The 72,089-nt window shown below is 42.0% G+C and overlaps 1 long non-coding RNA gene across 1 annotated transcript; it reads left to right on the plus strand.

The window, feature by feature from the left end:
• Positions 1-6,930: 6,930 nt before the first annotated feature.
• Positions 6,931-55,136, plus strand: LOC140914486 (uncharacterized). The gene is made up of 6 exons (XR_012159878.1): positions 6,931-7,285; positions 29,992-30,182; positions 38,890-38,974; positions 52,858-52,908; positions 53,516-53,936; positions 54,518-55,136. It is a non-coding gene; the product is annotated as an uncharacterized lncRNA (long non-coding RNA).
• The last annotated feature ends 16,953 nt before the right edge of the window (positions 55,137-72,089 follow it).

Genomic DNA, 72,089 nt, shown 5'->3' on the forward strand with positions numbered 1-72,089 from the left:
TGTTCCATTAGAATTGTCAAAGTGATATGAAATGCATTTAGTTTGGAGCTCTTTTATTTTGCACTTATTTGCTAAATCCCAAATTTAAATCCTTGGCAGGGGGTCTGCCACTCCTAACTATGGATGAGTCAATTTATTTTGTAATTGTTTTTTGTCTCAGGGAAAAGACTGGAGTGGACAGTAACAAGTGCGGTAAAGACTAATATTATCTGTTACTTTTATTTGTAAATTAGTGATGTGCCTCATGTCTCTCAATGAGAACACATTTCTGTGCCCTGGTCATGAATGACGGCTGCCTGACTCAGCAGTGATCAATCTGCTGCTCTGTACTTTATAGCTCCTATTGTTCACTATAATTAGAGCAAATTAAGTTATTTTTAAGTAGTTATGCAATGAATTTTGCCATTTTTGAATAGATTATTCATGAAAAAATTATTTCACTAGCTCTGACTATATTAATGCAGATAGGCTCAAATCCTGCACACCTAATTTTATTTTCTGAGTATGACAAATAAGGTGTTCAGTGCTAAGCTTGCAAATAGTAGGACTTAGTACTGTCATTGCTTCTTTTGTATATTAAGCAGGCTTGGTTTCCAACAACTGGTAGACAGAATAGGAAAATACAATAGAACTGCTATCCTTCCTTTTGCCAAAAGGTAGAGCTAGTGATCCGTAAGATAGTCTTGTGTTGCTAACTGGTTTTCTAGGCAAATTGGACGAGTATAATATAGGCAGGGGCTTTCTGTTGGCTTACACTTTAAGTCAGGGGTCCGTTATGTGCGCCCGCAGGCTTTCTCGGCCGCGTTTTGACGGCGAGGTGTATGGCGCCCTGCACAGTCTTGTGGGAATAGGAATGTGCTATTCCCACAGAAAGGCTGGGGACCACTGCTTTAAGTGCTTGATATTTTTCATATGTCTCTGATATAATGAGACAGGCCATCTTAATGAAGTGGCCAAACTTGTTAGTGGCAAATGGGTTAAATAGGAATCTATTGCTTTCTTTTATTTAAATTATTTTGTGTGTCTGTGTGTAAAAGGGGTGGGGGTTTTGGGGGGTGAGGGGATTTCCCTATAGAAAAAACACATGTTGCTGGAGGAATAAACTGTCTCTTGTGCTACCACAGCATTTTGGACCACTCCTATAGCATGTTGTTCTTTGACAAGGAAAATGATTCATTTGCTGTAAGTGCAGTGGGACAGACATTGACTATCTCTGAAAAGTTTTACATTTCCTTCATTTATTTCTAGACCTGTCAGATTTTGGCAAACAAGTATCCTCACATGAAAGATGTGGGCTTCCCTCCTCTCGTGACTTGTTAGGATCTTGTTTGTCTTACTTAATGCCTTTAGCACTCTCAGTTGTCTCAAAATGGGACTGCTGACAGTATTACTTTAAACCTTTTCAGTCAGCTGCTCTCAATTTGAGGCAGTGGGCTATGAATGATAGGAAGGCAAAGCAAGATTAGTTTAATGGGGGGAAGCACTCGGGAGAGGCTGGGTATTTTATATTTTTTCATGCAAACAAACTAGGCTGGCACATGCTTTGTACTATTTCAGAGTAACAGCTGTGTTAGTCTGTATTCGCAAAAAGAAAAGGAGTACTTGTGGCACCTTAGAGACTAACCAATTTATTTGAGCATAAGCTTTCGTGAGCTACAGCTCACTTCATCGGATGCATACCGTGGAAAGTGTAGAAGATCTTTTTATACACACAAAGCATGAAAAAATACCTCCCCCCACCCCACTCGCCTGCTGGTAATAGCTTATCTAAAGTGATCACTCTCCTTACAGGGTGTATGATGATCAAGTTGGACCATTTCCCGCACAAATCCAGGTTTTCTCAAACCCCCCCCCCCCCCCACCACAAACCCACTCTCCTGCTGGTAATAGCTTATCCAAAGTGACCACTCTCCTTACAATGTGTATGATTGGAAATGGCCCACCTTGATCATCATACACATTGTAAGGAGAGTGGTCACTTTAGATAAGCTCTTACCAGCAGGAGAGTGGGGTGGGGGGGAGGTATTTTTTCATGCTTTGTGTGTATAAAAAGATCTTCTACACTTTCCACAGTATGCATCCGATGAAGTGAGCTGTAGCTCACGAAAGCTTATGCTCAAATAAATTGGTTAGTCTCTAAGGTGCCGCAAGTACTCCGTTTCTTTTTGCTTTGTACTATGTGTAAGATAGGCCCAAAGATCTCTTTCTGCTCTGCAGTGCTACTTCTGTATTTCAGAGGAGCAAGATGGTGGGACTACAGTCTTGGTGAGTAATTTACAATAGTGTTTTAAATATGCACTGTATAAAACCCTACCTTCCCAATATTGTGGACAACAAATTAGGTGAACAGATGATGGAGAATGACAGACTGATACATGCAGAGAGTTTTATGCAGTATAGTTGCAGGTGTGTCAGTCCCAGGATATTAGAGAGACTAGGTGGGTGAGGTAATATCTTTGAAGTTGGTCCAATGAAAGATATTGCATGTAAAGAGTGGCAAATCTATAAATGTTAGCTGCTTCTGTTGTATTGTAAGACTTTTATTTAACTTTTGTACACCCTTTTATATCAGATTTAAGATGTAGCTTCATGATTACTTATAGCTAGATGGCTGGAATTGGGTGAAGCACTAAATGGGTTCACGTATTAGACATCCATGTACAACGGATGTGGAAAATTTGTATTTAGTTTGATATTAAAGATAACCAATTTCTCCAAGAGATTACAGTATCACATTTGCATATGACTTACCCCTTTCCAAAAAAGCTTTTTTAGTGGTGTTGTCATTACATTTTTCTGCATGGAATATAGGATATTTTGGCTTTGTCACGTATCCTATGCAAAATATAACTGGTTGGATGAATCAACTTAAACAATAATAGATTCAAATGCTTGACTTGTGTGTGCCAAGATGGAAGGAAGAAAAAGAGATGAAAGGAGAGAAAACAGTAGAATGAATGGTGTAATTTGATGTATATGTTACTTTTAAAATCGGATTTTCATTTGGATATCTGTTTGAATGGTCATTGAGCAGTCTTTGAGATGGTTCTGTTAACACATAGATTAGCAAAATCTTTGGATTAGTTAGAAAAACATGGTGCTGACTGATTTTAAACAGACAAACAAAAACACCCCAGTCTAACAATCTTGGGGGGAGGGGGGGGAGGAGAATAGATTTAAATTAAAGTTTTAAAGAAAAAGACAACTGAAAAACTGACCCATGAAGTTAAACGTTTTATGTGACATCCCAAAATTGTCTGGGATGATTGCAAAGCCCCAGAACCCATGAAGTAGCATATAGCTAATTCCAATGCCCCCCCCTTTTTTTTCCTTTCATATTTTTGGGTTTTGGAGGAATGTAGAGCGTGGGAAATGTTTGCTGGAATGGAGATCATTAGTATAGTATATTTGACATAGAGGTCATAACCATTGCAAATCTAGAAAAAAAATTACTTTTCCAGTGATGTATAGCATGACATTCAATTCTTGGTAGTCCAGAGGTAGTTGACAGCTGCCTGTCTAAATTTTCTGCCTGTCTAAATTTAATCAGCAGATTAGTGTGTATATACAGTTGTGATAGTTACCACAGTAGGATAAATGCTGTATAAAATCGCATTCTGTTTTAGTTCTGCTCTGTCCTTTGCCTGACTAACTTGTGTCAAGCAGAGGGATCACTTCAGAAAAATTCAGGGGGAGGGGAAGTGGTGTCAGCATTAAAGAACATTGTCTTTTTCATCAAATACCATCATGAATGAGAAAAATTAGGAAAGCAATAATTGCCTAGTGACCATGTCCAAAGTCTTGGAGAGGCAAAACAAGGGGGGGGGGGGGGAGAGAGGGGGAGATGACAACTTGTCCTCCTTGCCCTATAGCAAATGATGCATTTTGTGTCTAGAACAGCAAAATCGAAGACATGGATGTGCCTGTTGCAGTACTTCGTATAATACTGGGCTGTTTTAGAAGCACTGGTTGGGCTGGCTATCTGAGGGATGTATTTTGGTCTCTCTAACATAATAGTAGTAGTGTCACTTAGTTACTGTAAGCAGCATACAAGCAATCTCATTTCAGTGTGTGGATGGAATGGGCAGTATAACACCTAACTTTCTTCACATAAAGAAAAGGAGGACTTGTGGCACCTTAGAGACTAACCAATTTATTTGAGCATAAGCTTTCGTGAGCTACAGCTCACTTCATCGGATGCATACTGTGGAAAGTGTAGAAGATCTTTTTATACACACAAAGCATGAAAAAATACCCCCCTACACCCCACTCTCCTGCTGGTAAGAGCTTATCTAAAGTGATCACTCTCCTTACAATGTGTATGATGATCAAGTTGGGCCATTTCCAGCACAAATGGTGCCACAAGTACTCCTTTTCTTTTTGCGAATACAGACTAACACGGCTGTTACTCTGAAACATTTCTTCACATACATTGAGATGAAGATTTAACTCCTTGTATTTCATCAACTTCCAATTTCTGCCTAAGTGGGTATATTTGGAAATTGACCTGAAGCTTTGTCAAGACATTGTAGAAGTGATGTGATTGAAGAGACTATCTTAGCAAAATATATGTATTTATATTGCATTTGTTTTCTCCCAAAGCATTTCACACCCTGTGGCTAGATAAATGTGCTTCAGATACAAAACTAGGATCTGGGTGTTCAGAACTGGAGCTTAAGACTAACAGCAACATTCTGATTTTGATCCTAGTTTGAATTCTGAACATCTCTCCCTTGCAAAACTTAAAGAATGTCTGGGGCAAAGCTTTTAATTTCGGTCTATAATACGTAGATAAGAATTTCTACCACTGAGATATAGCTGCGGTGGCGGTGGGGGCGAGGGAGCACATCAGTGATTTAACAGCACCCAGCAATATTATATCATGGTATATGGGCCTGGGCCTGATCCTGCCCTCATTGAAATAATGCAGCTTTGCCTTTGAATTTAAGCAGGATCAGACCAAAAGAAAGGTATATTTTAAATATGGTGTGTGTGTATATGTATGTGTGTGTGTATATATATATATATATATAAAATGTACCCTAGAGACAAAAGATCAGATTGTTGGCATCTTTTTTTTTTAAAGGGATATTGCAATATTTATGGTGCAATTTAAAATGTGGTATTTGTTTGTAGTAAGGATGTGAGTGAATGCCCAAGTCTGTCTTGTAAACCTAAATATTGACAATGTAATTCCTTATATTTTATAGCAAGTTTCCTGAGGTTATCCTCCTGAACCTATTAAATGTGAACAAGAAACTACAAGTGAGTCTGAGGGTAGAGTTAAAGGACGCAGCATAATCCAGCTCTCTGTTGAATATCTTCCTCATCTCATTTCAGACATGCAGCTGTCTCATGTAGTATGAGATCCTTCTAGTTGCTCACTTTTCTGTATGCTTACTTTTCTGATTTTCAAGACCTGTGTGGATATTTGTTACTGGGTGTGTGGTGGGGAGGAGAAAGGAATGTTACATGGAAGTCTCTCCTGTGTCTCTTTGTCTTGGTAGCCTGCTTATCTATTTTTAGTAATCTTCATCTCCATACTCTGGTTGTTTTTTTTTTGTCCTTGTTTTTTAGAACAGAATTCAAAAGGAGCCATTTGAGGTTCTGAAAGAGATGATTCATTCAGAAGTTAGAATTTGCTCTTCAAGATGTATGATTGGTCACTTAAGTCATATGGTATAGTTTATGTTCTCTGACTGGATGACTCTGCCTTCACCCACTACTTAGGCTTCTGCATGAACTGTGTTTGGTTTAATTCCAAAACTAGTTTCTTGATTATGCCTGTAACAGAAGACTATTAGATCATCTACTTTCTGCGAATAGTTGTATGGAGAGCATTTAATGTGTGTAAATGTGAAAAACACACATTGCTAAATCAAAGTGCCATTCAGTATTTGCACAAACGTTTGCAAATAATCTTCTCCATTTGTCCAGCACCGGTGTCTAGTTTAAATTTAAATAGCTCTGTCACTGAAAGCATTTTCAAGGACTATTGTCCCAAATGAATAGTGTTAAGTCTATTAATTTTTTCTAACACCTTTATTTGCATTTGAGGTTGTCTGGTGCACTTACTATTTAAAAAAGTGCATAAGCAATTGTGGTAGGAGTCTCTCTATAGCATGTTTAACAGCGAGTGCAAAGCTGCAAGATAACTAATAAACAACAGCTTTTCTAACTGTATTCGATAAACAAGTGTACAATTTACAAGTGAAGGTACTTCTAACCATACATAACTCAGTTGTTCATCAACCCTCTGCAAGTTCTATGTTGTCATATAGATTTTTTTTAAACCAGATTTGTACTCATCCTTCCTCCCAGAAAAATAAACCACTTCTGAGCTGAAAACAACTTTAAAAAAATATCCTTTTAACCGAATATGCTCCATGCCACTAAATACAGTTTGTGTATTTTTAAAATTTTTCCTGATTTGATCAAAAACTGTAGAAAAATGCTGCTTTCCCCTCCAAAAGTATAGACAAAAGATATTCTCCTCCATTTATTTACCCTAGAGCTGGTTTGTGTTAGTTTCTGCTCAGGTTTGTGAGTGTAACCAAAATATTAAGTTGGTAATGAACCCCAAAAGCTATTACAGGTATTCTTTACAAAAGGTTCATTCTCAAATGAACAGAACAACTCAGTTCATCCTCCCCCCATCCCCTCAAGTCCCACCAAATGCTGTGAACCAAGCATGCTTGCCTGTTTTACGCTGCATCCTGGAAAGCAACCTCCAGAACGTTGCCCTTCCCCCATGCAGGGGAAGGGCGTTGAACACTCAACGAATTATTGTGCCTATCCACCGTAAAAGTAAACAAAGTTATTAAGCTGAGGTGTTTCTGTAAGATGCAGAGAATTCAAGGAGTGTGCAGTGACCTTCATACTCACCCTGCCATGTGGTTTAGCATTGGCAGAACAGGCTGTGCTTCCAGTGGTACCTGCCTGGTAACACTGCTATGTCTGTGTCTGTAAAACTTTCCTTTAGAACAGGGGTGGGCAAACTACGGCTTGCGGCTTGGATCTGGCCCACCAGCCATTTTAAGCTGGCCCTCGAGCTCGGCTGGGGAGTGGGGTCTGGAGCTTGCCCTGCTCCGGTGCTCCAGCCGGGGAGCAGGATTGGGGGCCACTCCATGTGGCTCCTAGAAACCGCGGCATGGCCCTGCTCCGGCATCCCAATGGGAGCTGCAGGGGTGGTGCCTGCAGATGGGGCAGTGTGCAGAGCCGCCTGACCGCACCTGCATGTAGGAGCCGGAGAAGGATGTGCTGCTGCTTCTAGGAGCCGCTTGAGGTAAATGCCGCCCAGAGCCTGCACCCCTGAGCCTCTCCCCACACTCCAACCCCCTGCCCCAGCCCTGATCTCCCACTCCCACCCTCTGAACCCCTCAATCCCAGTTTGGAGCACCCTCCTGGACCCCAAACACATCATCTCTAGCCCCACCCCAGAGCCTGCACCCCCAGCCGGAGCCTGCACCCCTTCCCGTACCCTTGCCCTAGCCCTGATCTCCCTCCTGCCCTCTGAACCCCTCGGTCCCAGCCCAGTGCACCCTCCTACACCCCAAACTCCTCATCCCCAGTGGACCCCCTGGAGCCCTTGCCCCACCCCAGAGCCCACACCCCCATCCAGAACCCTCACCTTCTCCCGCACCCCAACCCCAATTTTGTGTAAAGTGTAAGACTGTGTTGGCTAGGAGAACAGAACTATATTTCAGACCGTTATTGACTTCTGAATTATCTTGGGCCAGTCATTTAACCTCTGTGCCTCAGTTTCCCTGTCTATAAAATGGATGCAATAAAATTTCCCCAGCTCCTATGGGATTTTTGTGATAGTCAAATTTATAATAATTTAAAACTTCTTTGTGATTCTCATAAAGCAGGAGCTCTGTATTACTAATACAACTATTAACAGACTCCTGTGACTACCAAATAGCTGTTTTGGAGATAATTATGGAATGAATATATCTCTTTCCTGTATACAATTTATGACTTAATCACCATTTTAAGGTGACTTGATTTATTTGAATAAAAAGAATAAGTATGTGATGTTATCGGTTATGATTAAGGCTAAGATTTTTGTCACGGATATTTTTAGTAAAAGTCATGGACAGATCACTGATTCCGTGAATTTTTCTTTTTCATTTGTGACCTGTCTGTGATTTTATGTCCTTGCGGCCCGTGCTGCTTCCCGCAGTTCCCAGGAACGGCGAATCGTGGCCGCTGGGAGCTGTGGGGGGCCATGCCTGCAGATGGTCAATGGAAATAAGATGTCTTGCGGCCCACCAGTGGATTAACCTGACGGGCCGCATGGTGAAGGTTGCTGAGCCCTGTACTAGCAGTACTTTGTACCTCATTCTCTCTCTCTCTCACATCAGTGACAGCAGTAGAGTTACTCCTGATTCACAGCAATAGAAGTTATCAGAGAATCAGCCCTTTCTCTATATTATACTACAGTGTATCTATAAAATATTTAATCATGGCTAAAACTGTATTTCTTCTGTTTGTACTGAAGTTAAAGGTGCCTTAGGTTATCAGGAGTCTAGTTTAAGTTCACCTAGATGTGAAGAGAGATGTTGTGACAATTGGGCCTACATACTTAATGATTTTAGTTGTAAAAACAAGTCCAGTGGCACCTTAAAGACTAACCGATTTATTTGGGCATAAGCTTTCATGGGTAAAAAACCATGAAAGCTTATGCCCAAATAAATCGGTTAGTCTTTAAGGTGCCACTGGACTCGTTGTTGTTGTTTGTGAATACAGACTAACACTGCTACTCCCTGATAGTTGTAAAAAGTAATTGTAAATTCATAAAATGTCACAATGTATAACAGCAAAAGTGGATGGGAACAGGTACAAGAAAACCGGCAGAGAAACTGGACTAGTCTAAACCAAAAAGACTATGTTGATATAATCCAAGGACTGTTGAAATTATGCTTGTTAGAAACAGATGTGGAACTGGAAATTGATGAACCAGAACTGGGGTGTAGAATATTAGGCCTAATTGATGGACAAAATAACGAGGGATTGGGCTATTCCACCTATCAATTCCTTTCTGAGTCCTTAAAAGAAAGAGATGATGTGAGAAAAGTAGGAAAGAACAAAAAGAAGAGTAGAGGGAGGGTACTGGAGCAAGCTTCACCAATTCATGGTTGCCACCCCCATGGGACCCCAGGCCTTCATCATCTTGATCCTAAGAAATGCCCTGGCCAGACCCAGGGAGCCAGATGACGACATCACCCCTACCAGCTCCAGTAGCCTTTCAAACACCACCTGGGGTGAAAGGACTTTAACAACAGCCGCAATAACAGCTCCAGCTCATCTCAAACATCTTTTCCTCAAAAGGACAGTTACCATATTTAATACCATCTAGGAGACTGTCAAACAAAGGGTTTTTCCCTTTTAAAACCCACTTCTGCTAAAGGGAAAAGGAACAAAGGGAGGTTGTTAAAATGAATGCCTTATTTAATACTTTACATTTCATATGCTTTACCTGTTTTTCCTTCCTTTCTGTATCTTTAATAAAAGACTTAAAAAGATTTTTAATAGTGTGTTTGCCATGGTACTAAGCAAACAGGGGTCTCTGTATACCTAACCCTGGAATTTAACACTGTTTAATGTTAGATTGTAACTAGGGCCACAGGTGTTACTATAACCTATTTTCCATCTAAATTAATACAACAGTCTAAGTTTTTTCTGTGGTTTGAGACACAGACAACTGGTTAGTGTCTTCAGTGTATAACTAATTATACACACTACTATATTTCATCTTTTTTCCTACAGACCTCATGTAGGCAAAACTCCCACTGATGTCATTTTGATTACATCATACATCAAGGAAGCAAACTATGACTTTGAGTTGTATTCCAATTTGAGTTGCACATTTTTAGAATACAGTTGATTTGAACATTCCTGGCTTATCAGGTTTTTTTTTTTTTTTTTAAGCCTCAAATGCTACTATGTAATCTTTCCACCCGTTTCCTTCCCACCCTCTTGCCACTTACCAGGTAGTTCTTTACTATACAGTTACTGTTCAATGCTACCATCTTTAAAGGATATTGACTCTTTTTAGAGGCTTTTTTCCAATTAAGGAAAATAACCTTCAGCATAATCAGGAAAAAGAATCACATATTTAAAACACATTTAAAAAAAAACCCCAACATGTTATTAACTGCTGTTATGCAGCTGCTCTGAAACTTAGTACTCACTCCCAACATTGTAGTATTAATACTTGGAACATGTTGGTTCAGTCCTCATTACTTCAGTACTGTTTCCCTTACAAATCTGAGCTCTTAACAAGACAGTAAGAATGCATTTCCCCTTTTTATATATATCAAAGTATTTCTGTATGATCTAGCTATCTGTGTATGTTGCTTTTAATTCTAGAAGTCTAATTTTGTATAAATTACACAGGTTGATTTATAGCTCTAATTGTACGTTATGGTTTTAGATGGTTATAGAAACAAAATTTTAAAGGCAGAGTATGATAGCATAGAACCTTGTGGAGTCCCACTGACACACAGCCACACTAGCTAATCCCATTGTAGTATCTAGGCCTCTGTGAGTATATAAAAATACACTGAAAATAACCAGATTGTTTGTTTATACACACCCCTAATTTTAAAACATGAAAATGTTAAGCTACAGCTTCAACATCAACACTAAATCGGTTTTGAAGACACTATTAAATGTGTATCATGGTTTAATATAAATACATCTTATAATAGAAAATATTTGGCTTTCTTAATTGAAGATGTCAGTCCCACCTCTGCTTATAATATTTTTCCTGGTATGTCTGTTTCTAGAAGAATGTGAATATGTTAAGTAATATTGCTCTATATTAGTACGACACTTCTATTGCAGTTGACCATATTGTTTTTTAACCATGATTTGAATTATAGTTAGTGGGGTTGGTAATTTCTTTTTTGAGTTTAGCTGTTGTGTTCATTTATAAAATGTTAGTGGCTTTGTTTTGTATTACCTGAGATAACTCCCATTCTTTAATTCAGTTCCTCCTGATTGTATTTAATGTGCATTAGTGCATTTGTAATTTGTGTGTGTATATGTGTGTGTAATTAAAATATATATATGCGCAAAGGTATTATATTTTTCAATTGGTTGCCTGACAATATAGTGTTATCCTCATCCTTTGTACGTTGAAGCAGTGTTAACATTTTTTCCATTCTTAAAAATACTAATACATTTAGGCAGAGTGGGGTTATTTGTCAGCAGCATGTTACAGGTTGCCATCTATGTTGTTGTCAGCCTACTCTGTAATGTGCGCTAATTTAATTACAAACAGAAATGAGGTTTCAAAGTCAAGCCTTCAAACGTTAGAAAATGCCAGGTCCACAATTGTCTGTGCAACTTTAACTTTAATCTTTAAACTTTTTAACTTGCTCCCTCTAAAACAGGGGTGGGCAAACTTTTTGGCCTGAGGGCCACATCTGGATGGGGAAATTGCATACAGGGCCGTGAATGTAGGGCTGGGGCAGGGGGTTGGGGTGTGGGAGAGAGTGTGGGGTGTGGGAGGGAGTGCGGGGTGCAGGAAGGGGCTCAGGGCACGGGGTTGGGGCGCAGGAAGGATGTGGTGTGTGGGAGGGGGCTCAGGGCAGGGGTGCAGGAGGGTGTGGGAGGGGGCTCAGGGCAGGGGGTTGGGGCGCAGGAGGGGTGCGGCAGGGGGCTCAGGGCAGGGGGTTGGGGTGCAGGAGGGGTGCGGCAGGGGGCTCAGGGCAGGGGGTTGGGGTGCAGGAGGGGTTCGGGGCCAGCACCGCTTACCTGGAGTGGCTCCAGGGTGGCAGTGGTATGCAGCAGGGCTCAGACAGGCTCCCTCCCTGCCCTGGTCCCACACTCTGACTCAGATTTATATTATTCAATGTTGTCGTAGCCATGTTGGTGCAAGGATATTAGAGAGACAAAGTGGGTAAGGTAATATCTTTTACTGTACCAACTTCTGTCGGTGAGAAAGACAAACTTTTGAGCTTAGTGAAATCTGTTGTCCACTTACAGCATAGTGAATGGTAGCTATTATTTTTAATAAAGATTTTTTATGTATGTATTAGCCTAGATTTAACAAGAGAGTTGGAGGATAAGTAAAGCCTAATAAAGAGGCTTGCTTGCAGGGAATTGATGCCAACTCTAGAGCCTTTCAACTTTTAGATTACCAGTTTGGATCTAGGCCTGCTTTATGGTCTGAAAGTGATTAACTTCTTGTGGCCTGTGTGCAGGGGTGAAAGTAACTTAAGGGACTTACCGGCACTCAGGGCGGCCGGGGTCCTGGGCAAGGTGGGGGTAACAGGTGGCTCTGGCTCTGATTTAAAGGGTCTGGGGCTCTGGCTGCTGGTGCAGCAGTGGTGGCCAGGAGCCCTGGCATTTCTGGCTGGTGCTACTGTGCCAGCGGCCGGAGCTCCGGGCCCTTTAAATTACTGCCGGAGTCTCAGGATAGCAGTGGTGGTGGCTGGGAGCCCTGGGGCTCTGGCAGCAATTTAAAGGGCTTGGGGCTCCGGCCACTGCCAGGAGCTATGGGCCCTTTTAAATTGCTCGGCCCCGGGGCAGCTGCCCCTTTTGCCCCTCCCCCTGTCCCATCAGCAGCCCTGCTGGTACTGTCGGCTTTTCTTACCGGTATATCGTACATTCACCTCTGCCTATGTGAAATCTGTTTGTAGTTACAGTCCACAAGTAGTACTAACTGGACCTTTCTGGGGAGTGCAGCAGAGACTAAAGATTAAATTGGAATTGAGAATGAGTTACTTTTGACAGTTCTTCCATCATAGGGTTAGCAAAGACATTAGTAACTGAACAGGGAAGCTTGTACCTGTTCTGTAGATAGTGGATTGTTGTCAATCTCAAATGCTTCACTAGCACTAAATTTGATTGAGACTATTTAAAGCACATTTAGTTAGTAGTCATAGCAATAGAAGTAAGCTATATATGATTTTTATAGGTCTTACCTGTCAACCTACAAGAGGTAAAATTTGAAGTCATTGTGTGGGGGTTTTACCAGGTGACACATGATATTAACAGAAGTTTTGCAGTTAATTCTTTGCAATGCCATGTGCTTGCCAATTTACCTCTAATAGAAACATAAATTAGTGGAACCTTAATCTGCAGTGTACGTAATTGCTGCTTCAGAAAACTGATTTGATGGAAATTGAGTTGTTGATAGGTTACTAAAAATAGAAAAGTAGTATAGGTCCGAATCCACTTCTCTACACATTCAGGATAGATCCTCTTCTTAGGTGAAATTAGATGATGATAAACTAATTTTATTCTTAAATGAAAGTGAAACTCACCTTCCTTAGCCAGCTATTATCAGATTCATTTGGTGAATTGTTTATAAAGTAAATGAACGAACCTCAAATAGGTGCAGAAACTTGCTCCAAATAAACATCCAACCTTTCAACTCTTTTGAACATGTGAGACTGGAAATAGAGAAAATGATTTTTCTTTTTGTTTTTCCTTCTGTTTCTTTGTTTCGTTTCTATCTTTGTTTTTCTTTCCTGAATATATTACAAGAACAGTTTGTCTTGCCTTTGCTATGGAACCTTAGTACAGAACATGGGAGAACTCTAGAGGTGGAGAAAGTTAGCTGAATTTTATTCTTAATCGTGAACAAATTTGGCTCATTTGACTTACAATGGTGTGAGAAGAGAATGAAACCTAAAGTTTGGATGTGGATTTTCCCAAGTTTTGTCGAATCTATTTATCACTCATTTATACAGCACCATAGGGAGGAATAGCTTGTATCTAGTCAACTTCAGCAATTTCTAGTGTGACTGTCTAGGCAGTTTAAATTGCAGCTGATGGTTCAAGTTAATTATGACCACACTAGTTTACTGATTCCTCTTACAAACTAGGAATTGGTATTTTTAAAATTAATTAAAACAATAGTTTTAGCCGCCTCTGTGCTGCTGATGCCAGTTGTTTTGCTGGAAGTGCCGTCAGCTATGACAATGGTAGTATGCAAGGAGAATGCCAGTTTTTACATCTGTTTCTGTCCTACTTCACTCCTGATCAAGGAATCAGAAAAAAATGTTACTATTTCGTGTTGAAATGCTGCTAGTGCCACAGATGTCCCTTCTAAGCAAGATGGCTGCCTCCAGGAGGAGACCGGAGCGAAAGATTTTTTTTAATCAAAACTTTTAATGACGATAAGTCAGAGGAATAGAACACTGTCAAAGGATAATGGTTTCCTGCTGCTTCATAAGTGCTCAGGCAAAGTCAAGGCATTTATGGAAAATAAGTGTCAAAACCAAGGTGTTTGTTTCCAAATGTAAGTGACACTGATCTAGTGACAGATTTTAAAATAGAAAGTTTTCTTCCTACTGCACCAACAGCCTGAACTAGATGTCGTCTCTGTCACTGATGGGGGTTCACTAGAACAATAGATGAGAGGAACATGTAGCTATAATGTCAGAGGGAGGTCTACTACTGTCCCATCCCTGCCATTTTCCAAAATGACTGATGTGGGACATTTCCATGTGATCCCAGTGACCTTTGCTTAATGCTCTGAAGAGGAAGAACACTAGCATGATATAGATCCCTTTCAAGAGAGCAACCTGTTGGGCTGAAATGCAGGTCTTTTAAAAAGAAAAATCAGCAGATTGTTTTCAGGATTCTCCAAATTGGAGAAGATTGGAAAACTACCTGAAAAGAGAACCCAGTTTACCTAAACTCTTGGTGCAGACTAGAACAGATTCAGTGAGTTGTTGGCTATGCACATGCATATTACATATGAAGACCATCAGTGGGTATAGGGGAAGTCTTCAAAAATGGTCTGTAAAATTGTTAATAAATCAGTGTAAATTAGTCATGTAGACTTGTCCAAGCATATTTCCCAGATTTCAGGATTGGCACATTCAAAAGTGAATGTAGCTCTTTATTTCTGTATCATAGATTAGAAACCGTAACAATACTGTCAGACCTTTCATCCTAAAATCCCAAAGCAGTTTGCAGATTTTAACTCTGCCTCCCAACACCCTTTTGAAATATGGATGGGAGTTCATTCTGCCATTCAACAAATACTTTCTGCTTGTCACTGAGGAGTTTGGAGATGTCCTCATTGTTCTCATCGAACCAGTCCTGGTATACCCTTTTCTTTGGCCCCAGCACTGATTTAGTTGTGTCAATAATCACATGTTTAAACTGGTTCCATTTTTATGATGGGTTGCCAGTGATTGCCTGGCATGAAAAAAACTTGTCATCAAGTGACTGCTGAAACTGCACCTGATAGTTGGCATGCTTGCGCTTTGCTATGTTGAAGGATTTTCTATTAAGTTTGGGACGCTTGTGCTGTAAAGGCACTATATGCAGGCTCAGCACTGCTCTTACCAGTCTGTGGTCTGTCCGGTATTCTGCACCACACATGGCTCTGCTAATTCTGACATTGCAGATGTCTCACTGGCGATATGATAACATAGTCAATCAGGTGCCATTGTTTGGACCGGGGGTGCATCCATGTAATTTTATATTTATCATTTTGCCTGAAGATGATGTTAGTGATGAGCAGACTCTGTTTCTGCGCATTTACCCGAAAGGAGGAGTCCATTGCTCTTCATCTTTCCTACTCCATGTCGTCCTATCACACCTCTCCAGTCACTGCTGTCTCTACCAATTCTAGAGTTAAAGTCTTCCAGCAGGATGAGTTTGTCATATGCAGGGGTTGACCTGATAATGGAGTCACGATGGTCAGTATAGGTGTAGGCACTGATGATAGTGACATGGAGGAAATCGAACTTTCATGAGCCGTTCATTCAGGCCAACAGGGAGGTCAGGAAGTTGTTTCAGGAGTGATGTTCTTATGGCAAATCCAACTCAATGGATCCTGTCTTCATCCTCTGCTTTTCCTTTCCAAAAGAAAGTGTAATTGCCTCCTAGCTCACTGATGAACCCTTCTCTGGCCAATCTAGTCTCACTCAGTGCTGCAATATCAATATTATAGCAGGCCAGTTCTCTGGAGACAAGAGCTGTTCTTCACTCAGGCCTTTGTGCATCACCTCCATCCATAAGGGTGCAGACATTTCATGGTCCTAAAGTGAGTCTTTTCTTCTTTATTGTTTTTTGACGGCTGTAGGATGATCTGCCAGCTGTGGTAGTCTGCCCAGATGTTATGGGACAGGAAATTTTAGGGCACCTTTTCTAGCCTCTTCCCTTAAGAAGTGTCGAGCAGTGTTATCCTAAAAAAGGCTGCTCAGTCACCTAAGATGCTGCCGAACTTCTCCGCTGCCCAGGGGACAGAGCTGAACAGCCACTAGTCCCAAGGTTGCCTACATGCAGGATTGTGGCTACGACTGCCAGTGGTCATCTCCCCCTGTCATTTTGCCATGCCCCCATCACCGCAGGACTTGAATTAATGATATGATGAGATTTTATAAGATGTTAATGGGATGAGAGTTGCAAGAAAACCTGTGCAGGAAATTTAAGTGAGAAAGCTGTTGCACAGGGTGTCAAGGTTCCTTAGCCACTCTGAACGCTAGGGTACAGATGTGGGGACCTGCATGAAAAACCTCCTAAGCTTATCTTTACCAGCTTAGGTCAAAACTTCCCCAAGGTACAAAATATTCCACCCTTTGTCCTTGGATTGGCTGCTACCACCACCAAACAAATACTGGTTACTGGGGAAGAGCTGTTTGGAAACGTCTTTCCCCCACCAAAATACTTCTCAAAACCTTGCACCCCACTTCCTGGACAAGGTTTGGTAAAAAGCCTCACCAATTTGCCTAGGTGACTACAGACCCAGACCCTTGGATCTTAAGAACAATGAACAATCCTCCCAACACTTGCACCCCCCCTTTCCTGGGAAATGTTGGATAAAAAGCCTCACCAATTTGCATAGGTGACCACAGACCCAAACCCTTGGATCTGAGAACAACGAAAAAGCATTCAGTTTTCTTACAAGAAGACTTTTAATAGAAATAGGAGTAAATAGAAGTAAAGAAATCCCCTCTGTAAAATCAGGATGGTAGATACCTTACAGGGTAATTAGATTCAAAACACAGAGAATCCCTCTAGGTAAAACCTTAAGTTACAAAAAAGATATACAGACAGAAATAGTTATTCTATTCAGCACAATTCTTTTCTCAGCCATTTAAAGAAATCATAATCTAACACATACCTAGCTAGATTACTTACTAAAAGTTCTAAGACTCCATTCCTGGTCTATCCCCGACAAAAGCAGCATATAGACAGACACACAGACCCTTTGTTTCTCTCCCTCCTCCCAGCTTTTGAAAGTATCTTGTCTCCTCATTGGTCATTTTGGTCAGGTACCAGCGAGGTTACCTTTAGCTTCTTAACCCTTTACAGGTGAGAGGAGTTTTACTCTGGTCAGGAGGGATTTTAAAGGGGTTTACCCTTCCCTTTATATTTATGACACAGGGGCAGTCCCACTCTCTCGGCTGTGGAAGCCAGATTCCAGCGGCATTGAAGGTTCATTACGGCTGGGGACTTCCTTAGCTGCAGTGGGTGACCAGGACATCTTCCTTGCCTTATCGTGCTCTCCATGCCCCACAGCACACTCCTGAACTGCCTTCATGGCTGTTGAATCGCAAATTGATTTCCTCCACTCAGTCCACTGAAACAGTCTTTGCATGCTAGAGAAAGGCAGTTTCCCTGTCTCACTGAGGGCAAAAGACCCATCTGTTACCCTCACTTGGTTTAGCCTGCTCGCTGAAGCTGTTTCCCAGGGTGTGGCTGCTGTCACATGCAAACAGCAACTTGGAGCCACAGGTGAGAGCTGGGTGTAGGTGGGGACCAAAGCAGATGAACTACTCCCAAAGGAGCATGACCTGTTCCTCCAACAGAGATACTACCCCTCCCTAATATCCCCCTTACACCTCTGTGACACTCTGTACCTAGGGGGAACACCCAGCACGCCCATGTTCATCTTGTAAAATGATTGTGTGGTATCCAATGCAAAGTTTGTCATGCTGGGTGTCTTCAGAATGCTCAGTGAATCATGGGCCTTGTTGTTACAGTAATGTTATAGGTTTATAATTTCATGTATGTATTTGAGGATGAAAATGTATCCTCATGGCTTAAAATAAGCCCAGGCAAAAACTCTCCAAGAGCAGAGAGGCAGTTCACACCTCATCAGGGCAGGTATGGGATAAAACCAGCCCAGCCTCACAGGAACAAAGGATGCTGGCCTAGGCAGCAACAAAAGGATCTGTTGGACTCTCGAGTGAGTCACCCCCCTTCCTTTGGCCAGTTTGGGACTGTGATGAGATAATGCTCACTTAAGTCTGAAGGGGTGGGGGCAAAGCCAAGAGGGGAAAAAAGAACATGATAAAAGAGAGAGACTTTGCCGTGCTCTTCCTCTCTCTTCCACATACATCTACAGACACCACACCAAGTGACTGAAGTGCTGATCAAAGGGGAGAGCCTGACTGAAGAGCAACCAGCCAGCCTGTGTTGAGAAGCATCTAAGTTTGTACGGGTCTTGAAAGTGTTAAGATCAGCTTAGAATGTGTTTTACTTTTATTTCATTTGACCAAATCCAACTTGTTATGCTTTGACTTATACTCACTTAAAATCTATCTTTCATAGTTAATAAATTTTGTTTGTTTATTCTACCCGAAGCAGTGCGTTTGGTTTGAAGCATGTCAGAGACTCCCCTTGGGATAACAAGCCTGGTACATATCACTTTCTTTGTTAAATTGACAAACTCCTATAAGCTTGCAGCGTCCAGCTGGTATAACTGGACACTGCAAGACAGAGGTTCCTAGGGTTCAGAGTAACAGCCATGTTAGTCTGTATTCGCAAAAAGAAAAGGAGTACTTGTGGCACCTTAGAGACTAACCAATTTATTTGAGCATAAGCTTTTGTGAGCTACAGCTCACTTCATCGGATGCATACTGAAGTGAGCTGTAGCTCATGAAAGCTTATGCTCAAATAAATTGGTTAGTCTCTAAGGTGCCACAAGTACTCCTTTTCTTGTTCCTAGGGGTTGTGTCTGGAACCAGAGATATTGGCTACTGTCATTCGGTTGCACAACCAAGGAGCAGCTTATGTGCTAGAGGCTGTGCATGAACAGCACAGGAGTGGGGGTTCTCACAGAAGAACAGGGTAAGGCTGACTCCCAGAATCAAGGATTGGAATGACCTAGCAGATCACTGGTCCAGATAATACCAGAGGGGAACATCATAACCCTTAACAAAATATGCTGCAATTAAATCATCCATAACTTTTGGAAGTTCACATTTGGATCCAAATTCTGCATCTCGAACCAACCTCTTTCTCTCCATACTACCAAACACACAATAATAATTGATTCCAAGGTCAGAAGGGACCATTGTGATCATCTAGTTTGACCTCCTATATAACACAGGCCGTAGAACTTCCCCAAAACGATTCCTAGAGCAGAACTTTTAGAAAAACATCCAATCTTGATGTAAAAATGGTCAGTAATGGAAAATCAACCATGACCCTTGGTAAGTGATTCCAATGGTTAATTACTTACTGTTAAAATTTTATGCCCTATTTTCACTCTCAATTTTTTCTAGTTTCAACATTTAGCTGCCAGATCTTGTTATACCTTTCTCTGCTAGACTAAGAGACCATTATTAAATATTTGATCCTTACTGCCACTTATAGTCTGTAATCAAGTCATCCCTTAACTTTCTCTTTCATATAACTTACTTTTGTATTCCCATACAGCACAATCTAGGGGCTTCATCTTAAAGACATTGAAACAATGGTCAGAGCAGGTTCTTTTCTTGATTTGTTGCAGCACATGATGTTGCCAACTCTTGTGTTTATTTGGAATCATGATATTCGGTATTCTTAAAACCGCTGGAGACAAGTGGTTACATGAGAATCTCTGCTTTCATATACGAATAGTATGTTTCTAGCCCTCATTTCTGTGGAGAAAAGCTTGAAAGCATGACCTGAATGTTCTTTGAAAGCCTCAAATCAAAATGCAAAGAAAAAGAACCCAAAACTTACTTGTTTTAAAAATCATGATTTTGTGTCTTGAAATATGATTTTTGAAGACAGGGTTGGCAATACTTAAAGTAAGACTCGGCATACAGACAGTCTCATTAAAGATACATACCAGTGGATTTGGGGATGAGTTAGCCATAACATATCAGGTCCCTTGAAGATTTGACTGAAAGCTAACAGCTGGTTGACCTTTAAAACTGTGCTTAGAGCGATTTATTTTTTAAATTCTGGAAAGTGTTATTTGCTTAAGTTGTAAACGGCCAATGAGCTTGTTCAGACTGTGTAATGTTTGATGTCTCAGTAGTTGATTTGCTCTTTGGAGAGCATTAGAGGTATAATTTTGTGGAACCCCTTAACTATATTTCCACCAAGTATATGTCAATCAAAATTTTAACAGTTCTTCGCTTTGGAACTTCTAATGTAAAACTTATATCTGCAAAAGGTACATGCACAATAATAAGACTGGACTAATTAGAAATTAAGTGGACAGTGGCACACCTAAGTAGCTTTGGAGTGCAGTTATGCAACTTGCATACATAAATACAAGCTTTTACAGTTGCACCTTTTGCAAGCCTATTTGTATTTTAAAACATAGCCCTGTATTTCTGTTGCTCTAAACACATATTGAACTAAGAAAACTCATATCCAGTTGCCTTAGATTATTTCAGGATACTATACCTGGAAGTCTGTTCAAAAGAAGAATCTGATCCTGACGTCTTGATCTAGTTTTTAAAAAAAACAGAAAATATACTGGATGCTACAATGTTTAGGTCAGAATGGAGAGCACTCATGAAGTCAGAAATGTAGTACTTTTCTAGCTACTGCACTAGTGGAGTTAAAACAACAGGTCTGGGGTTCACATGTAAAACCAATTGATTAGGAAAAACTGGTCCCTCTTCTGCTTTTACATGGAAACAGCGGTATAACTGAGCAGAATTTGGCTCACTGAGTTAAAAATTGGGGATAGAACTTCAAGTTGTAACTCACTTGTTGTTCAGACAAAACTGCAGTTCACTTAAATAGGATATTTACTTGACAAGAATTTAATGATTAAGTGACAGGTTTCAGAGTAGCAGCCGTGTTAGTCTGTATCCGCAAAAAGAAAAGGAGGACTTGTGGCACCTTAGAGACTAACCAATTTATTTGAGCACAAGCTTTCGTGAGCTACAGCTCACTTCATCGGATGCATTCAGTGGTGCATCCGATGAAGTGAGCTGTAGCTCACGAAAGCTTGTGCTCAAATAAATTTGGTTAGCCTCTAAGGGGCCACAAGTACTCCTTTTCTTTTTGCGGATACAGACTAACATGGCTGTTACTCTGAAATCCATCCACTAGACTTTTTTGAGTAACCTACAGATTTTAGGGGAAAAAATTGGTCCCTGCACTAGAATTATGTAGGCTGTTCTAAAACTATAATAGAAAGGATGTTCATTCTCTAAGTACTGTAAGATCTTTTCATAAGGGACAAAGCTTTCAAAGAAGATCCTATCTGAGGATTCATTGTGCTCTTGTTTGGCTTTCACTCAATACCACTCCTGGACATATGCTTTTTTAATTTACTGTTGGGGAGGTATTTAACCAAACTCTGACGAAACGAACCAAACGAAAGAGCTTTGTTACTACTGGTTATGTTGATAAAAATTATGGCTGTGCACTGTTGTACTTGTCAGCATAATTGCTCTTCTACAGCAAATTATCTACAGTAATATCAAGTTCTAAATTTTGCCAACCCAGCATTTCTTGTGTGTGTATGAAAATTCAGTTAAAATGACAAACTTATTTAAAAATCTTTAGTATATAAGGGAAATTTTTCATAAACACCAAAGTGACTTTGGAGCCTACGTCACTTTTAAAAACAAGACTATACTCCTGAAGGAGAGCCTAAGTGCAGTAGCAATGTATTTAGCTAGTTATCAGCTCTGTATCCCAGATAATGTGCCTGATTCTCATTTACACTCAGGCCCCTTACACACCTCTATTAATGCGCCAAGTGAACTCAGTGTAAATGAGAATCCAGTTCAGTTTCTCCAAGCCATGATGTTCCAATATAATTTATTAAAGTGAATACAGGAGGGTCATAAGGAGTGCTAAATCACAAACTCAGGTGTTCCATGTATCCACAGACCAAATATAGCACGAGCAGCAGCACAAACTTAATCCATGCTACCCTTTGGGTTGCCAACTTTCTACTCGCACAAAACTGAACACCCTTGCCCCGCCCCACCCCATTTCCGAGGCCCCATACCGTGCTCACTCCATCCCACCTTCCTCTGTCTCTCGCTCTCCCTACCATCACTTACTTCCTCTTTTTCACCTGACTGGGGCAGGGGTTTGGGAGCAGGTGAGGGCTCCAGTTGGGGGTGTGGGCTCTGGGGGGGGCAGAGATGAGGAGTTTGTGGTGCAGGTGGGTGGAGCCGAGGCTTTTGGAGTATGGGAGGGTACTCCGGGCTGAGGCAGGGGGTTGGGGCATGGGAGGGGATATGGACACTGGGGTGTGGCTAGAAATGATAGGTTCAGGGTGTGCGAGGGGGCTCTAGGCTCAGGTAGGGGTTGGGGTGCGGTGGGGGTGAGGGTTCTGGTGTGGGGCTGGAAATGAGGGATTTGGGGTACAGGAGGGAGCTCCAGGCTGGGGTAGGGGGTTGGGATGTGTGTGTGTGGAGAGGGTGAGGGCTCTGATTGGGGTTGTGGGATCTGGGGTGCAGGAAGGTGCTCTGGGCTTGGATCAAGGGGTTCAGAAGGTGGGAGGAGGATCAGGGCTGGGGTGGGGGGGAGGGTCAGGGTGCAGGGTCTGGGCGACACTTACCTCAGGTAGCTCCTGGAAGCAGCAGCATGTTCCTCCTCTGGCTCCTGTGCAGAGGTGCAGCCAGATGGCTCTGCGTGCTGCCCCATCCGCAGGTGCTGCCTCATCCGCAGGTGCTGCCCCAGCAGCTCCCATTGACCACAGTTCCTTGCTGGGGACAATAGGAGTTGGAGGGGGGACATGCCGCTCTTTTTGGAGCTTCACAGAGCCACAGCAGGCAGGGAGCCTACCTTAGCCCCGCTGCACTGCCGACCAGACTTTTAACAGCCTGGTCAGTGGTGGTGACCAGTGCTGCCAGGGTCCCTTTCCATCTGTGTATTCCGGTTGAAAACCAGACACCTGGCAACCCTAGATGCCCTACCTCAACCTTATTCTGCAAAGGGGGGCTAAGAGGCAAATTGTGGATCCAGATCCATACAGTCCTTGGTCTGTCTCTTGAGAGTTCCACTGTTTGCTGTGGGTTGAAGTTACATTTAAACTTGATTTGAGGGCTCAGTACTGCTCCACATTGAATTCAATGGCAGTGGCAACAGATTCAGGCTCTAAGACTTTATGAAAGAAAGGGCAGAAAATATACTCCAGAAGAATGAGGGAACAGGTGAAATAAAATGCAAGTATGTAGAAAGAATATTAACACTTTCAATTTTACTACATCTAGGCTTTACCAGAGAATACAAAGTTTTGTTTAGGGCTGAAATGAGGTTAAAACTAGTAAAATCACACACTGAGCAGGGGGAATGATCAGAGGGAGACTAAGCCTGAAACTAGAAAGTGAAGAATGACAGTGACATTTCTAAAAAGGATTTTAATATGTTTGTTGGACTCAAGAGACCCAGTCACTAAATGCTCCTTTGTTTAGTATATCTACTGTAGTTAATTGAAGATAGGTAGCTTTATAGGAGCAGGTTTTTAGTTGTCTATAGAAAAACCTGCAGTAAAGAACAATTTTGTATAAGGAAGGCAATTAATTGGTCATCTACATGTGACCTTATTTTCTCCAGAAGTCTCAGAACAGTTTCCCTTAGAATTGCTAGAATATGAGGAAAAAGAACAGGAGTACTTGTGGCACCTTAGAGACTAACAAATTTATTTGAGCATAAGCTTTCATGAGCTACAGCTCATTTCATCGGATGCATTTAGTGAAAAATACAGTGGGGAGATTTATATACACAGAGAACATGAAACAATGGGTGTTTTCATACACACTGTAAGGACAGTGATCACTTAAGATGAGCGAATACCAGCAGGAGAGCAGGCGGGAAGGAAGAAAACCTTTTGTAGTGATAATCAAGGTGGGCTGTTTCCAGCAGTTGACAAGAACGTCTGAGGAACAGTGTGTGTGTGTGGGGGGGAGGGGAATAAATATGTTGAATTGGAATTAATTTGCAAACTGGATACAATTAACTTAGGCTTGAATAGAGACTGCGGGTGGATGGGTCATTACACAAAGTAAAACTATTTCCCCATGTTTATTCCACCCCCCCCCCAACTGTTCCTCAGACGTTCTTGTCAACTGCTGGAAATGGCCCACCTTGATTATCACTACAAAAGGTTTTCTTCCCCCTCCCGCCCCCCCCCCGCTCTCCTGCTGGTATTAGCTCATCTTACCTGATCACTCTCATTACAGTGTGTATGGTAACACCCATTGTTTCATGTCCTCTGTATATATAAATCTCCCCACTGTATTTTCCACTGAATGCATCCGATGAAATGAGCTGTAGCTCACGAAAGCTTATGCTCAAATAAATTGGTTAGTCTCTAAGGTGCCACAAGTCCTCCTTTTCTTTTTGCGAATACAGACTAACACGGCTGCTACTCTGAAACCTAGAGTATGAGGGCTTTGCTATGAGTTCCCCAAGTTTGCTGCCAAAAGTTTTTTTTAAATTAATCAATAAACTGGTTGCTTAGTACTACACTGTTCCTCCCACACTCCAACATTTAAAAAAACAACAAAAAAAACTAATTTCTTAACACAACAATTTTTTTTTAACTTCAACTACCCCCTTGTTCTGGAAAGTACCTAATCCCCTGAAAGTGGTGGAGCAGCACTGCAAATGCACTCTTGCGCTTATAGCAGGAAATCTCCCTCTGATTGTTCAGAAGCTGCATGCAGGGATCACTCCCCCAACCTTAAAAAAGAAAACAAAAAACACAACAATCATCTGAGCTATCCAAGTTCACGGTTTCCTTAGGGAAAAGCCTTATCTGAACCTAAAAATCCCTCTAGCATATATACCAATACGTATGATTGAATTATCCATCAATTGTGGCTTTGTTACAATTTTTCCACCAAGTGTTGGAGAGACACTGGGGACTGAAAATGATCAAATGACCAAAAAGAAGACAATTTATTTTGCCCTTTATGGTAAAGCTTTGAAAATGAAATCCTTATACCTTCATACAATTCAAATAAATAAGCTGAATGCTGAGGTGGGGGGAAGGAATTCTTTCCCTATAAAGATATGGAGCAGATCTTTTTTTTCCACCCCACTCCCTCCATAAGCCACAGTAGCTTCCACTTCTATTGTGCCATTCATTCTGCAGGTAGACAGGTCAGTGGATTCATTATGCTATCCTGTCCACAAACTCCTCCTTTGCACTGCGGTCCAAGGAACCCCTTCAGAGCCATATTTAATAGTCTTAATTGAATATGCAGCCCCTGTGTGGGATCCCTGACTCCTGTGTATTGCTGTAATGACCTACCGCACTTGTGGAATTGCCCCCTCTCTCCAGTGTAAATTGAGATTAGGATCCAACCATTCGATATTATCTGAATCTTATTTGAAGTGAATGAGAATATTTTTCTGTTTCATATATCAGGTCACATCTACACTTACTGCTTTTGCTGATATAATAATGTCCGTTGGGGTGGGTTTTTTTTAATGACATTTGTACAGTGATAAAAAAAACCCATGATGTAGATGCAGTTATACTGGCATATAGATGCTTTTGTCAGTATAACTTATTTCACTCAATCAGCTGGTATTATCTATATTGCCAAAAGCACTTTTCCCCCCAGTATAGGCTACATCTATGCTTGGGTGCTTTGCCAATATAGCTATTCTTGTAAATCTTTTCTAATGCAGATTAGGCCTCATTGTGGAAAGACACTCAGCCGAAAAATCCTTAGGCAGATGTGTCCTACAGCACCACATAAAGAATCCTGATATTTTGACATGAAGTTTCATTGACTTCACTGAAGGATCAAATATCAACATGTGATCCAGTAGAATTAAAGTTTCCAGGAGGGAGATGCATCAGACTCGTAAGATGAATGTGCAACCTCTAGAACAGGAATTCTCACAACAAATTTTTGGGTGGCCTCAGAGTGTGGCCATCAACTCTTGCTGGTGGCCACTCTGACAAATCCGTCTCTCTGTTCTTGCCTCCTGTGGCCCTTCAGAGAGAGCCTTCCCTAGGGAAGGCGGGTTGAGAACTCACCAGCTGCCTGTGGAATCCCAGGCTCCCCGTACCCCAGCCGGGTGGGAGCTGCCCAGAGGAGCAACTGAAGACCACAGCCACTTCCACTGACAAGAGCCACCTCTGGTGCTGTGCACACCAGCTACACGTGTCTCCAGAGGTGCTGCCCAGAGCTCCCGAGGAGGCTGTGTGGTGCAGAGCACTGATCCCTGCTGGGAATGCAGCAAAAACACCAAGGATGGGCACTGCAGAATTGTGCCACTGCTTTGCCCCTCTAATCTCTGCCCAAGCTTTGGAGGCTGTCATGGCCGCAAACCAATCCACTAGTGGCTGCATGCAAGAAACACTGCTCAAGAATGCCTTGCTCTTAGATCCTTTGCATTCTCCAAACCTCAGCTTTTCTGAGCATGAAGTAAATTGTCACGAAGAATTAAATCATGAGACACCTTCAAAAAATCTACATTTCTTCACCAACTTCTTGTCTAGGAAAAACATTTAATAATCAGGATTAAACGTATCCTTCACAGAAGGAGATAAACGGATAGATGTATCTGCAAACTCTCCTGGAGTCTGATGCAAAAGATGTAGTAAACTATCTGTGTGGAAAGAAATAAAATCGTTCTGAAGCACATTCATGAAAAGTATATAGCCTTTGAAATTTTGTTTTTGTTAAAATAAGGAAGCAAGAGGAGTTGAACGGATTCACATTCTTGGGAGCCTTACAGCCCTCTTTTCAAAAAAGATTAATATGAATAGATCTTCACATTTATAGGATGGCTTTTCTTGTCAGGATGGTCAGGTGTCTGACTTCAAAAATGCATTCATGCACAAGTGTCTAGCTGCTAGTTTACTTGGATACATACACCTCTACCCTGATATAACACGGTCCTTGGGAGCCAAAATATCTTACCGTGTTATAGGTAAAACTGCGTTATATCAAACTTGCTTTGGCCTCAAGCATTTCCGTTATTAATAGTCACTTCCTGCCCCCTGACTGACCCCTCAGAACCCCAGACCCATCCAACCCCCACACCACCTGACAGGCCCTCTGCGACTCTCACACCTTATCCAACACCCCCTTTACCCATCCTCTGACCACCCCGCCCCCAGAACCTCCGAACCATCCAACTCCCCCTGTCCCCTGACGGCCCCCTGAGACCCTCTGCCCCTTATCCAACCTCTCGGCCTCAGCCTGGCACCCTTAACACGCCGCCCAGAGCGGCATGTTGGAGCCAGACACGCTGACGCGCTGATCTGCTGGAGCGCACAGCCCCGCCCCCCAGAATGCTGCTTTACCGCATTATATCCAAATTCGTGTTATATCGGGTCGAGTTATATCGGGGTAGAGATGTATATCAAGTCAGGAGAGATTCTTGTATTTAAATCATGGTCATCACCCGCTGGCTATTCTCAACACAAACACAACTTCCCAATTTGTTTTGCTTCATACTACATCTGATTTGTTGAACATCAACATAGCCTTGGATATAAATGCTGATATGGTGTCACTTCTGCTATCCTAAAATTCAAGACCCTGTTGTATTCCCATATCTGTGCTTTATGCACCTTAGAATAAAAGAGAACAATCAGAATCTCACGTGTCAAGAGAGGTGGGCTGCAGAATTTGGACCTAGACTTTCTCCAAGATGATGGTATTTGGATCTGGGATTTTGATTGAAGGTATGTCTCATGATGTCTCATGATTTTATTGCAAGTCTTGTGATTTTATTATCGCAAGTCTTGTGATTTTAATTTACGTGGTCCCACTGAAGGAGGCTTTGATCCACCCATTATGCCTTAGACTGTAAGCTCTCTGAGAGAGTGTCATTCACTATATGATTTACATGTACAATGAAGTCCTGATCTGATTGACCTTTTGGGACCACCACAATAGAAAAGTTTATTAATAAAAATATAATAATAATAATAATAATATAATAACCTAGAATGAGGAATGAAGTTCAAAGTTATAAGCAATATCTGAAGCAGCTGCAAGAGCTTTTTTATTATATTTTTAAAATATTTTGATTCTATTCAAATAGTACTCCGAATGCTCTCATGCATCCTATTAGCTGATACATAGTTTACTTGCCTGAATCCTCACTGATCGCATTAAACATTATGGAAGTCAAACTGTTTTGCATTCAACCATTTAAACTACAAATCAAAGTTTCCATCCTGTATGCACATTCTCTACATCATTCTGTGCAAAGAACTTCCATTGACATGCATTTGGGGACAGGGCTCTGAGTCAAATTCAGCCTTGGTGTAAACATGTAGAGCTCCTATTGACTTCTATATGAGCTGTGCTCCCTTTATTTCAGAACTGAACTTGGTCCTCCAAGTCCTATGTGGTAAGAGGAGTGACCAGCTACGTAAAGTGGTACATTAGGGAGTGCCTGTCATCAAGGCAAACATGAAAAAAGACATTTCATATGAATAACATTTTATGGAGCCAATAGCTTTTTGATTCCCACTTCAATTTTTCAGATATTCAAGATTCAGGCAGAAAAGAAAGTTTAAGCACCCCCACAGTGTTTCTAACCCTTCATGAAAATGAGCCTGAATCAAACCCCTTCTTCGGAAAACCCCAAACCATAGGCAAAGTTTTACTCTGCACCCAAAACTGAGAGAGCTCTTCTGTGGCTTGCAGAAGGTTGGAGGCTCCTTCCAGAGCTGCTCTGTTTGTGCCCCTGACTCATGAAGTCCTACAATTGATCTTAAGTCAACTGAACATTTGTGTCTTTTACATAATACTCCCCATGCCTAGCCTGCTTTATATCATTCTCATTGATAATCCCTATAATGTTGTAATGGTTATGTAACCTAGGTACCATAAGCATTGCTATTAATAGATCCATTGAGGGAATTTCAAAGTGACAGTCTGTGCTGGAGAGAATCACCATTTTAAAAAAGTGTATGGTAAGGCTTTGGGGGAAAAAGAGAGCCATCATATAATATATGTATTTTGTCACTCTAGCTACAGAAGCAAACAGCATCAATGGAAATGTATTTGACCAGAGTAAGTGTTAGAGGAATGCAACAATTCACTGCTTGTATTAGATAAACTGAACTATTTGAGGAAGGAGGAACTAAGTATTCACTGATTAAAGAAAATAACTGAGCTGATCTCTCCTGAGTTTATAAGCCCAATGACAAAATGACATTTACTGTACCTCACAGAAGAAAGGACAAAAATAGTTCTCTTTTAAAGTCTTTCTTCCAAATTATGTATACTTTGTACCAACCCAGTGACAATGTGTGTGGAAATGGACTTATCTCATTCAAACAGATAATTATAAACTAGATGAATTTTATAGCCTATAGGAAAAGTATTTTCCATCAGATGTGTTTGTGTAGCTGTAACTCCTCTATTCTGTCAGCACTCATCCTGATCATTTATACCTGTTCTCCAACATTTCACTTGTATAATTTTTTACTGGCTGTATTGATTGGCATTTTATATGTCAATGTAATTTTAAAAGCTCAATCAAATACTTTTACACAAATAATATTCTATAAAGCAGTCAAGTTTCTCAGGGTGATTCTTCAGATTCTTTATGAGTGAAGGACACCCTATATAAGATCATGCCTTCTTGTAAAGGTTTACAGCTGCACTCAGATGCTTTGTTTGGTAGTATAGGTCAACTTCATGGGAACATAACCATTGGAGGAAAGGAGACCTTTATAGGAAAAGTTCTATGGGAAGAAATAATTAGGATCCATAGAAATTTAATGGGGGTATGTGGACATTATTCTGAATATCTATAGACTAACTTTAATTTTCTATAGGCATTTTCAGACATCCTAGAAATGGTAATATTTCTCTATTTATTGCAAAGGAATTTCCAATAAGTGACACCCCTGAAGTTGCTGCCCCAACACTACTCTCCAACCACTGTTGAAGAAACCACATCTGCTCTACCATATTCTTCCTATGGAAGCAGAACTATGGAATATTTTGGATGACTGAACCACATAAACATCAATTCTGCTGCCCATAGAGTCTTCATGAACACAGAGAGTGGAGTGGGTAAGGATGATTTGACCAGAAATGTCTGTCTCAAAGCAATTAAAGAAAGCATCCTTGGAACGACGATGTAAAGTTCATAGTCTGCCCTTGGGAAAAATTAGTTTGTGTACTACTTTTAAGTTTTAAAATATTTTGTATTGTAATCTCTACGGTGCTTTGCCATTCCCTTTTATGTTTCATTAGATTTTTAAGATCTTGTGTCTTTTATATATTTTTAATGCTACAGATAGTGTTGCCTATAGTTAAGGTTGCTTTACACTTACCATTCTAAGACTCTGTTTTCAGTTGCTGATAACTTTGGTAAACTTAAGTCATTTGGGCTGAATTTCTCCATGTTGGGTATCTGCCCAAGGCTGATTTTTTTGGAGGGATGTTTCAGCTGAAATGGTTGTTCCATTTCTGAGAACGGTGCAGGGAAAATATGTTGTTTTGCTCATGTTAAAAAAATTGTTTACAGTGATTGTGATGAGAAGCTCTGGTGCCTCCATACTTTGGAGCAGGGACTTGAAATATGGTGCTGGTGCAGGTGCAGGTTGGGGGAATGAGGCATGTCTTCCAAATGTCAGGAATGCACCTTTTGCTTGCCTTGAGAAAATTCACCCAAATTTGACCAAGGGTTGAGCCTCTGAAAATCCCAGTTTGTACATTAACTTTTTTAGAATTTTGCAGCTAAACTCTCTGAAGATTCCATCTGAGCATACTTCATCCCCACCACAACTCCCATGTCATCACTGGACTGCATGCGTGCCATCTGCACAGAGTGACTGAGCATACTCCATCCAAGGACTACTGGTCCCAGGAAGACATTCCCTGCCATTGCTCCTACAAACTACTGGGAGCCGCTGTCGCACCAGACTCTAGAACTGATAGCGGGGGACCGTCTCTTATGTGCTGTCAGTGCTTCACCTGCTGGTGCCTGGGCAATGTGAAGGAGGAGGAGTTAAATGACTTGAATGCAGAGGGATGAGTAACAGGAGCAGGGGTAGGGGAAAGAGATGCAAAGTTGGGAGAGGGGGCAGGAGCTCAGAAAGGAGAGGAAAGGGGCAGGACTAGAGAGGGAGAGAAGATGCGGGAGATGAGGGGCAGGAGCAAAGGGAGGAGAAAACATGGGCAGGAACTAGGGACAGGAGTAGGGGAGGAATGGGAAAGGACTGGGACAGGAGTGGAGGGATAGCAGCAAGAGAAGGCACACTGGCAGGTTCTGTGGAGGAATAGGAGTAGAAGGGATAGGGAGAGCAGCAGCAGAAGGGCCTGTTACAAGTAGAGAACACTCTCCTATGGAACTGACATTGAACCCATTATTTCTGAGTCTCCACATTCCTCTATTGTCTAGCAAGTAGCTGTGCAATCCACAGGCAAAGTATGTGTCCCCATCCTCCCTTAGTGACATGGCCACATATAAGATAACAGCCTTCTACTGCTGCCTGTTACCTAGAACACTATGCTCTGAGTCTAAAGATCTCAACCATGCTGAGGACCTGTTGGGAGACGGGGGTCAGTAATAATCCATATAATTAATTTTTTTATTTTAAAAAAATCTTAGGAAATAACATTTTAAAATCTGCATTAAAAGAATGTTAAGATTGCAAAATGTTAAGCACTCAAAAATTAGGAAATGCCAGAACCAAGGTTGCCTATGCAACGTTAATTTGGCCTTTTTGCATATGCATTATGTACAGTTTAATTACATAATTATGTAGTATAATTCCACAGGACCACTGCCTCATTAAATGTACAAGACAGACTGTTCTAGGAATGAATCAGGGATGTGTAGTGAATAATGCTGTTATCTGAAGGACCCCTGTTTTGTTTGCTTCTGTCAGGGTTCCCTCCCCACTCTGAACTCTGTGGTATAGATGTGGGGACCCACATGAAAGACTCCCTAAGTTTATTTCTACCAGCTTAGGTTAAAACTTCCCCAAGGCACAAATCCTTTCCTTGTCCTTGGACGGTATTGCTGCCACCACTAAGTGATTTAGATAAAAATCCAAGAAAAAGGGCCACTTCGAGTCTCTGTTTCCCCAGAATATTCCCCCAAACCCCTTCACTCCCCTTTCCTGGGGAGGCTTGAGAATAATATACTAACCAATTGGTTACAAAGTGAGCACAGACCAAATCCCTGGGTTTTTAGGACACTGAAAATCAATCAGGTTCTTAAAAGAAGAATTTTATTTAAAAAAAAAAGTAAAAGAATCACACCTGTTAAATCAGGATAGAAGGTAACTTTACAGGGTAAATAAAAAGATTTAAAACACAGAGGATTACCCTCTGACTCTGCTTCCAGTTACAAAACAGGAATGAAATTACCTCTTAGCATAGGGAAAATTCACAAGCTAAAACAAAAGATTATCTAATGAATTTCCTTGCCTTTACTTACAATTTTTGTAATCTTAGATGCTCATTTCAGGTAGGTTTTCAGGAGATATTTTTTCCTGCCTGGTCCCTCTCTCATCCAGAGAGAGAACAAACAAAGAGAACATAAACAAAGCCTCCCACCCCCCAGATTTGAAAGTATCTTCTTTTCTTACTGCTCCTTTTGGTCAGGTGCCAACCAGGTTATTTGAGCTTTTACAGGTAAAGGAGGGATTTTATGCTACCCTTAGCTGTATGTTTATGACAGCTCCACAAATTGAAAGATGATGAATAAGGTAGAGAATGGTCTTGCAGTTAACACCTCCCTGGAGAATTGGATTCTCATCTTGTCTTTGCCATGGAGGTCCTGTGTGATGCTGAGCAAGTCACTTAAATCATACTTCTCATGGGTGGCCATTGTATGTTCATTTTCTGTGTACCTCTTGAGATACCTGGGGTCTGATTTGCAGAAGAAGCTGAGCACTCAACTCCAGCTGAGGTCAATGGGATCTCTGCTCTGACCATATAAAATGCTATACAATGCTAAGTACTCTGAAAAAATCAGGATCGATTCTCTCAAATTGTGCCCATCTCTTCCTGCCCCCCTGCTTCCTGGAAAAAGGTTAGTTGATGCTTCTGTCAATCTCGCATGGGTGTTGTGAAGAATGAACTCATTATCATTTGTAAAGAGTTTAAGATAATATGATGACAGCATCATAGAAAAGCACACAACTAAATTAATAAATTCTGTACTCAGTGCAGAATCTGAAAGGTGTGTGGTAGATAATGCAGGGGGCCCACATATTGAATGAGGAGGATAAAAGAAATATTGAATAACTACACATTCAGTGAGCAGTGTCCATCCTGCAGGGACTTGTGGAAAAAGTAGTATGTGATCACATAGTTGAAGATTGTATCATAATGCATATGCACAAATTGGCCAAATTAAGGTTGCATAGGCAATCTTAGTTTTTTAAAGGTGTGTGTGTGTGTGTGTGTGTGTAATTCTGCAAAGCAGATCCTGTCTCTCCCTTAGTGAGTGCTATTTATGGATTTGTTATGATTTATTGTTTGTTAATGGTTGGTGAGACACCTGTTTTATGCATGCACACTTGGAAATTCTATGTGAGTAGATGGCAGAGAGGCCAATTCTGTCCATGCAGGGAGAAGAGTGTGAATGAACTTGACAGGTACATAAGCAGCAGGGAAAGGAACTGGAGCATGTGAACATCTACATTACATGTAGAGAAACAGTCACAATGTATAGCATGTGCATCTATTTGTTAGGAGAATAGTGTAGTTTAAACCAAGGAGGTTTGAAGCAGCAGCGGTATCTAAAATTTTCTTTGAGAGTCTGTCTACTGGACAGTGATTTGAGTTTCATGGCAATTAGTTTGTCTCTCTCTTTGGTACATAAACCTGGCATGTGACATTCTTTGTACTTGTTAATTTTATATAGGCTGTAGACCGTGTATAATATCTATGGGTTATGTTGTTGCTTAATGGAAAAGTAATTAGGAAAGAATTTAATACATATTTAACGGTTTTACTGGAGTTTAGCAGCTGGAAATGAGGAGCCAGCATCATATAACCAAACTGCTCTCAGCACACCACCAGCAAGTATTCTGGCTCACAGACCCCAGTTTGAAAACCTCTCTTCAAAAGCCAACTCTTACTGGGGTTTTACGTTCTAGAATGAGCTATTAAATGCTGTATCACTATTTGACGCTTTCAAGACTTCTGTTCTTGATTAGGGTTTTTGTTAGTCTGAAGTCTGAACATTAGAAATAGAACCTATCCACACGCTTTTCTGAGGGGAAAACAAATCTCATCTGTTCTACATTATTCATAGCATAACTCGCCTGTATTTCAGAGTGCCAAACATATAATGGAGACCTGTACTAATTTAATATCATGTGTACACTTCTGGATGTGGCAGTCTGTGCACACAGCAGTTTTTTTTTAATACACACAGCACACAAAGTATTACTCTATTTACGAGAGAGCCTGCTTTAGAAAAATGGCCGTCCAGTTCAAATTAAGCAATATTAGAAAAAGGTTAAACTGGTAAGATAATAACAGTGTCAGGTCCAGAAATGGCTGCATTGGGAAAGCTCTCATGCTTATCAGAAAGATTTACTTATTTATTTTCTATTAATGCACCAGCAGTGAAACACTTGTGTTTACCAGAAAAATATTCTAATTCTTGCACATTATCCACTAAATGTTCTTATAATCTACATTCAGAATATTAATTTAACTGATTAAAACACAGTTTTAAAAACTCATCTGATATTTAAGGGGTGGATATTTATATGATCTGTTCTAGTTTCTAGTAAATTAGACTGTTTTTAAAATAGACTTCTACAAATGATAAACTAAGCACCCACTTGGTCTAAAAATAACTCTTGAGGGGCTAGGGCCAAGTTCTGCATCCTCTGCGCCACTAAATTCCTGTAGCATTCAGTAGGTGTTTCAAAATGAGAAATGGCCCCTTATTTAGCTTTTCCGCTTTTAACTTCTGTTTGTTTTCACCTCAATAACCTTATAAAGTTGCCATGTTCAGCCTCTGAAGAACCCTATTTCTTTTTCCCAGCTCATTGCTTGTAACTCTAGGCTAAAAACAAGTGGACTCAGAGGGAAGTGGTTTTTCCTTCCTCCCTGTTTGCCAGTCATAGAGTAGGGCTTTTGCATACTTTGATTGGAAATAGGACCTCTAATCATAGGCCAGTGTAGTGAGGTGGAGTGGCCTCCCACTGAGCAAGAGGTGGGCAGAAGCTGGCCAGGCCTGCCCTTCATGCTGGAAGCTAAGGGGCAGGCCAGGAAGTATAAGAGGCGGGATCTCTAGCCCAGTTGAGCCTGAGCTAGGGAAGGAAATAGATGTCCCAAGCTTGCGGCAGGCCCCAGCAGATGGTACCACTCTCCCAGATTGTGATAGGAAGTAGCCCAGGGGAACCAGACTTTGGTCTGATTTTGCTATCAGAACCTGTGTCAGTGTGTTGCAGTGGGATCCCTGCTGATCCATTGGTGGAGCGCTCTGCCACTGTCAGGGCCCTGGACTGGGACCCGGTGGAGTAGGATGGGCCCGGGTTCCTCTACCCTATGTGGCAGGCTCTCCACCTTAGGCTGAACAGCTGTTCGTTGCTTTGCCCTGCCTGAGGGCCTGAGCTCCTTACAATACTTTGCTGCTCTGTCCTGCCTGAGGGTCAGAGCTACCCTGACTGCTTTGCTGCTCTGACCAGCTGGAGCGTCAGAGCTACCTAGATTACTTTGCTGTTCTGCCCTAACCCACCAAAGAGGCCTCAGGCCCTGGCACTTGATTCACTAATTTCTTGATACTGGGTGGTGCCCCAGTGACATAGTGAGGTGGAATGGTCTCCCATTGTGCCAGAGGGGGAGGGACAATTGCTAACACACAACAGCCAGGCATATGTAACAACAGGGAATAGGGGTGTGCGAGCGCCCTCACAATGGAAATATTGTGGAATCTCTGCCCCTGAGTAAACTTGTGCGTGGCTGGTGTTCGGAGGGGGGTGCAGAGGCAAGAACGGGACCAAGAGATGCTGGAACGGCTTCCGCATTGCCATAGATCAGGCCAGAGAGTAGGGATTGGGACCTGAGGGGTAGAATGGGCCCAGGAACAGGGCCCAGGACCATACTTCCCAGCCTGAAGCCAGCTTCCCCCTCCCCCTGCCGAGTGTAAATGCCGTCCCTCACTACCTCTCCGTCCACACGTTCACAGAGAGCTTCTTGCCCCTCATTCAACAAGATTAGTTGAGCAAAACATTATTACATCTTCTGGTGAAAGGAAGCTGACTATTATACAACACTTCATAGAAACCTGCTCCAGAACCTGTGTGTGGATTGACAGAACCAACACTGGGGATTCAAGCAAGCATAAATGGTCTTTGGTTTTAAGCCCATTTTTAAATTTCCAGATAACATACAAGGATTTAGGGGGAAGTTTGAAGCTATCGCTGCTCTACAATGGGCTGCTCCATCTCTACATATCAGAACCAAACCTGACCTCTGAGATGTTTGAAACCAAATTTAGATCTCAACTTTACTGCTCACCTCTATTCTGGACTGATCTTGATCCCCTCTCTGAACACCCTGAAATTTGGAGACGTGTGTAGATTAAAAATTGTACTTCAGGAACACAACTAGTTTAGTTTTGCCATTTAAATAACTGACCCTTGTAAAGTTTTTTTTTTTTTGATGGTGATCATATCTTTACAGTAGTTTCTCACTTTTGCATATTAAATGTTAGGCAGGCTTTTTTGCATTGCTGAGACACGTAATGACTGTCTTCCAAGTGAAAGAGAGGAAAGGAACAGTCATCAATAATGGACTCTAATATATTTGTAACTCTACTAGGATTTAAACAAAAAAATTTCTATTCAAAATCATCAGGTGAATCCATCAACCCTGAAGCTCTTTAAAGAAGAGAAAAACAAGTGTTTCCATATATTAAATTAGCTAGTGTTCCCAGGTTTCAGTACAAAGTTGTTCATTTGGGGTGCAATTTTAAAATAATTCATTATGTAGGCAAAACTCTCATTTAAAGCTAATGGGAGTTCTATTTGCATCGAGATTGATCAGGGGACACAGGCGAATGAGTGACAAACACACAGGAATCAGATAGATTTAAGATATATGCCCACCCCCTGTTTACACATACCAGGCATGTAACTGGTTCCACTGTGGGGTTTCAGGGCTCTCATCATATAACCAATAAATTAGGTTAGACCTGCCTAGGCCTCAGCTCGCTCTTCCTCCCACTGTGTGCATGTGGGATATATAGAAGTTACCAAGGGGGACCTCAGTCCACGAAGGCTTCAGATCTCTTCTTCTCCTATATAGCAACAAGTTCCACAAGTGAAACGCTGGGTCTCATTTACCTCTGGCCTTTTTAACCTTTATCTGCATTGAACACTGGCCAGTTTTACCTATTCTACTATTAAACTTTCATGTCCTATTGCTGTCAACTCAACTATCCTCATGATGCTGTGAGGAAAGTGAAAAAAACCAGTAGACCTCTGACACTTTGGCCCAATGAGAAAAAATTTCTTTGTTGTTCCAAAACAGGCAATTAGTCAGACCTGCAGTGTCCTTAAAAACACAGCTTCTTCACTCCAACTAAGGGAAGGGCATCTAGCAGGAGCAAGAAGCTTTAAAAAATCTTGGGAAGGTTTAAATAGGCTGCAGAGGGAACAGGTGAGAGCCAAACAGCTAGCTTAGTGATATAGCCAAAAGGGAGGCAGTGGAACTGAAGGAGGGCAGCCCCCATCTTGCCACACATGTGCTCTCACATCCTCCCTCCTGCCCCCAACTTTCTGGGCACTCTGTTATATTCCCTGCAGTCAATTCAAGATCCTGCTCCCATTGACTGAGGGGAGGGGGATGCCTGTGCAATTTATGGTACAAGATTTCACAGAAATCAAGATTTCATTTACTTCTCAATGCCATCAGCTGATAATTTGCATGTAGAATGGGAAATTACCATCTGCACTCCATAAAATACAGATGTAACTAGTTAGCTTTAGGCTTACTCTAGACTGTATATTTTTCCCAATTTAAACTGGTGGCCTGCCATAATCTTAATTTGACCCTCATTCAGGGCCCAGTTGCTTAAAAGATTCAGGAACCTGCGTGAATATTTTGACACCCTGCCCAGAGTTTTGAGTTTGTAACTATCCCCTCTTCTGGCACTACTAGATGAGTGTCTTGTATTTCTGTACACAGTTGTGACTGCAATGGGCACTTAAGTTTGTGGTCAGGGGGTGAGTCTTTGGCAATACCTTTATTAAAAAGATCTAAAATGCTACATCTTGTGTTACTGCATCTTGGTGATGATTGCAGAATACTGCAGTACTTTTATAAAAGCATTATTATTTATTTTTTATTAAGTTCTGACTGTCATCTTGGTACTGAGCAATATATGGAGGAAGATAATTTCTGCCAGAGAGATTTACCAATCTAGTATCTGTTGTCTGTTTTCACAAGCTGTCTTTAATTTAAAGCTAATTTATAAAGTTTGTGGCTCAATCCTACATGAGTGCTCACCCATGGGAACTGAGGGTGCGGTATGCCTGATAGAATCAGCCTCTTCAATAAAAGCTGGTTTGTTATGCAATTCTCAGATCATGCAACCAATAATTTAACTAGATGTGCTAATTTAGATGTAACAAAGCAAGAACCTGAGGAACTGATATGACAGTTATAGGAACATGAAAAAAATGGAAGTTTATCATAATTTATTAATGTAATAGGCTTAACATCTGCTAGCATTAGGGTTGCTATTATTTAATAATAGCTCATTAACTGTCTCTTTCACTTTCCTTCTGTTTGCTAGGAATTAGAAAATGTCGTGCCTTCCTCTGTGGCTGTGGCTTAAATAAAGGGGATCTTTGTTTCCGTGGCAGAAATGTCACAAGGAGGTAGGTACAAGTGAGGAGATTATTCCTCACCATTTCATTTGCTGACAAATGTAGAACTCATACAGAATAAACACAATCCTGTTCATTGCTACAAAGGATAGGAAACTGAATTGCTTGTAGGCATTCACTTCATTGTGAATTTATGGTATGACTATAATATTTGCATTAATCCCAGTAGCACAATGCAGACATAAATGCATTAAAAATTATTTTGTCTTGCTTACACAATTTACAATAAGTTCCATATGCAGAGTTATATTTCTACAGCAAGCTTTACACATGAAATTCTATTTTTCTTCCTTTTTCTTCTATCAATATGTTGCATATTTTTAAGCTTTCCTGGGCTCAGTGCCAGCAAGGAACTACAAGGATCTATGGCAACTGCCACATTTGCACTTTCAATTTACAAATTGCTAAATTCCCATTAAATATTCTTAACCAGCTTGTTCAACATATGTTCACTTGCGTATCTGTACCTATAAGTTGAAGCAAATTAGAATAATAGCTAAATTTACTTCCTAATAGCTGAAGATATTTGAGAAAGAATAGATTTTGCAAATGAGCACTTTTAGAGAAGAGTTCCCCCCAATCTTTTTTTTTTTTTAAGGGGAAAAATTAAGTTCAGCCTGTGCAAATAGGTAAAATCACAGGCTTTGGAAAGCTCTCTCCACATCTTACTGCATATATGGGGAGAGTGGTAGGGGACTTCTAACAATGCTGATAGTAATTGCAAAAGGACCAGCCGTCAAACGGATGTGCAAAATCTTGGAAGTATAATAATAGATACATTCTAATACACGTTAATGTCTCTTTTTAAAAGGGTACTTCATGCACATACAAATGTTGTTAATGCTCAGCAATCAAGGATGATAATCAAGTTGTTTCATCTACATTTAATTAGTCTCATTGTATTATCAAAACCGTAACAGAAATCAAATAATTTTGTTTCCAGGTTTGTGATGCTTCATGCTTTAAAACCTATAGCAGCTCATTCGTAATGGCTAAATGTGCCACTCTTCCATGGGCTGTTACTAATATTGTTGTATGTCTAATGATTAGGGCAAAAGATTGGTGCTCAGGACTCCTGGTTTCCATTAACGGTTCTCTCATGTGTTTGGCTGGCTAACTGATGGCCATATGTGTGGTCAGGAAGGAATTTCCCCCCAGGTCAGACTGGCAGTGACCTTGGAGGGTCTTCACCTTTCTCTGCAGCCTGTGGGTGCAGGTCACTTATTGGAATTATTTGGGTATATCTCAATCTATTGTTTTCCTGTCTTTGCCAGGGCCTTGAGCACTGGTGCACTTCAGTTCCTCCTGTTCTCTGCCTGTGGAGTGTGATAATCTTGTCTTCTGTGGGTTGTAATACTTTGGTCTCATTTGGTTGTTGGGTTTAGTGCAGGTGCTGGATGATGGTGGTGGTCTGTAATATACAGGAGGACAGACTAGATGAACTAGTGGTCCTTTAGGGCTTCAAACTCTATGACTCTGTCCCTAACTAACTTTTTTATTTTCAAAACTAAGCCTAACTTTTTTTCTAAAGAGACCTGAACACCTTATTTCTTTCATTCAAGGCCAAAGCAAATTATTGGGAGGCATATTGCAGAAGTAAATCCAACTGCAGCAAAAACAGTCAAATTGTATGACTGAGATATCACATACAGCAGCTTTCATTGGTTGCTATAATTAATATTTGCCAAGATCCTTCTTTATGAGGGGGAAAAAACAGATGATCCTGATTAAATGTGGATCCTGAAGATGTTGGTATATAGTAGACTTCAGAGGATTTGGCTCTGTGTACAGTGCAGTTCAAAGAAAATATAGAAAGTGCTATTTACACCTCATAACACAAGAACTAGGGGTCACCAAATGAAATTAATAGGCAGCAGGTTTAAAACAAACAAAATGAAGTACTTTTTCATACAATGCACAGTCCACCTGTGGAACTCTTTGCCAGAGGATGTTGTGAAGGCCAAGACACTAAAAGAACTAGATAAGTTCATAGAGGATAGGTCAAAAAAGAACAAGATAAGTTAATGGAGGATACGTCCATCAATGACTATTAGCCAGGATAGGCAGGGATGGTGTACCTAGCCTCTGTTTGCCGGAAGCTGGGAATGGGTGAAGGGGTGGATCACTCAATGATTACCTGTTCTGTTCATTCCCTCTGAAGCACTTGGCCTTGGCCACTGGCAGAAGACAGGACACTGGGCTAGATGGACCTTTAATCTGACCCAGTATGGCCGTTCTTATGTTCTTAAGCTACTTGAATTTTAGGTCCAGTACTTCACTAGGGCACAAAAAAACTCCAAGAGAGAGCGAATGCTGCCTTTGTGGATTATATATGGAAAAACTGTTTTTTTTCTCTCTACCACTTTGATGTGGACTTGGCTGGCATGTTCTGAATGTGACCAGCATACTGTGTGTGTTTAAAGAATGTATCAGCAGCTGAACAGGTGGTGAAGAACAAAGGAATAGAAATGAAAATTTTAAGAGTGTTTGGAAACGTGACTGCTGGAACACTTCCTTCATTTTATAAACAGATTGGCATTGAGAGGGGGAGAGAAAGGGAAGGGCAAAGATCAAGCATATTGAAGTTGACATTGGATGCCCTTTCCTCGGAAGAAGTGCAATAGCTTTAGGTGGAATCTTAGTTTGAGGATATATTTTCCTGTATTAGGAAGAGGATAGTATGTACATAACTGTTTATTACAAAAAAAAAATCAGTGAATGAAAATGAAGAAGGGTGGGAACCTTTCAACAGAAAGGGCTCAGTTTTTGATTTTGTTTTATTTTACACTTTGCCAACTGATCCGTGACCAATGTAGAAATTTTTGTCAAATATTAATTGCTTTAAAAATACTGTTGCAAAATATTTGTTCGGGAAGACATTTCCTGAACCTTGTGTCCACAGCATACCCATGACACAGCTTTTTCCAAATGAAACTTTGAGTGTTTTATAAAAGTCAATGTCTCTGCAGTTATTTCTCTTTCCAGTACCAGCTAAAGCTTACAGAAAAATCATGATAATCTTTTATGAACTGTATAGGGACTCACTTGGTTGAAAAATGGCAATTTTTGTTTTTGAATTTTTTTTTTTAAATTTTGAGGGATTTTTACCTGCTCCTATAGAGGTTAGATATTGACTAACCAGTAGTTTGGCACACAATACCCTCAAAAGTAGAACAATTTAGCCTAGAGTCTTTCCATCATTTGGGCTTGGAATAACTACAACCTGTACTATTTTTTAATCCAAAATTATTTCTATTTACTTGATTGACATTTGCTTCTTTGAGTCCAACTACAGACATCTCACTAGAGCAGAAATACTGTAATTGATTTTAAGCAATGATGCAGAACCATCAGATGGTTTGATGTTTTGGTTCTGAGGCACGCATCCAGACATTGTAGAGTATAGTTTATCCAAAGTGTTTGATCTACAAAACTGGACAGGAAATTTTAGAAGAACTGGGTCTCTTCTGAGTTTTCTGGATTTTATTGTGTCTGACTGAGCGGTAAATACTTCAAAATAAGTTTGTTTGGATTTTGGAGAAGATTCAGGTCATTATTTTCTGTGAGCAAATTCACACATCTCTGGGCTCAATTCCATTGAAAGTTGTCTGCTTTTTGTTTGTGAATAGAGCCACTTTTCCAGTGGACTGTGTCATAGTGAAACGAATGACGGTTCCAAACCCCATCAATGGACTTTCCACCTAGTGACTATAAGTGGCTTAGTATTCATATTGTACTTTTGCTGTTGGAATTACAGGACAGGTGCATCCCAAGCAGTTTATGGCCACTCTCTCCTCCTGTGCTCTAAGGTCCACGCTAGGAAAATTAGTGTTTGTTTTTCAGTTCCAGTGTAACTACTCCATTCCTGGGCTCAGGTGTTGCTTAATACTGGCACATCATCTATCCTAGCAGTTAGGTTGTCGATTGCAATGGTGCAGCTCTTGCTAAAAATCAGGTACTGGTTTTCCTAGCTTAAACCAGGCCTCTTGAAACAAAGGAGAGGGGAAGCTCCTACTGTCCTGTGTGAGGAGGTAAGAGGAATGAGAAGCTCTGAAGAATCCCTAGGATCCTCAGAGGGAATTAAAACATCTCTCAGTGTCTTCTATAATTGGAAGGGGATAAGAGGACCTTACCATTACCAGCATGAGTAAGAAGGAGATAGTTAGCCAAGATGTCTCTTTTGCGTTAAAACATCCCTGGTAGTGAGGTTTTCTTGACAGTTTATTTATTGAAAAATTGTATTATTTGTATTTGGCTGAACAGCATTCTAAAACAATCTTGACAACCAATATCCATGCATTGGTTAAGCAGATCCTACCTGACTGCCACAGCATTACTGAATTTGTCATGAGACTACAGGCTATATTACAACCATTATAATAAGACACATGCAGTGCAGGGCCACTGAGTTCACAGGGAGTTCAAGCAGTTGGCACACACAGATATTTTGTATCCTAAATGTAACAGCTTCTTAGAAATCTAGACGATTCCAGTTAATTGAACGATTCCAGTTAATCGAACAATTCCAGTTGCATGATTCTGCTGCTGCAACAAGGTCTAGAGAAGTTTCCAAGCTGGAGAAATACCCAGCACTCCTGGTGATAAGCTGCTTTTGGCAATGCAGATTTATTGTGGAGAACATGGGGGGGGGACCAATGTTCCCTCTAATTTTTGACAGGCTGTGTGCGCAAATTGTTGTGCTTCTGTGCAAATTTTTGTGCACGCGGTGTTTCACTCTGTGTGCAGGGTTTAGGATCTGTGTGTGCACTCACAGGCACACAGCTTAGAGGGAACAGTGGAGGGGACACAATCTTAATTTCTTTTTATACAGGCAACGTCCCATTGATGGTCAAGGACTTTAAGTTCATTTCTGGACTTCTAGATTTCTCAGTATTCTCAAACTACACCATTAGAATGCCCATATAGATATCATACTAACAGTATGTGAATATTAAGGGTCCAGTCATGTAGCTGTTATTCGTGCAGTCACTCCCACTAAATTTATTATTTGTTACTTTACCAAGAGGTTATACTAAACAAATGGAGAACTATGTTAACCCTTCAAGTCCAGCTAGTCAAATGTATTGTAATTTCTAATCAGATGTAGAGAAAGACATAGCAGCCAATAGATCTCAAATAACTGTATTTAAAATTACTTCATAAATCAAGCAGTATGTAGAGCTATGTATGTTCTCTAGTCCATCTGCGCACACAATCCCCCGCTAGAATGTGATCTTATGGGCAAGAACAGTCTTGAACTGTATTTGGAAAGAGCTACTGCAGTCTAAATGTATGAATTTAATCACTGCATCTCTACAAGTTGACTAAGGTCTGAAATACATGTTTTGTAGTGAGGTGATCTAATATTGTTTCTTGTTTCATCACTTTCCCTTTTACTCTGTGTGTACCCACACAAAACTATTATAGAAATACTAGGCATGCTGATGGCTGATTCTGGGTTCAGTTACAGTTTCACCTGGAAGCTAACCTATCTGCACTGATAGCGTGTGAATCTGGGCCTATGTCTGCAGAGCTCAGACGGAGTAGAGAATCAGGGCCGATAGAGTGAAATTCACCACAGTACACGTATTTTAGGCAAGCTCCTCAAGACCACTTATGTGCTATATTTTCCCTTCCATGGGATAGATGAGGGAGGTTGGCTAGGTTGAGCACTCAAAATAGGCCAGTGCAGAAGACAGCATTTTGGGTGAAGCCTGGGCCAGGCTTCGGGATCTGCAATTACAACAGATCCAGTTGCTCAAACATCCCATGGAAGTGGTGTGTGGTGGGGAGATGCAGCCATTACTATAGCCATTGTGTTGGATCTTCCTAGCCCTCCCTCCAGTGCAGGGCTGTAGTGGTCACTCCCCATGTTCCTCCATGCCCCACTAGGGGTCCCAAGTGTGTGTGTGTGGGGAGCTCAGTAGTGAGGTGAAATGCTGCTCGCAGCCTGCTCCTCCCGCCAGGGGACCAGCGGAGTCCCTCTGCCTGGGGGAGTAGGGACCCTCTTCCTCACTGGCTGCCCCAGGTGCCAGGCAGGGGGCACAGCAGGTGCACGGAGGAGTGGGGGAGCTGATGGAGGCATGGAGGGGATGCTGTCCGGGAGGCACGGGGGGCGCTGGGGCAGGAGCTGCAGTGGGAGTGGGGAGTAGTAGTGAAGCCCAGGCTGCTCCTGGGTGTGCTGTTGCCGCCCATCCCTGGTGCTACTGCCACCACCGATGCTGCTAGAGGAGGTGGCTGGGGAAACTCTGATGTGGGCATGTGCCGGGGAGACCAAAAGGGCAGGGGGCACAGCTTCTTGCTGCCCCCTGCTGCCGGCTCTGTGCTGTGATCCCAGAAAATACAGGACAATAGTTAATGCTGACATTGGAAATATATTCATTACACTTTTCAGTTAACATGGGAGTGAGATTATTGGATCAGGTAATATCACCCCTCTCATAACTATTGTTAGGAGGAGAATCGGGGGTTGGGTGCGTGGGAGGCTCCACGACCCACACTTTAACTGTAAAAGCCACAGTTTGGCCATGCCTGCCATATTCTGTCAGCCAGCTGCTAGATGTCATGCACACATTTATGAAGCCAGTGCAGTCCAGTCTTCCACTTTTTATTTGTCCCAGTTACTTCAGATTTGACATGGAAAAGGTGATTTGTAATTGCCTGTTAAAGTGATGAAATATGACTGACCTTTTTTATATGGATTCACTTTGTTCTTCAAAATCTACAGTAGGCATGTGGCTATTTAACCATACACACTTTCCCCATGTCTTATTTACACTGCTAACTAATCTGTCATGCTGATCCTGTGATGAAAGCTAAGTAACTACTCAATCTGTTCACCTCTACTTCCTTCATGTTAAATATGCACAAGAGTAATTTGATTAGAAACTGTTCCAAATTTGTCCTCAGGAAGTTGCTGGCTTCTCAGGGAAGGGCTTTATGTTCATATGTAAATAAATATTTCCTGTAGTAAGAAATAGGAATTCAGAGTATATACTTGGGACTATGGTGTTCTCTTTTTCTTCTGGTTGCTGCTGACATGACATACTTCTATGTTATACTTACTACCAGGCAGGACTGTAGCTGCTTCAGTAAATTATGGACCTCCAGCTAAAAGTAAGCTGTGAAGGGGTTGTTAAAAAACCAAGCAGTCTGATTTTTTTGAAAACCATGTTGCATTTCATTCTCCATTTGACCGTAACCTCACATTATTTCCTTTGCTATAACCGTCATGTTGGATTACATCATACCTCTTGTGTTGTGGGTGCAGTATGGTGCCTGACCCTGAATGAGAGAAACATCCAAGGGAGATCAACAACTGAATAGCCTCCCCTCACAGGACCATGATGACTACCAGCAGAATCATTGGCTGTTAACCCTGTGTGCCCAGCAAAAATGCAGGGTCAGGGAGAGGGGTTGGAGAATGAACCTACCTTCCAGTCACACATGGAAGGGCAGAAAGAGAAAAGGTGTTATAGGTTCCCTTCACTTAATTCTCTGCATTTAGGTGGGCAGTAACACATAAATGAATAGGGAAAGAGAGTAGATAAAAAGATAATAGAGACAATTTCCCAGTTTGTCACACTCACCAGTGTGTATTTCTGGTTTCTTCTGGATCCAGACAAACCAAAATTCTCTTCTGAGGTAAGAGTACTCAGTCTCTCTATTTTATAACAGAAGGATAGCTGGAAGAAGGAAATTAGTTTGAAGAATGCACATTGTAGTTGGATTTACTTCTAACTTGGTAATAGATTTAATGTAGGAATTGTTTAATAAAATGAGTATGGCGTTAGTATTAATCATTACATCACCTTTTCTCTTGAGCTTTCTCGTTCTTAGCAGCTGATGATTCTATCACTCTCACAACCTCTCAGGATTATTTTATAGTTTTTAAAATTTTGATTTAACACCAAACATTGTGGCAGAGAATTTCCATGGATTAAAACTCTTGCTTAGTTGTTACAGTAGACTCAATGGGCTTCTTTAGAAATCCAGAATAACTTTGTTGTCTGTTCATAGTTTCAAATGGTTAGAATCATGCAGTAAGTGGTGTCTGGCATTTTAAAGGAACACACAGGATTAAATAGCTCAGTTTTGCTAGGAGATTTAAAAAAAACCAACCCTTACCAAACAAGAAAAATAAGCTGGGAAAATTGTGCTGTTCTGAGGCCATGTCTTCTCTATCCATTCTAGCTGAAATTGGCAATACACTATCCTTTTTATTTGTATGCCTTCTAACTGTAATTTTTATATGGTTTCTGAAAAATATAAAAGGCATCTATTGTGATAAAACTACAGCATTTATTAGTTTTAGTGTGCTCTTCTTTCCTGAATTATCCCCAGTGTAAGATGTGAAACTGTAGTGATAGATGATTCATTTTTGACAAGCCATGAAATCAGGACAATTTATTTTCTGTGTCAAATAACCTTTAAAATAAAGTTTCAGAGTAGCAGCCGTGTTTGTCTGTATTTGCAAAAAGAAAAGGAGTACTTGTGGCACCTTAGAGACTAACAAATTTATTTGAGCATAAGCTTTCGTGAGCTACAGCTCACTTCATCGTCACTTTCTTTAGTACTGTTTATTAAAGGGTTATTTTCATGTGCTCAGACTTATTTAGTAATCCATTCAGGTGTTCACAGATTTCCACCTGAAGGGTCACTATGGTAATTTTTTACCATTAACTGCTGGGACTTGCAAAGAGACATAGGTGAGTTATGTGCCCATATTCCTTTGAAAAATTAGTGGGAGTTGGGTGCCTATCTGCCTTAGACCCCTTGAAAAATCTCAGCCAGAGACAGTTGCAAGCTGGACTCCCAAAACCAAACAACCCCAGAATTTTGGATGGTGATGGTGAAATCTCTCCCTAATCGTGCATCTGGAGCCATTTTGTTAATAGTCATTAGTGCCTATGATAAGAGTCTAGACTGGAGTCAACGTTTTACTGGGGATGTCCTGCTCATGAGTTTTGGCTTCCAAATTTGGGGATTCTAGGGGAGTGTGTCCATACTCTACATTAAAAACACACATACACAAAAACTCCACACAGACATGCAGACCAGAGTCTTTATTGTTGGTCACTTGTAATGCCTAAATGCTTTTTTAACATATCTGTCAAAGGCAAAAAATCTTTGACAGTTCAGCTTTCATTATATATCTTCCTAAACATCACAGCTTCCAGCAGAGGCTGAAGCATAGGATCTAGGCAGTGAGATGAGGAATCTGAAAACAGAATATTAAATGCAGCCCTGAAGTTACCAAGCACTGTACAGTTTCCCCACCCCCACCATGCTTCCCATTTCCTTCTCCTATATTTTGTCTTTGTTTTGCTGGTTTGAATGAGAGGGTATTAGAAACAGAGAATGAAGCACTCTTTTCTTACATACAATCTTTCGGTTAAAGCCTGAATTTAAAGACTTGACACAGGCCCAAAAGTCAGCCGAGAAATCAAAATCTATTCTTCTTGCAAAGCTCTGAACACATAATGAATTGCTAAAACCTTTAATGCTGCCAGCTGCGGCGTGGTTTTTTGATAGGTCCATGAGATAGCAGAGCTGTCTTTATGAATAAACAAAAAGCACAGTATGAAAAGCTTTCCTGGTGAAACATCTGATTAAGTGTTAAGCCCTAACAGTGTTTCCACTCTTGAAAATACTAGGCATGCTTCTTTTTTTTTTCAGTACAACTGAAGTGACAAAGGAAATACAGTACTGATTTGGCACCCTTGAGTGACTATAGTTTCTTCACTCCAGTACCAAAATGATTCAAAGGTGCCCAGGTGCTAACGGTAATGGGGACCACATACATATCTAGACAAATAAATAAAGGCCATGCTTGCAAACTTTTTATTATTCTCTAGACTATTCTAGCAGTTTGACTTGATGAATGGATAACTGGTATTTGTTCCATTAGGCTGATCTAGGGGACAGAAGCAAACACAAATGGTAGGGCAATACAACTGAATTACATACACTGTGTTTCCTCCTCCAGGCACAGCATTTTGAAACTATTTCATTTTATGAAGGTATTTGCACTGTTCTGAGGTCACCTCTGTTGCAGAGTTCACTACTGAGCAGGCCGTTCAGACACTGGACTGCAAATGTCTATTGTTTAGTTTTGACATTTTATATATATTTATGTAAAATCTGCCATATTGGATTAGGCTCAGTGGGCCATCTAATACAATATCCTATCTCTGACCAAAGGCAATAGCAGCTACTTCAAAAGAAGTTACATGATATAATTATGAAATAACCTGCCCATAGGGGAAGTTTCTTTCTAACCCCCTTATTTAGAGGTTGGCTTATTCCATAAAGCATGATATTCTTTATTCAAAATGTTTGCTATCCTGTCTTATGTAACTCCAGTAGTTCTCATTCTCCTTATAAACTGCTGATTCTTTTCAAAATTTAGCTAAGCTCTTGGCTGAAAAGATAATGTGGGGGGGGGGGGGAAGGAAAGAAATCTGTTGGCTAATTGAGCATTGTGTATTTCCTTTTATCAGTTTTAAATTTATTGCATGTCACTTCCACTGAATGGCTCCTTGTTCTTGTATAAAAATCTAAATAAGAAGCTCCCACATTGCATTTCAAATACATACCTCTGTCATGTTCCCCCTTTTTCCATTTCCTCTCTAAACTCAACAGTCCCACTCTTTTAAGTCTTCTCATATTCAAATCTTTCTATGGTTCTGCTCATTCATATTACCCTTTTCTTAAGTTCTGTTTTTGCTATGTCTTTTGAAAGAGAATGACTAGAACTAAACACAGTATTCTAAGGGTGTGGCAGCAATTATATCATGACATTACAATATCTACTCTCTATATACATCATAAAATTATTTTTCCTTCCCTCCAAGTAGCTGCTCATTGAACAAATAATTTCATTCAGCTATCAACCATGACCCCTCAGGTCTGCCCAAGTTTTCTTCTCAAGTGGTTATAGTTAATTCAGAACCTAGCCATATGTATTAGTAGTTAAAAGTATTCCTGCCAATAAGAATTATCTTGAATTTATCAACAATGAATTTCAACTAACTCACTTACTTTTAGGTCTCTCTGAAGTTCCTCACTGTCTTCTCTGACCTTGAATAACCTACATAAATTTATGATATCAGCAAATCTTGCCACCTCTTTGTTCACTCTCTTTTCCACATCTATTAATAAATATATTAAACATGTTAGTCTGTGACAGTGTCTTATCTTCTTTAGCCAAACAGTTTCCCCCCACATCTTCTGTAGGACAAGTCTGATGCAAAGAAATCATTTAGCTTATCTGCAATTTTCTTATGCTCCTTAATTGCTCCCATACCTTGCTGGTAGTTCAGCAAACTTACCACTTTTCTCACAGGTTTCCTGCTTTTGATATCCTTGGAGCATTTCTTGTTTACTTGTGTATTTGACAGGTTTCAGAGTAGCAGCCGTGTTAGTCTGTATCCGCAAAAAGAAAAGGAGGACTTGTGGCACCTATAAATTTGTTAGTCTCTAAGGTGCTACAAGTACTCCTTTTCTTTTTGTGTATTTGAGTATTTGTTCTTCAAGAGCATGATCTCATGCCCTTTGAAGTTAATAGAAAGCTCCCAGTCACTTCACTGGCCATTGGATAAGACGACAAATTCCATTGTAGTAATTTCCATCTAATATTTTACCTGATATAATTGATTTTTCCTTCTGTTAGTCTCATTAGGGTTGGATTTCTATTTTCTGAAGTATGTCTTTTTGACTCAGGTAACCTCTTCAATTGTTCTGTGAATTTTTTCTTACAGTACAACTTTCCCTTTCAGTGGTATGAATGCTTTCTGTTACTCTGTTATGTTTATTTAAGTAGCCTCCACAGTGTGTCCAAAGATTTTGGTTTCCTCATTTTTGACTTTAGAATCTTGACTATCTTCCTCATTTTTTAAAATAAGTATTTTTAAAACTTAGTGTCATAGTGCTGGGTTTTGGTATGTGAAGCCTCCTCTGCCTGTCTTTCTGAAAGAGTTGAGACTTTGTAAAAGGTTATACATTTGTTAATAAGTTGTGTGTGTACACCATAACAAAATTCAATTTTTAGAGATTATGAAAGCTGAGTACTGGATGTAAACCAGTTTTAGGAAGTCCAAATAGGAGCTGGCAATATACCAGTCGGGAACTAGGGGAACCAGTATGAGCACTGTACATATTTATACAGTTTGTGACATCCTGGGAAATATCTATATTTTTTTAATGACTATGATGCATGACTTGTTTATGGTGGGTTACTACGTACTTATGTTCTCACAGGCTTCTGGGGGGAGACTCATGCCAAAACCATGCTGAACCTGTGTTGTTAACATGGTTGGGAACCACGAGCTGCAGCCCAGAGATCCAGTCAAGAGTGGTTGGACTATGTGGTTTCACACAGAGTGAGTTGTAGGAAGCCTAAGGGGTGCACTCGAGAAGAACTAAAAGGGTCTGAGGTGCAGTTTACCATGTAGCTGTTATGCTGCTGATGGCAGATCCCATTCTGACATTTACAATAGTTTTGTTATGATCCTGCTTCCATGTACAACTTTCCTCAATAACTTTTTTTTTAATGGAAGACTTCAACATTCTCTTCTATAAATGTTCTTTGTAACATTAATTTTTGTTTCATGTGCCATGACCTCTATAGGCACACTCTGGTGTTTTGTTGCCCACCACAAAGTATATGACTCCCCTCAAGGTTAGAGTAACAGCATTATGTTGATGCACAGACAGATGGATCATATCCAACTCAGCTACTTTGGATCAAATGTTAAGCTTCAATTCCTTCAAACTTGTTGCTTATATTACTAAACCGTCACTTCTGATGCTCTTGTAAAGAGTTCAGGAAATCTTTCTTGCCAAGGGCAAGAAGCAGATGGAGTAACTTACAAGGAAGGTGACTGGTCAAAAATATCAATGGACCTAAGAGTCGTGTGAATTTATTTCTATAGGGGGAGTATAGTGAGCAAGTTGAAATGTAGAATTAGTTGACCAAAAAAAGGCAGGTGTCTTCTGACTAGATCCTACAAGGGCAGAGGAGAAGTGTGTGAAAATAAACAAAATGAATAGAACTTTTTCAAACTATTTCTTTGACCCTGCAGAGTTAACTGAATTAATTTGTGTTTGAACAATTGTTTTCTTAAGCCCCCCCTTTCAGATTTCTGAGCATAAATTGATTTAAAATAAAGTTTTCCAGATAAACCTTGCTCTGTGTCAAGGGACAGAGCAACCAACTGTCCTAATGTCTACAAAAAATGAGCTGGCATAAATAAATGACGTGTATAAGAAGAATACAGTACTGTGGGTATATTTAACTAGAATTACATTCTCCCAATCTTTGTTCATTTTCCCTCTACACTGTTCTCAGCTCCATTTTCCATGCCACTTTTCCATTGGATATTCCCCAATGCCCCCAATTGCTCCTTTTATTCATAGTCCCTCTGTGGCGACACACACTTGTTTTCCTCCTTGTCTTCAGCTGATCAGCCAGCCTCCAACAAATTCTGGGTTGAGAGGATTTAGCCCTCCAGTTAGATCACATAGAAATTCCACCCCTTCCAGGGTACCTAAAGTCCATAATAGACACAGAAAAACTATTCTGTTCTTCCTGGGCTCAGTCTTCAACAGACTCCCAGGCTCTTCAGTGTAGCAAGAAAACAAACAATTCTCCCCACTGGGGCTCATGCAAGAAGCCTAAGTTGGTAATTGGCAACCAAACAAGGCAATCATCCCAGGCCAAGCCTACCTTCCCTCAAGGGGGCTGTAGGCAGCAGTCTTGCTCAGATTTTGACCTGTCCAGTAGCCTTTTCTTCCACAGTGAGAGAGATGAACAACTGCTCTCCCCTTTTAGCTTCTCCCTTGAAGCCTGACACTTTCTTTATCTTTCACAGGGCAGGGCTGAATGGACTCCAGCAGTCGGTTACTCTTTCCTGTCTCGTGAGGTTTGTACACTCCATCACACCCTCCTAAGCAGCACATGAACACAGAACATTCAAGTTCTTATTTGAGAGGCTCTGTATGCCCTGGTCTACACTAGGAGTTGAGGTCGAATTTAGCAGCGTTAAATCAATTTAACTCTGCACCCGTCCACACGACGAAGCCCTTTTTTTTCGACTTAAAGGGCTCTTAAAATTGATTTCCTTACTCCACCCCCAACAAGGGGATTAGCGTCGAAATCGGCCTTGTCGGGTTGAATATGGGGTAGTGTGGACGCAATTAAACAGTATTGGCCTCCGGGAGCTATCCCAGAGTGCTCCATTGTGACCGCTCTGGACAGCACTCTCAACTCAGATGCACTGGCCAGGTAGATGGGAAAAGGCCCGCAAACTTTTGAATTTCAATTTCCTGTTTGGCCATCGTGGCAAGCTGCAGGTGAGTGCAGACCTCATCAGCAGAGATGACCATGATGGAGTCCCAGAATCGCAAAAGAGCTCCAGCATGGACCGAATGGGAAGTACGGGATCTGATCGCTGTATGGGGGAGGAATCCGTGCTATCAGAACTCCGTTCCAGTTTTTGAAATGCCAAAACATTTGTCAAAATCTCCTAGGGCATGAAGGACAGAGGCCATAACAGGGACCCAAAGCAGTGCTGCATGAAACTTAAGGAGCTGAGGCAAGCCTACCAGAAAACCAGAGAGGCAAACGGCTGCTCTGGGTCAGAGCCCCAAACATGCCACTTCTATGATGAGCTGCATGCCATTTTAGGGGGTTCAGCCACCACTACCCCAGCCGTGTTGTTTCACCACTCCAGCCATGTCTCCTTCAATGGAAATGGAGGCAACACAAAAGCAGGTTTTGGGGACGATGAAGATGATGATGATGAAGTTGTAGATAGCTCACAGCAAGGAAGCGGAGAAACCGGTTTTCCCGACAGCCAGGAACTGTTTCTCACCCTGGACCTGGAGCCAGTACCCCCCGAACCCACCCAAGGCTGCCTCCCGGACCCGCCAGGTGGAGAAGGGATCTCTGGTGAGTGTACCTTTTAAAATACTATACATGGTTTAAAAGCAAGCATGTTTAATGATTAATTTGCCCTGGCATTTGAGGCTCTCCTGGATGAACTCCCAAAGCCTTTGCAAAAGGTTTCTGGGGAGGGTAGACTTATTCCATCTGCCATGGTAGGACACTTTACCACTCCAGGCCAGTAGCACGTACTCGGGAATCATTGTAGAACAAAGCATTGCAGTGTATGTTTGCTGGCATTCAAACAACATCCGTTCTTTATCTCTCTGTGTTATCCGCAGGAGAGTGATGTGATATTCATGGTCACCTGGCTGAAATAGGGTGCTTTTCTTAAGGGGACATTCAGAGGTGCCGTTCCTGCTGGGCTGTTTGCCTGTGGCTGAACAGAAATGTTCCCCAATCTTAGCCACGGGGAGGGGGGAGAGGCTAGCCATGTGGTGGGGGGAGGCAAAATGTGACCTTGGAACGAAAGCACATGTGCTATGTATGTAATGTTAACAGCAAGCTTTACCGTGAAAGAATGTACCCATTGTTCTATAAAATGTGTCTTTTTAAATATAACTGTCCCTTTTTTTTTTCTCCACCAGCTGCATGTGTTTCAAGGATCACAGGATCTTCTCCTTCCCAGAGGCTAGCAAAGATTAGAAGGTAAAAAAAATGCACTCGCGATGAAATGTTCTCTGAGCTCATGCTGTCCTCCCACACTGACAGAGCACAGACAAATGCGTGGAGGCAGACAATGTCAGAGTGCAAGAAAGCACAAAATGACCGGGAGGAGAGATGGCGGGCTGAAGAGAGGGCTGAAGCTGAAAGGTGGCGGCAGCATGATGAGAGGAGGCAGGATTCAATGCTGAGGCTGCTGGAGGATCAAACTAATATGCTCCAGCATATGGTTGAGCTGCAGGAAAGGCAGCTACAGCTGCTACAGCCCCTGTGTAACCAACTTCCCTCCTCCCCAAGTTCCATAGCCTCCTCATCCAGATGCCCAAGAATGCGGTGGGGGGGCCTCCAGTCACCCAGCAACTCCACCCCAGAGGATTGCCCAAGCAACAGAAGGCTGGCATTCAATAAGTTTTAAACTTTTAAAGTGCTGTGTGGCCTTGTCCTTCCCTCCTCCACCACCCCTCCTGGTGCTTCTCTCCTCCACCACCTCTCCTGGGCTACCTTGGCAGTTATCCCCCTATTTGTGTGATGAATTAATAAAGAATGCATGAATGTAAAGCAACAATGACTTTATTGCCTCTGCAAGCGGTGATCGAAGGGAGGAGGGGAGGGTGGTTAGCTTACAGGGACGTAGAGTGAACCAAGGGGCCGGGGGAGGGTCATCAAGGAGAAACAAACAGAACTTTCACACTGTAGCCTGGCCATTCCCATTAGCACCATGATGCCCGCATTGCCAGGGCCCGTGCTTTGAGAGAAGTCTGTGTCCATGTCCTCATCACTCTCGTCACCGCGCTGATGTCGCCTACTCGCCTGGTTTCGCTTTGCCAGGTTCTGGTGCTGCATATACTGATGGATAACGTGCGTGGTGTTTAATGTGTTCCTAATTGCCAAAGTGATCTGATCGGGTTCCATGCTTGCTGTGGTATGGCGTCTGCACAGAAAACAGGCGCAGAACGATTGTCTGCCGTTGCTCTGACAGAGGGAGGGGCGACTGACAACATGGCTTACAGGGTTGGCTTACAGGGTTACAAAATCAACAAAGGGGGTGGCTTTACATCAAGGATAAACAAAAACAACTGTCATGGGGAATGGCCCTCTGAAGGATTGAACTCAAAACCCTGGGTTTAGCAGGCCAATGCTCAACCCACTAAGCTATCCCACCCTCTGATATTTCAGGCAGGACTGAGTCTCCATTAAAGTTTTCAAGGTGCCCTGACAGACCTCACCAAAACAATTGTCGGCTGTTGATTTCATGGAGGCAGGGAGGGGGGAGCAAATGGTTACAAAACAAATCTGGTGTATTTCTTGTTTTGATCCACTCCATCTATCTTTTACATCTTTGTCTGGCAGCAGACGGTGAGTGGGACTGCAAGCCATCCTCATCTCCTGCCTGCTCACCATAAGATGGTACAAGAGGACAGCCTGCAGGACTAAAGAGAATGACCTGGTCGACTCACTCCTAATTTAGTCCCTGCGCCCATGTCTGCCCAGGTGTTCCGGACCAACCTTACCGAGGCAGCCAGGAGCACCTCGGACTCGATGAGGATGGTTATCAGGCCTATTGCACCGTCTGCTGCCACAAGGCAATGGGTTGCTGCTGCTGTGTAGCAATGCAGTACCGCGTCTGCCAGCACCCAGGAGACATACGGTGACAGTGAGCTGAGCGGGCTCCATGCTTGCCATGGTATGGTGTCTGCACAGGTAACTCAGGAAAAAAGGCGCAAAACGATTGTCTGCCATTGCTTTCACAGAGGGAGGGCGAGAACCACCCGCGACAATGTTTTTTGCCATCAGGCATTGGGATCTCAACCCAGAATTCCAATGGGCCGTGGAGACTACAGGAACTGTGGGATAGCTACCCACAGTGCAACACTCTGGAAGTCGACGCTAGCCTCGGTACTGTGGAAGCACTCTGCCGAGTTAATGCACTTAGAGCATTTTGTGTGGGGACACACCCAGTCGACTATATAAAAAGATTTCTAAAAAATGACTTCTATAAATTCGACCTAATTTCGTAGTGGTGACATACCCTATATTCCCATTTATAGGTGTTGTGCCACCTAGTGGTAGCACTTTCTCCAAGCAGTATACATTAGAGTGCTCCTGTGTCCCCTCCATACAGCGTCTCAGAAGGGTGAGGCTATATAAGGGGGTACACAGCCCTCTACCATCTCAGTGCCTTCCCGCCATGTGCCAAAGAGAGTGAATTCCTCCAGTCCATTCGGATCTGGATTTTTTCCCTCAATTTTTAGTGTCCTATTAATTGTTTAGTACAATTTATAGTTTAGTGGTAAGTATAGATAGTTGTTAGGTAATAGCTCAGTTCCAGAGAAGTGGAGATTCTACAGATGCGCTTTGTGCCTGGCTGTCTTTCCAGTGTCAGATGACCACACTATGTTCCTTAAGCACTTGGGAGAGGGCCACTCTCCTTTTGAGTGTTCCATATGCCAGATTTTCATGCCCAGAGCTTGCAGGGAGAGGCAGAACATGTTGCAGATGCTTCTCCTTAATGAGGCCCTTGAGGTAAACCCCTCTGGATCCAGGCACTCATCTAAGAATCCAGTTTTGGCTCCTGTGACTTCTTCTAACAAGTCAAAGCAGTTTAAAGGTTTTAGGAAATTGCAACCTTTGTTGGGTCTGATTCCAGGTCCTGCTGCTCAAGAAATCAGGTCTTTGAAGGTGCCATTGATGGACAAGGGCAGATCGCCTATAACAGTACCAAGAGCCATGTTGTTGATTCTGGCTGTGTTGTTCCAAAGAAGGAGGCTAGGGAAAAGACAGCCACTGTTAATAGTCCTGGATCCCAAACTTCAGATTCATTGGATCCATCCAATTCTGACAGGCACTCTGTGGTTCTGAAACCAAGGGCAGTTCCAGTTTCAGCTACAAGAACCAAGAAGGAGGATTTGAATATTTCATTGGACCCTATCCTATCCAGGTCTTTAGCTCTGTCCTCGACCTCTGCTCCAATTCCAGGTCCATCTTCGGATCCAAAGAGAACTTTTACTTTGGTGGCTGATGGGTAATGTTCAGCTTCTGAGCATTTCTTGGATCCACGTGAGAAACAGAGGGTCTCAAAGGCTTCACTGGTTCCAAGATCTGCATTGTCTTCACTTGAAATAAAAGGGGATGAGCAGAGGAGACTGTTAGCCTGTCTCCTGATCTGTCTATATTATCTCCTCCTAAGACTCCTTTAGGGTCTCCACAAAGAGTTTTCTCTGTTTGTTTGTTTCTGTCCTCCCTCCAGATTCATTGCTATTTCTGTAAGTTCCATCTTGGATCTGAGGCCATATCTGTTAGAGGATAGAAGAAGGATAAAGAGACCTGTTTCCTCATGCTTTGGGTCTCCTCTTCGTCCTCGTCCTGCAGTACATTCCTGAATCCCAGTTGCTGGGACTATTGGCAGTTTTGGGCTGTATGTTTAGGCATCTTCCACAGGAATTTTTCAGTTGTCCCCCTTATGGATAGAGAGGCGATGTTTCATCTGTAAAGGATCTGGTGGTGGAGAAATCCTTGAATCTGCTTCCACTGGATCCTCTGCATCTGAGGCAGTGTGGCTTGATAATCTATGTGAACAAGATGAGACAGTTCTCTTTTTGAACAAGAGCATTCTGATATCATGATCCTGATTTTTCTCCAGACGAGCATGCGAGAGTGGCTTCTGCCTCTTCCCCTTCTGAGGATGGCTCTGCAGTTTCATGACCTAGTGGACTGCATGATATCCGTGTTGAACTTACTTTCAGTACCTGGGGAGCAAACTTCCCATCTGACGTCTGACATTCTTGGGTCTACCTCCAGTCCTTGATGGTCTGCTGCAGCCTGCTAAAACTGGTCCACTCCTGCCTCTTCCCAGCGTGTTTCCAAGAAGGCAGACAAATTGTATCAGAGGGGTTTTTGTATTTTTACATCCTCCTTTATCTAATATGCTTGTGGCAGCTGCTGCCAGTAACAGGTTGTGATCTGGACAAGCACATTCCCCTTCTACTGATAGAAAAAGGAAAAAGATTGATTCTCTAGGGATAAAGATGTTCACTTCTTCCTCTTTTAATATTAGGGTGGCAAATTACCAAGCAGTTATGCCCTGCTATCAATTCCGCCAGTGGAAAAAGCTGGCACTATTTGTGCAGAATTTGGTGGATAACAAAAGGAAATTGGCAAATGTGATTCTAATGGAGGGTCCAAATGTGGCAAAGCACTCTCTCTCAAGGCTCCATTTAATGCCTCGGACTCTTCTGCTAGAGTGTCAGCTTCTGCAGTTACTCTGAGGAGACATACTTGGTTTCACATCTTTTCTCTGGCTCTGCATACTAGAATTAAGTGGAAGATCTCCCTTTTAAATGGGATGGTCTTTTCAATGAAAAGACAGATGCTTTGCTGGAAAAGATAAAGGAGACAAAATCAAAAGCTTGCTCTTTGGCCTTGATTTCTTCTATTCCTTTCTGTTAACCGAGACAGTATTATCCACAGTCTTCTTTGGCTTATCTCTTGTCAAGTCAAAAACGTTAACAAGAGCACCAGCCAATTTACATCTTCCCAGATCCAACATATGAAGAGGTCTTTTAAATTGAGGCCTTAATCTAAGCAATCTACTCCCTCTGTTATCTTTGAACATCACATCTCAGATTTGATGTGAGGATTGAGAATCAAGAACCAATCAGCACAGTGGGAACCCTTCCCTTCCTCTGTTTGGAGATAGACTAGCCCATTTTATTAGCAATTGGAAGCTTATTACATCAGACAAATGAGTCCTAGAAATTATAGAGATGGGCCATGACCCCTTTTAATCCCCCCATCCTTCCTTTTTCAAGAAACCTGAAAGTAGAATAGTCTTGTGAGAAGAAGTGCAGAAAGTTCTTCTGACAGGGGCTTTCAGGGAATTATTCAAAGAACCCAGGGTCAGGAGGTTTATTCAATATACTTTCTGATGCAGGAAAAGGATTTTCACCCACTTCAGGTGACAAATCTGAGGAACTGTCCCAGACTGAGGTATCAATAGAGGAAGTTTTGGAACAAATTCATAAATTAAATGGTAATAAATCACCAGGATCAGGTGATTCTGATTCTGAAGGAACTCAAATATGAAATTGCAGAACTATTAATTGTTGTATGTAACCTATCACTTAAATCCATGTCTGGGATGACTGGGAGGATACCTAATGTAACACAATTTTTTTAAAAAGGCTCTAGAGTTGATCCTGGCAATTACAGGCTGGTAAGGCTAACTTCAGTACCAGAAAAATTGTTTGAAACTGTAATAAATAGATAAATAGGATATGTTGGGGAGGAGTCAACATGGCTTTTGTGAGGGGAAATCATATCTTACCAATCTATTAGAATTCTTTTGTGTCAACAAGCAAGTGAATTAGGGTGATCCAATCAATATAGCATCCTTAGACTTTCAGAAATATTTTGGACAGGTCCCACACCAAAGGCTCTTAAGCAAACTAAGCAGTCATGGGATAAGAGGGAAGGTCTTCTCATGGATCAGTAACTTGTTAAAATATAGGAACCAAAGGGTAGGAATAATCAGTTTTCACAGTAGAGATAGATAAATAGCAGGGTCCCCAAGTATGTGTACTGGGACCTGTGCTGTTCAACATTTTCATAATTGATTTAGAAAAGGGATAAATAGTGAAGTGGCAAAATTTGTAGGAAAATTACTCAGGATAGTGAATCCCAAAGCTGACTGCGAAGAGTTACAAAGGGATCTCATTACCAGATAGGCTATGGGTGGATTTTACAATTGGATTCTCCCCACATCTGGATTGAGCATTTACTAAAATAAAAAGGACTAAAGATTCTTTATTATTGTCCTGATCTCCTTCCCATGAAGATGAGTCATGCAAGTGGACTCAAAATCAGCTGAGTTTGCAGCTCAGAGCACATGGCAGGAGGGGGAAAAAAACCCCAAATAAAAGGAACTAGGTTTCTCTATGCTGCTTGGACTCTGCTAAGGGGACAAGGGGTTTCTAGGCATAAGGAAGAGATCCCCATCTTCTTTGCCTGGGTTAGCCCTAAAAGTGAAATAGAGCTTTTGAAAATCTAAGACTATAACTTATTTGTGTGTGTTTTTGCTTTAACTTTTGTGACAAAGCTCTGTCCTTGCCTCCATGGGTCCCACATTTCCTGGCGGATTTTGCTAGCCTCAGAGACTCACTGTGACCCTCCACGTAACCCTTCTCTCTCTAGAGACAAGGGTCACAGTCTATTGAGCCATTTTCATCATAAGCCAGCGAGGGAGGTGAGGAGAAGTTATCCTTCCTTGCATAGTCTCTGTTGTCTCCCAGTCTCAGTGATTAATCAGGGGGCAAAGGTGGGGGGGCGCCCAGGCCCACCCTCTACTCTGGGCTCCAGCCCAGGAACCCTATTAGTATCAGCTATGGTAGCTGACCTTTTAGAAACATGACATGTGCAATTCCCTGGGCTACTTCCCCCATACAGCAGCCCTCACTTTTTCAAGCTCCACTTCACCCTTACCTCAGGGCCTCCTTCCTTGTGCCTGATATGGTGTGTACTACTCAGCCTCTCCAACAGCACAACTTCCTCCCACAGCTCCTGACATCCACACCCACCTGACTAACTGGGAGGCTTTTAACTAGTTTCAGCCAGCCCCAATTGGCTTCAGGTGTCCCAATCAACCTAGCATTCTCCCTGCTTTCTGGAAAGTTCTTAATTGGCCCCAGGTGTCTTAATTGACCTGGAGCAGCTTCCATTTCACTTATCTTGGTACCAGGGATTTGTTTAGCCTGGAGCTAATTTATCTATCTCCCACTACTTTTTTATAGCCATCTGGCCTTGCCTCGTCATGCTTTGTAAATAACATAAATTTCCTCCTCCTATTTAATAAATCTTTATACAGTTTACTATAGGATTGGCTACAAGTGTTGTCTTTGGTTTAAGACCTGAAGCACAATAGAGTAGGTATAAGTGACTGGTCCTTTGGGATTAGGAGTATTACTGTGATTCTTGATGTAAGAGACCATCTGCCACAGAGAGATGCTCACCTGGGTGTCAAGACAGATCAGAGTACCCAAGGGGATTGTCTGTGATGGTGTTAAGGCTGTTAAAGTGCCTAATGAGTACTTTGTTGAAATCTAAGTTTAGAATTTATCATCAATTAGGAGTTTGTGCCTTAGTTTTTAACAGTCTGCCCTGAGCTTGGTACTCATGGTCTTGCATCACCATTGGGAGCATTACAGCGACTATTTTTGTTTACCTATATTTGGACAATTAGCTGTTGAAGGCTGCTGTTTGCGAGGATCTATTATGCCACATTGCTTTTACGGCATGCTTTTTTTTTCAGATGTGGGACTACTTCTGAATATCAAAACGTGAAATCTCTATCCAGCTCAGAATTTTATTCACAGGTTCCATATTGGACTCAGCAGCAGGGAAAGCCGTTCTACCAGAGGACAGATTTTCAAAAGTAGTGAAGTATGTTTTAAACATTCAAATATGTCAAACTCAGGAAGTAATCTTCTCTGGGTCTTATGGCAGTTACTACTTACACGACTCCACTTGCATCTCTCAGAATCAGGCCAATATAGAATTGGATGTCTCAGGTCTACAGACCACATCTGGACAATCTTTAAATGTTAGTCATCATGCCTTGAAACATTCTGAATTCATTGATGTGGTGGCCAGTTACAGAAAATATTCTCAGAGGTATCCAGTTAGATCTACCTTCATCATTGGCACGGGTAACTTCAAATATGTCAAACAGTGGTTTGTTGAGGGGGTGCATCTTAGTCATCTTGCAGTTTGAGGTCGCTGGGCTTCTCAGGAGATAGGCTTACACATCAGCATGTTGGAGTTGAGAGCCATTCATCTGGCCCTCCAATTGTCCCTCCCTCATTTACATGGGACGGTTGTGGGTGTGCGGAAGCACCCCCTGGCTTGAAGTGGTTTCCATCATATACAGGGTTTACAGTTTGGTTCAGTGGCTTTCAGCACACCCACTGTACAAATTGTTCCTACAGCACTGGAGGGTTATGCAAGTAGCAATGAACTCTATATGTACTGTATCAGAAAACAGGGTGGTGCTCACTCTACTCAGCTATATGCAGAGGCAATCAGATTATGGGACTGGAGCATTCTCCGCAACATTTATTTGGTGACCCTGTGTTTAGCAGGAGAGAAAATGATTGCAGATTGTCTCAGCAGGGACAGTTCTCAAATGCACAAATGGTCCCTGAGGGATCAGTTGATTCAGAGCATCTTTTCCATTTGGGGTCAGCCAAGTGTGGACCTGTTCACTACAAGGTTCAACAGAAAGTGTCTCCTCTTCTGCTTGAGAGTGGGAAGAAATAGTCAATCCATATTGGATGGGAAAGGGACTTTCTGTATGCATTTCCTTCCTTTCCATTGCTACAGAAGATGGTAAGGAAGGTACGTTAGGACAGGGCAGTAATAATTCTTATTGCCCCAGCTTTGCTGCATCGATAAGCAAGATTTAGTTTTATCTACACCCATGAAACCACCTTTCGAGCCCTTGATTGAGTGTTCTTTGTATTATTTATCTTTTAAGACGACGTTCATTATGGCCATAACATCAGCCAGAAGGGTGAGTGAATTAAATGCCTTGATGGCTGATCTACTATTTATGTCTTTTCATAAAAATAAGGTTGTTCTTAAATCTGATCCCAAGTTTTTGCCCAAATTGGTTTCTGAATTTCACATCAATCAAAGAATTAATTTGCAAGTATTTTTCCAAAGCTGCATACTAATAAGGGTGAATCTGTTTTACATAGTTTGGATGCAAGAAGAGGTCTTACACATTTTAAATAGTACTAGAAGTTATAAAAAAATCATCTAAATTATTCATGTCTTATGATATTGTAACAGGACTGCTGCTTACTGAGCAGTTCTCCATGGCCAGTGTTCCCTTTGCAATGGCCTCACTCTATTCTCCCAATCAGGGCCTCTTTCAGTCTCTCCCGAGCCTTTCTTATAAGTCCTACTGTCCTCCACTTGGCACTGGGTTAGTTCCCACAAGTTGTTTTAACAGTCCCACCAATAAAGTCCATCACTGCAATCCAAAGGTTCATACTTATCTCTGGCTCTTCGGCCATCCACACAGAGCTCTTCCCCCTGCCATAGCCTGCTCTTCACAGTGTTGCTTCTTATAGCTGTCTCCCTGGAGTTTAGCCTTCTGGCTCTGGCTTCCTTCTCTTGCCAGTGTCTCCCCTTTTCTAAGGGTAGTCTATATACTGCCCTCCTCCAGAGAGCTCCTTATGATTGGCTGGAAGAGAGGGCAGCCCTACCCCACTCTTCATTACAGGGCTCCTGATCCCAGATTCTTAAAGGAACAGTGTCCTTGGTTTTTCTCCCCATCCATCTCCCAATTCCCTGAACCCACTTCCCCTCTTCTTCAACCACGCCGTTTCCTGGGCCTTTGTTTATTTCAGCTCTCTCGAACAGAGTCTTTTGCCCCATTCTACCCTTGCAATACCTGTAAGTTTTAAATATACAGAGCCATCTCTAAGAACTCTAGTTCAATTAACCGACCTTATTTTTTGTTGTACTTTGAACCTTCAGAGAGGATTTTAAATTAGGCACAACGAATTTGCCAAACCTATAATTCTTTTATATCATCAAGGTTGCCAGTGGGTATCTTTATGAGGCTCTCTTATTTGTAACATTACAGCGATAAGTCTTTGTGCCTAGCAAAGTCTAGTGAAATAATTTGGGCATTTTTAATTAATTTCCTCCCCCCACCACTCAGACCATAGCTACAGTTTAACAACAGGAAAAGTCCAGGAAGTGGAGGCAGTGTTGCAAAACACGAACAGATTATAAACTGCAAGTGTAAATCATTATTTTTCAAACAGCTACACTGAAGTATCATTTGTGTTCTAGTAATTTTGTTGGCTGTGATGCCTGTAGCAGTGATCGATTGCATTCCATAGTGACAGCTAGAGAGCTGAATATGACATTCGCTGATGGATGGTTTTGTACTTATGGCAATGATAAATAAATTTCCTTTAGATCATAGCATTTTGTAACTGGGATGTGTGTCCAGACTTTTTTTTTGCATTTTGTATTTTTTTGTATTTACTTTCTAAAAATTGCCAAGTGGTGAAAAATATGCATTTAATTCAATCTTATTTTTTAAATTCCTCATTTTTAACTGTGGATCCACAGACATCTAAGAATGGACCACCCCCTGCTCCAGGGAAGACTGCTTTCTCCAAAGAGTAGTGTAGAATGTTAACTTTCCCATGTGTATGTTGGTGATGGGGTAAGACCCTGTTCGAGAGAGCTGAAAAGTCTTAAGCACTTTTCAGTCCCGCTGTTTCATTTCCCATGTATCTTTCTATAGAGGGTACTTTCAGCAGTCACCACCACTATCTGTTATGGCTGTTGTCCTGTGAGTATTGGGTGAAGATGAGTGCTAAATTTGCCATCTAGTGGTAAGATTTTTAATATTTCACAAGAAACATATTCATGGTGTGATTTTTTTTCAAAAAACTATTTTGATGCATCTATTCCTGTTGGTTTGAGCAATTTTAAAATGGCTGTGGGCAAAGTCGTAGATAAATTACTGTATATAATCCTTTCATTGGCCCTTTAGACTGGCAGAATGGAAAGTCAAATAGAGGTTTTTCTTATTTAGCTAGTGGTTCTCTAAGTATATAGTTAGATACAAGGACCAGGAACATGTTTACCTTTTAGAAATCATGGAAGATGGGTGAGGTCCCACAGGACTGGAGAAGGCAAAAATAAAGTCTATTTTTAAAAAGAACAACAAAGAGTACCCAGGGAATCACAAGTCAGTCTAACTTCAATACCTGGAAAGATCCTGGAACAAATTATTAAGCAATCAGTTTGTAAGCACCTAGAAAATAATAGGGTGATCAGTAATAGCCAGTGTGGATTTGTCAGGAACAAATCGTGACAAACCACCTAGTTTCCTTCTTTGACAGGGTTACTGGCCTAGTGGCTGGGGGGAAGAAGTAGCTGTGATTTATTTTGATATTAGTAAGGATTCTGACATAGTCCCTCATGAGATTGTCATAAGCAAACTAAAGAAATGTGGTCTAGATGAAATTACTTCAAGGTGGTTGTATAACTGGTTGAAAAACCATACTCAAAGATTCACTGTCAGCATGGGAGGACTTATCTAGTGCAGTCTTGCGGGGTACTGGTACTACTCAATATTTTCATTAGTGGCTTGAATAAAGGAGTGGAGAGTATGCCTATAACATTTGCAGATGACAGTAAGATGGCAAGGAGTGCAGTCACAATGGAGGATAAGATTAGAATTCAAAATGACCAGGACAAATTGATTTGAATTCAACAAGGTGAAATTCAATAAAGACAAGTCCAAAGTACTACATTTAGGAAAGAAAAGCTCAGATGCATAACTACAAAATGGGGATTAAGTGGATAGGCAGTATTATTATAGAAAAGGATCTGTGGGTTGTAGTTAGTTACAAATTGAATATGAGTCAACAATGTGATGTAGTTGCAAAAAGGGCTAATATCATCCTGCGGCAGTGGTTCCTAAACAAGGGGCACTGCTTGTTCAGGGAAAGCCCCTGGCGGGCTGGGCTGGTTTGTTTACCAGCTGTGTCCACAGGGTCAGCTGATCATGGCTCCCACTGGCCTCAGTTTGCTGCTCCAGGCCAATGGGGGTTGCAGGAAGGGCAGTTAGCACGTCCCTCAGCCCACGCCGCTTCTCACAGCCCCCATCGGCTGAGAATGGCGAACCGCAGCCCCTGGGAGCTGCGATCAGCCAAACCTGTGGACACGGCAGGTAAACAAACCAGCCCAGCCCACCAGGGGCTTTCCCTGAACAAGCAGTGCCCCTAGTTTGGGAACCAGGGTGTATTACAGGAGTGTCATATGTAAGACTGTAGTGGCCCCTCTGTGTCAGGCTCAAAGGGAGGCCACTCTGATTTGCTGCATCAGGCAATGACCAAAAGTTAATTAGTGGTTTCCGACTCAAGCCTCCTGGCTAGGGAAGACAGTAAATAGAGTCTAGGCTCTGACCTTCTGGTCAGGGTAAAGCAATAAGCACTCTTTGGCACCAAGCCTCCTGGCTAAGGGAAGCAGTAAATATAGTCAGTGACTCTAATCCTCTTGGCAGGGGAGAGCAGTAAATAATTAAGCAGTCTGTAACTAGCCTCCTGGCTAAGGCAGACAGCACACACAGTCTAGGGGCTTGCAGGGCAAGTCACAAAGAAGGCACAGGCCTTCCAGCCTAGGGTGAATAGGCCACCACCCAAAGGTTGGGGTTGGCAACAGGAGTGTAGGGCGACCCAGCCCCACCATACTCCACTGGGTCCCAGCCCAGGGCCCAAACAGTGGCAGGCCACTGGTGATACCAGTCAGCTCTGTGTTCTTGGGGAACCAGGGCACAGTATCCAGCCTGTCTGACTCATGAAGGACACCCCCCACCCCAGCCTCTCCTTGAGCCAAAACCGATCAGAAGAAAGACTTACAGAAAGCAATGAAAAGGCGGTGGGAGACACACCTAAACCCCTCCTGACAAATATGACAAGATTAAGGCAACTCCCCTAGCCTCATCTGCATCAAAGATGGGACAGGGAGGCATCTCCATTAGCATACAGAATGGAGACCAGAGATTCCAAGGCAAGAACTGTACTGAACTCTGGGACCAGAAAAGCAGGGAAGCACTGCATCATGGGGGGAATCTCTGCTCCAGATGTTAATGAACCTACGCCTGCACACATCCATCTCAGCAGTTATCAGACCAATTCTAGTAATGAATCCTTGATTGATATCCAAAAATACTGAAGCTGCCTAATTGCATTCTGAGCTCCCTTGAAGGAACACCACTCAGGAATGATCAGTTCCTATTGTCTAACCTAAAGAAAACCCTTGAGTCATCAGTTTACCCATAAACAAATCTAGTGTTCTCCCTTGAGCCATTGTTGTTTCCCTACAAAGACCCCTACCCACTCTCAAGTAAGTGTTCTGAAGCATGGATCCAAACTCTGCATCAGTTCCACTGGGATTTCATCTTCTCCTGACTGATTGTTCTGGGGGCTCTGCCTGTCTCCAGTGCTCAGGACCCTGAGCTACCACGATCACCTGGGAGCCCCGACCCAGTTCAAGCTTCATGCAGTGGTGTGACCCCAGCGCACATGCACGCTCTCTCTCTCTCTCTCTCTCTCTCTCTCTCTCTCTCTCTGTTTTCTTTTCTACCTCATGTATAAAATTTTAACCCTGACTTGTTTGATCAGTTTTTGTAATCTTTCATAATGTAACTGTTATGTCTATTAAGCTCTCCTCGTGTGGTTATCACTATTATTCAATAAATAACTTTGATGGTTAAGCTGGTTGCTTCTCTCTCTCTGAACTTTACTCTTTTGTGTTTCTGGCTTCCCCATTTACTCTGCAGCAACGCTCCTCTTACCTAAGCTAAAGATCCCTGTAATGCCCAAAAATACTGGGGGGTTTCTTCATCAAGTGGGTTACTCCCAGAACAATTGTAACTTGAAAGTGGGGATAGGGACATGCTGAACCTGTGACATACGAGGGTGGCATCTTGGAAGTAGAAAAGGAGTACTTGTGGCACCTTAGAGACTAACCAATTTATTTGAGCATAAGCTTTCGTGAGCTACAGCTCACTTCATCGGATGCATACTGTGGAAAGTGTAGAAGATCTTGTTATACACACAAAGCATAAAAAAATACCTTCCCCCACCCCACTCTCCTGCTGGTAATAGCTTATCTAAAGTGATCACTCTCCTTACAATGTGTATGATAATCAAGGTGGGCCATTTCCAGCACAAATACAGGGTTTAACAAGAACATCTGAGGGGGGGGGTAGGAAAAAACAAGGGGAAATAGGTTACCTTGCATAATGACTTAGCCACTCCCAGTCTCTATTCAAGCCTAAGTTAATTGTATCCAATTTGCAAATGAATTCCAATTCAACAGTCTCTCACTGGAGTCTGGATTTGAAGTTTTTTTGTTGTAATATCGCAACTTTCATGTCTGTAATCGCGTGACCAGAGAGATTGAAGTGTTCTCCAACTGGTTTATGAATGTTATAATTCTTGACATCTGATTTGTGTCCATTTACTCTTTTACGTAGAGACTGTCCAGTTTGACCAATGTACATGGCAGAGGGGCATTACTGGCACATGATGGCATATATCACATTGGTGGATGTGCAGGTGAACGAGCCTCTGATAGTGTGGCTGATGTTATTAGGCCCTGTGATGGTGTCCCCTGAATAGATATGTGGGCACAGTTGGCAACGGGCTTTGTTGCAAGGATAGGTTCCTGGGTTAGTGGTTCTGTTGTGTGGTATGTGGTTGCTGGTGAGTATTTGCTTCAGGTTGGGGGGCTGTCTGTAGGCAAGGACTGGCCTGTCTCCCAGGATTTGTGAGAGTGTTGGGTCATCCTTCAGGATAGGTTGTAGATCCTTAATAATGCGTTGGAGGGGTTTTAGTTGGGGGCTGAAGGTGACGGCTAGTGGCGTTCTGTTATTTTCTTTTTTAGGCCTGTCCTGTAGTAGGTGACTTCTGGGAACTCTTCTGGCTCTATCAATCTGTTTCTTCACTTCCGCAGGTGGGTATTGTAGTTGTAAGAATGCTTGATAGAGATCTTGTAGATGTTTGTCTCTGTCTGAGGGGTTGGTGCAAATGCAGTTGTATCGCACAGCTTGGCTGTAGACAATGGATTGTGTGGTGTGGTCAGGATGAAAGCTGGAGGCATGTAGGTAGGAATAGCGGTCAGTAGGTTTCCAGTATAGGGTGGTGTTTATGTGATCATCATTTATTAGCACTGTAGTGTCCAGGAAGTGGATCTCTTGTGTGGACTGGACCAGGTTGAGGTTGATGGTGGGATGGAAATTGTTGAAATCATGGTGGAATTCCTTAAGGGCTTCTTTTCCATGGGTCCAGATGATGAAGATGTCATCAATATAGCGCAAGTAGAGTAGAGGCGTTAGGGGACGAGAGCTGAGGAAGCGTTGTTCTAAGTCAGCCATAAAAATGTTAGCATCCTGTGGGGCCATGTGGGTACCCATAGCAGTGCCGCTGATTTGAAGGTATACATTGTCCCCAAATGTAAAATAGTTATGGGTAAGGACAAAGTCACAAAGTTCAGCCACCAGGTTAGCCGTGACATTATCGGGGATAGTGTTCTTGATGGCTTGTAGTCCATCTTTGTGTGGAATGTTGGTGTAGAGGGCTTCTACATCCATAGTGGCCAGGATGGTGTTATCAGGAAGATCACCGATGGATTGTAGTTTCCTCAGGAAGTCAGTGGTGTCTCGAAGATAGCTGGGAGTGCTGGTAGTGTAGGGCCTGAGGAGGGAGTCTACATAGCCAGACAATCCTGCTGTCAGGGTGCCAATGCCTGAGATGATGGGGCGCCCAGGATTTCCAGGTTTATGGATCTTGGGTAGTAGATAGAATATCCCAGGTCGGGGTTCCAGGGGTGTGTCTGTGCAGATTTGATCTTGTGCTTTTTCAGGGAGTTTCTTGAGCAAATGCTGTAGTTTCTTTTGGTAACTCTCAGTGGGATCAGAGGGTAATGGCTTGTAGAAAGTGGTGTTGGAGAGCTGCCAAGCAGCCTCTTGTTCATATTCCGACCTATTCATGATGACAACAGCACCTCCTTTGTCAGCCTTTTTGATTATGATGTCAGAGTTGTTTCTGAGGCTGTGGATGGCATTGTGTTCCGCACGGCTGAGGTTATGGGACAAGTGATGCTGCTTTTCCACAATTTCAGCCCGTGCACGTCGGCGGAAGCAGTCTGTGTAGAAGTCCAGTCTGCTGTCTCGACCTTTAGGAGGAGTCCACCTAGAATCCTTCTTTTTGTAGTGTTGGTAGGGAGGTCTCTGTGGATTAGTATGCAGTTCAGAGGTATGGTGGAAATATTCCTTGAGTCAGAGACGTCGAAAATAGGATTCTAGGTCACCACAGAACTGTATCATGTTCATGGGGGTGAAGGGGCAGAAGGAGAGGCCCCGAGATAGGACAGCTGCTTCTGCTGGGCTAAGAGTATAGTTGGATAGGTTAACAATATTGCTGGGTGGGTTGAGGGAACCATTGCTGTGGCCCCTTGTGGCATGTAGTAGTTTAGAAAGTTTAGTGTCCTTTTTCTTTTTGTAGAGAAGCAAAGTGTGTGTTGTAAATGGCTTGTCTAGTTTTAGTAAAGTCCAGCCATGAGGAAGTTTGTGTGGAAGGTTGTTTTTTTATGAGAGTATCCATTTTTGAGAGCTCATTCTTTATCTTTCCCTGTTTGCTGTAGAGGATGTTGATCAGGTGGTTCCGCAGTTTCTTTGAGAGCGTGTGGCACAAGCTGTTGGCATAGTCTGTGTGGTATGTAGATTGTAATGGATTTTTTACCTTCAGTCCTTTTGGTACGATGTCCATCTGTTTGCATTTGGAAAGGAAGATAATGTCTGTCTGTATCTGTACAAGTTTTTTCATGCAGTTGATAGATTTCCACTCCATACGGCTAAATGCAGTGCCTTGCATAATGACAGGTTTCAGAGTAACAGCCGTGTTAGTCTGTATTCACAAAAAGAAAAGGAGTACTTGTGGCTCCTTAGAGACTAACCAATTTATTTGAGCATAAGCTTTCGTGAGCTACAGCTCACTTCACCGGATGCAAGTGCTGCTCGACCCAGACTGCTGAGTCCAGGGACATATAAGGGGTCAGCTTGAGAGGGCTGATTGACCCGGTCTACTCAGACTTGCTCTGTTAGTGTGTGTGTGTGTGTGTGTTCATCTGATTCTGGGGCTGGAGGAACCCAGGTCTGGGGAACCTAGGTCCTGCAGGATAGCTCCATTATGAGGGGACATGCAGAAAGGAAAAGTAGAGCTCCATAAGAACACACAAGTGACACAAGCAGTACATTGATAGAATTACAGAACACCCCCTCCCCCCCAAAGAGTAACCCTAATAAATGAGCGTATCCCAAAGTAACGGGCAAATCTGGTAGCACTGGGTAAATAAGGATCCTGATGAAGCACGCTGAATTGTATGGTGACAGCACAACGTGACTAACGTCTGGTTTTCCTGGACTACTTCCCAGTCTATTGGTGTTGCTCCGAAGACTGTAGGTCCTCCATCTCCTCGGGGTAAGTGGCGAACAACACACCCAGCAGCTCCTTTCCAATCTTGGTCTCTTCCAGGGACAGGGCACCGCACAGCTTGGAGTCTGGTCTGGAGTCCGGTTCGGAGTCCTACAGCAGACTAGAGACATCTGCCTCCTTCACTGACTCCAGCCCAAATGAACTGAATGGTCCTTCTCTTATACTTTCTGTCCCTCCCCTCTGCTTCCAGATGGAGTATTATGTATGGTTCTGTGCACCACATGTTTAGAAAGATGTGGACAAATTGGAGAGAGTCCAGAGGAGAACAACAAAACTGACAAAAGGTTAAAAAAACCTGACCTATAAGGAAAGGTCAAATACATATTTAATATGTAGAGGCATATTTAATCTTGACAAAGGAAGACAGAGTAGGGGACCTGATAACAGTCTTCATATATGTTAAGGCTGT

This window comes from Lepidochelys kempii, chromosome 7 (assembly GCF_965140265.1).
Source record: "Lepidochelys kempii isolate rLepKem1 chromosome 7, rLepKem1.hap2, whole genome shotgun sequence".
NCBI classification, from domain to species: domain Eukaryota; kingdom Metazoa; phylum Chordata; order Testudines; family Cheloniidae; genus Lepidochelys; species Lepidochelys kempii.